Genomic DNA, 72089 nt, shown 5'->3' with positions numbered 1-72089 from the left:
GGTGTTTAATCGTTTAATCTTGCATATATATGTCTAATTTACACAAAAAATAATATGAAATAATTCATTTTGCTTTTGGTGCATGCGCAATGAGTACATCATTCCAGATAGGATATAGTTTTTAGAAATTTTTTAGAATTTTTTTGGGATGCAATTAATTATTTTTGAGATATTTTTAACTTGAAGTAAAATTAGAAGCTCAAACTTTTCAACGATGGTAATGGTGTTAAGTAAGTAACATTTGTAACTGAAGAAAAGTACGAAATTGTCTGCTCCTTTGAAAAAATACTATTTGTCAGCGGCGGAGCATCTTTAAAAGAAGTTAATAATATACACATACATGTACATGTGCAATCATATATAAATATATATGTAAATCCTTCGTTTTCAAAACGAATGCATGACTTGTTGTAGTTTAGCCCTAAAAGACCTCAGTTGTCGATGGGCTTTAAAACTCAAACAAACAAAAAAAACCTTTTTCAATTGAATAACACATATAGTACAAGATGATTTAAGATTTTGTGTGCCTAGTTTAAGAATTATATTGTTTAAGTGTTTATTCATTACTTGGTGCCAGGCTTGTCTGATTATGTAACCACTTCAAACTTTCCGTTTTGTCTTTTTTTCCCCTCAGATTTGAACAAATGACGATGAACAAGGGTCAAGACCTTTCACTGAACCCAAAGTTGTTAGGGATTGAGAAAGCTAAAAACTGTCTCATACCTATGGGGTGAGTTACTTCCCTTTATAGTCCATGCGGTTCAGACAAAGACTTGATAGTTAATCTGTATGCACTTAAAGTTGTTTCAGAGAGTTTGTTATGGCCATTTACTCTTTAATTTAAATTCATTTATTTATACATTTTTCTATATACTTACATATTTAATCATTTTGTATAGATTGATTTAGAACATACATACACGTGTTTACATCTGTTTCCAGATTGACTTCTGAGAATGTTGCTGAGAAGTACGAACTGACACGAGAAGATCAGGACCAGTTTGCTCTGTTATCACAAAACAGGTCAATTACTCTGATAAAATTGATAGTGCTACTAATTAAATGTTCAGCACATAACCTTATCAATATTTCCTTTCTCTTTTCCAGACCAAAGAAAGACAAAATGAGTTAATTAAGTAAAAACGCAAAATTGGAAGAATGTAGTTAAATAGAAACTGAAATGAAAAAAAAAGTTTTTTAGAAAAGGCAAATTTAGGGTTTCTTTCTTATTATCATTTCTTTATCAAATTCAAAACTTTCTATGAATTTGGCATGGACACTGCTTCAATAAAAACTTAAAAAAGATGTGATCATAATATGAACTGTAGAAAATAAAGAGACATTTCAGTAAAGCTGTTACATTTGTTTGACAACAGGGCTGCCAGGGCACAGAAAGAGGGACTTTTTGATAACGAAATTGTTCCTGTTACCACGACGATAAAGGATAAGGAGGGTAACGAGACAACAATTACAGTAAGTCACATAATAGGGGATACCGTATTCGACCCAATATGCACCCATGACCCTATAAGTGCCCCTCCCCCTATTTGAGGCCTTGATTTCAATTGCCCAGGCATAAATAAAGACCAAAACAACACAAAACTGTATGATTTGCAATGCACCTTTTCATTTTTTCAATGATTTTAAAGCCCTTGGCAATTATTGGGTCCAATATGGTATTATTGATTTTTATAGTCATGTTTCATCCGTCGTCATGCGCCGTCCACTGTGCGTTAACTTTTCACATTTTGAACTTCTTCTCAAGTTCTACTTGTGCGATTTAGCTGAAACTTACATGAATTGATCCTGACATGGTCCTGACAAAGTGTTGTTATTTATCGGGTCAATCCAAAATCCAAGATGGCCGCCACAGCCGCCATCTTGAAAACACATTTTGAACTTCTTCTCAAGTTCTACAATAGCAGTTTGGCTGAAACTTGCATGAGATGATCCCGACATGATCCCGACAAAGTGTTGTTATTTTTCAGGTCGATCTGAAATCCAAGATGGCCGCAACAGCTGCCATCTTGAAAACACATTTTGAACTTCTTCTCAAGTTTACCAGTACTAATTGGCTGAAACCTGCATCAAATGATCCTGACTGGTCCAGACAAAGTGTTGTTACATCTCTGGTTGATTCAAAATCGAAGATGGCTACCATGACACTATATCTTATTAATTTCCTATGTGAGGTTTGCCAAGGTAGTCAGATGACCGTTAATACCCTTGGGCCTCTTGTTGATTTCTTGAAATTTACCATATCTGCAATTAGTATTGTACAACACTATATAGAAAATCTATTAATAGAACATAACACTATAAAAGAAAATATAAATGAGTTATCATACAATTTTAATTTGAGCTCTCAGTATAAAATTTATTGCCTTATATATTGAAGTTGAAGGTCATTAAAATGCTGAGGTCAAAGTTCATGAGATATGATTGAAGGAGGTCAACATACTGAAGTCAAAGGTTAATATTCTGAGGTTTTTAAAAAGTTAAAATACTGAAACTGAAGTTCAAATATGCTAACAATAGCTTGATATATTTATATTTATAGTATCATGGATATGTAGTTATTTTTAGTGCATAATTTTGGTTTGTTTTTCATATTGTCTAACAGTTTATTTCTTTCTTTTCTTCCAGGTCACAAAAGATGATGGTATTCGCCCTACAACACTAGAGGGATTACTGAAGTTAAAGCCAGCATTTAAAAAAGGCGGGTCAACAACAGCAGGTACATACAACTGTATATCTCACATTAATCAATAAGTTAAGCACTTACATGTACAAGACATTTGTTTTTATGTTTAATTGTTTTGTATAGAATTCTAGGCTCCTTTGGCTCCTTACATGATAACTATTATCTGTTTTTGAACTCTGTGTCTGGGGATTAGTGTGTTTAAGCACAGGAAATTACTGGCCCATTACCTCCTGGAATGTTTATGTTTGTCTATCAACAAATGAGCATTTCTTCAATCTCATATGAAAAACTATCATATAAGGATTATGACCATAACTTATTAATCTAACTAAATATCTACTACCTTTATAGATAATTCTGGAGCTGTTCTCCTTCAGATATAATGTGTTGTAAGTAATCTTTTGATGATATGAGGAATGCAGAATATGTATTTTTTAAAAACTGAATAGGAATAGAATTAAAAAACATAGTCTGATGTCAACATTGTCCAATCCATTTGATATAAATGTATATGACAAATCGACAAAATCTTCTTGAAATGGATATTGAACTCTAAACTTGCATCAGCTCTCATAAACATTGTACAGTTGTAATTCTATAAATCCTATAACTGGTAGATTATCTCCCCTATTTCCCAACTGGACCCTTATAGTAGATTACAACCCGTTTCTTTGTTAGAGATCATATCACTATATATATATATAAATAATCTCCCCTTTTTTGCTAGTGGATTCTAAATACTTCACTATCTCATCTGAGTCAGGTTATCACTTAAGATTACATGTATCTCTGTTATATAGCTGAATTTTACTGGCAGTAGATTATCTCCCAAATTTTTCAGTTGAATTCTAATACTAGTCTATCTCCCATAATTCTCAGCTGATTGCTAGATTATCTCCTCTATTACCCAACTGAACCCAATACTTGATTATCTCCCCTTTTTCCCAACTGAACCCAATACTCAATTATCTCGCCTATTTCCCAGCTGAACCCAATACCTGATTATCTCCCCTATTTCCCATCTGAACCCAAAACTTGATTATCTCCCCTATTTCCCAGCTGAAACCCAATACTTGATTATCTCCCCTATTTCCCAGATGAACCCAATACTCAATTATCTCCCCTATTTCCTAGCTGAACCCAATACTCAATTATCTCCCCTATTTCCCAACTGAACCCAATACTAGACTATCACCTCTATTTCCCAGCTGAACCCAATACTCGATTATCTCCCTATTTCCTAGCTGAACCCAATACTCAATTATCTCCCCTATTTCCCAACTGAACCCGATATCCATTATCTCCCCTATTTCCTAGCTGAACCCAAAACTCGATTATCTCCCCTATTTCCCATCTGAACCCAATACTCGATTATCTCCTCTATTTCCCAGCTGAACCCAATACTAGACTATCACCTCTATTTCTCATCTGAACCTTATACTCGATTATCTCCCCTATTTCCAAGCTGAACTCAATACTCAATTATCTCCTCTATTTCTCAGCTGAACCCAATACTTGATTATCTTCCCTATTTCCAAGCTGAACCCAATACTAGACTATCACCTCTATTTCTCATCTTAACCTTATACTCGATTATCTCCCCTTTTTTTAATCTGAACCCAATACCTGATTATCTTCCTTATTTTCCAAATGAACCAGATTCTCGATTATCTCCCCTATTTTCCAGCTGAACCCATGCAATATTAGATTGTCTCCCCTTTTCTCAACTGAATCCAATTTTAGACTATCTCCCCTATTTCTCAGCTGATCCAAATACTAGATTATTTCGCCTGTTTCCCAGCTGGTCCCAATAATAGAATATCTCCCCTATCTAATTAACAGTATACATATGTACCCTAGTTTAAAACTCGGGAATCAAGCATATCTTAAAATCAATTTTTTTGGTAAATCATATTTTAGAGTATTCTGCTCTAAGGCAGCTCACCTCTAGTTTAGTAATATTCCATTCTGTCAGAATTAATTCCTTTTTTTATTCCATCAAAAGTAACTGGATGGTCTAAATCTACTAAATGCTGCTAGATTGGGTTTCACGTGTACTCGGGTAACGATAATCATGTATGTCATATTAAAACTCTTTCATATGTGGATATGAAGGATAGGGATATTCTACCCAAGCGTCACAAAATGTAGTAAAAGCCGAGGCTTGCCGAGGGTTTTACAACATTTTGTGATTCTGAGGGTAGAATATCCCCATCCTTCATATCCACATATGAAAGAGTATTTTTCTCTCATACCTTGGCATTTTATTGCAGTTTTACTACTATTATTTTCCACCATTTTGAAATAATTTCGAAAAAAATGTGACTGCAAGTCAAATCTCCATACATGAAAATTGTGTGATATTTTCAACGCAAATCTTGTTGTTGGTAGCTTTTTAAGTAAATCCAGCTTAGTTTCTAACAAAAATATTAAAATTGTACCAAAAAATTAGTACTTTTGTTAATGCTGTGACGTCACAAAGCTTTATTGCATTGGTAGCCATGCAATACAGCCTTAAACGACATGAGTGTATTGCCCTAGATCAGCCAGTAATACACCCATAGGTATGAGATAATTAATTATATTTTTACCTGTACACAGGAAACAGCATCCTTTGTACTCCAGGGGTTCCGATAACAGGGTGGTAGAGATCGTAAGTGATTGGAACCCCACTAATTGATTATTTTTAGCCCACCATCATCAGATGGTGGGCTATTCAAATCACTTTTCGTCCGTGGTCTGTCGTCCGTCCTTCCGTCCGTCCGTCCGTCCGTCCGTCCGTCCGTCCGTCCTTCCGTCCGTCCGTCCGTCCGTCCTTCCGTCCGTTAACATTTCTTGTTACCGCTATTTCTCCGAAAGGGCTGAAGGGATCTTTCTCAAATTTCATATGTAGGTTCCTCTAGGGCCCTAGTTGTGCATATTGCATTTTGGGACCGATCAGTGAACAAGATGGCCGCCAGGCCGCCATCTTGGATTTTGATAGTTAAAGTTTGTTGCCGCTATTTTTCAGAAAGTACTGAAGGGATCTCTTTCAAATTTCATTTGTAGGTTCCCCTAGGGCCCTAGTTATGCATATTGCATTTTGGGACGGATCAGTTAACAAGATGGCCGCCAGGCCGCCATCTTGGATTTTGACAATTGAAGTTTGTTACCGCTATTTCTCAGAAAGTACTGAAGGGATCTCTCTCAAATTTTATATGAAGGTCCCTCTAGGGCCCTAGTTGTGCATATTGCATTTTGGGACGGATCGGTCAACAAGATGGCCGCCAGGCAGCCATCTTGGATTTTGACAATTGAAGTTTGTTACCGCTATTTCTCAGAAAGTACTGAAGGGATCTCTTTCAAATTTCATATGTAGGTTCCCCTAGGGCCCAAGTTGTGCATATTGCATTTTGGGACCGATCGGTCAACAAGATGGCCGACAGGTAGCCATCTTGGATTTGATAGCCAAAGTTTGTTACCGCTATTTTTCAGAAAGTACTGAAGGGATCTCTTTCAAATTTCATTTGTAGGTTCCCCTAGGGCCCTTGTTGTGCATATTGCATTTTGGGACGGATTGGTCAACAAGATGGCCGCCAGGCAGCCATGTTGGATTTTGATAGTTAAAGTTTGTTACCGCTATTTCTCAGAAAGTACTGAAGGGATCTCTTTCAAATTTCATTTGTAGGTTCCCCTAGGGCCCTAGTTGTGCATAATGTATTTTGGGACAGATCGGTCAATAAGATGGCCGCCAGACCGCCATCTTGGATCTTGATAGTTAAAGTTTGTTACCGCTATTTCTCAGAAAGTACTGAAGCAATCTCTCTCAAATTTTGTTGTATGTTCCCCTAGGACCTTAGTTGTGCATATTGCATTTTAGGACCGATCGGTCAACAAGATGGCCAACAGGTTGGATTTTGATAGTTGAAGTTTGTTACTGCTATTTCTAAAAAAGTAATGAGATGATCTGTTTCATATTTCATATATGTTGTATGTTTGAAAAAGTTTGAAAAGCAGAGAAAAGATCCCTCTTTCCATTGTCAGACGTAGATCAAACTTTGGTGGGCGCCAAGATCCCTCTGGGATCTCTTGTTTACCTGTACACAGGAACAGTAGCCAGGTGAGTAATTGATTATTTTTTACCTGTACACAGGTAACAGTAGCCAGGTGAGTGATGGTGCTGCTGCTGTTTTACTAGCCAGAAGATCGGAGGCTGTTCGCCTCAATCTGCCAATCCTTGGAGTCCTGAGGGGGTACGCTGTAGGGGGCTGCCCTCCCGAGATCATGGGGATTGGACCAGCTATCGCTATTCCTATGCTATTGGCAAAAACAGGTAAAAGTTAGGGAGTATATCATCATAACTTTGATATTTCTAGATAAAAGACAGTAGTCTTAGTCTCATAGAAAAAAACCTTTTAATTAACATCAGGCTTTATCAAAGATATATGGTTTGTCTCTTAGTAATTTTGTATCTCAAACTGATATACCGTATTCGCCCCAATAAGCGCCCATGTCCTTTTAAGTGCCCCTATTTTTAAGAGCTTGATTTTAATTGCCCTGGCATAAATTTTGACAAAAAGCTGTATAGTATTGCAATAATTTCGTCTTATTAGCCCTTTTTCAAAATATTTAAACGCCCTGGGGCTTATTGGGTCGAATACGGTACTAGTCATACAAATTGGCAGTTTAGGACTGTCATATATTGGTCTGTGTCTTTGCCATTATATTTTTACTGGATTGTGATCAATCTTGTCACACACACATTGTTTCTTGGCATACACATTTTATTTAAAAAAAGATAGGATTGTGCTAATTTTAAGTTAAAACCTGCTGGTCATATCTGCCAAGATAGAATGGAGAAAGAACAAATTTAGACTGACCTTGTTATGCATTCTATTTTCCATTTTGAAATAAGTTTTGATAAAATTAAAAAAAAACCCAAATCATGTGAAATATATTTGAATAAAACTTTACACAAACATAAATGAAGGTGAACGTGTGTAGATGTAGGTTTTTGAGATAGAGTGTTTGGTCTTATTAGAAAATATGTAATTTAAGTTATAGTGTTTAATACACATGTGTCTTCAGTTTAAGTTATAGTGTTTAATACACATGTGTCTTCAGTTTAAGTTATAGTGTTTAATACACATGTGTCTTCAGTTGAAGTTATAGTGTTTAATACACATGTGTCTTCAGTTTAAGTTATAGTGTTTAATACACATGTGTCTTCAGTTGAAGTTATAGTGTTTAATACACATGTGTCTTCAGTTTAAGTTATAGTGTTTAATACACATGTGTCTTCAGTTTAAGTTATAGTGTTTAATACACATGTGTCTTCAGTTGAAGTTATAGTGTTTAATACACATGTGTCTTCAGTTTAAGTTATAGTGTTTAATACACATGTGTCTTCAGTTGAAGTTATAGTGTTTAATACACATGTGTCTTCAGTTTAAGTTATAGTGTTTAATACACATGTGTCTTCAGTTGAAGTTATAGTGTTTAATACACATGTGTCTTCAGTTTAAGTTATAGTGTTTAATACACATGTGTCTTCAGTTTAAGTTATAGTGTTTAATACACATGTGTCTTCAGTATAAGTTATAGTGTTTAATACACATGTGTCTTCAGTTGAAGTTATAGTGTTTAATACACATGTGTCTTCAGTTGAAGTTATAGTGTTTAATACACATGTGTCTTCAGTTGAAGTTATAGTGTTTAATACACATGTGTCTTCAGTATAAGTTATAGTGTTTAATACACATGTGTCTTCAGTTTAAGTTATAGTGTTTAATACACATGTGTCTTCAGTATAAGTTATAGTGTCTAGTACGCATGCGTCTTCAGTATAAGTTATAGTGTCTTAGTACGCATGTGTCTTCAGTTGAAGTTATAGTGTTTAATACACATGTGTCTTCAGTATAAGTTATAGTGTTTAATACACATGTGTCTTCAGTTTAAGTTATAGTGTTTAATACACATGTGTCTTCAGTTTAAGTTATAGTGTTTAATACACATGTGTCTTCAGTTTAAGTTATAGTGTTTAATACACATGTGTCTTCAGTTGAAGTTATAGTGTTTAATACACATGTGTCTTCAGTTTAAGTTATAGTGTTTAATACACATGTGTCTTCAAGTTTAAGTTATAGTGTTTAATACACATGTGTCTTCAGTTTAAGTTATAGTGTTTAATACACATGTGTCTTCAGTTTAAGTTATAGTGTTTAATACACATGTGTCTTCAGTTTAAGTTATAGTGTTTAATACACATGTGTCTTCAGTTTAAGTTATAGTGTTTAATACACATGTGTCTTCAGTTTAAGTTATAGTGTTTAATACACATGTGTCTTCAGTTAAGTTATAGTGTTTAATACACATGTGTCTTCAGTTGAATTTATAGTGTTTAATACACATGTGTCTTCAGTTTAAGTTATAGTGTTTAATACACATGTGTCTTCAGTTGAAGTTATAGTGTTTAATACATATGTGTCTTCAGTATAAGTTATAGTGTTTAATACACATGTGTCTTCAGTATAAGTTATAGTGTCTAGTACGCATGTGTCTTCGGTATAAGTTATAGTGTTTAATACACATGTGTCTTCAGTTTAAGTTATAGTGTTTAATACACATGTGTCTTCAGTTGAAGTTATAGTGTTTAATACACATGTGTCTTCAGTTTAAGTTATAGTGTTTAATACACATGTGTCTTCAGTATAAGTTATAGTGTTTAATACACATGTGTCTTCAGTTGAAGTTATAGTGTTTAATACACATGTGTCTTCAGTATAAGTTATAGTGTTTAATACACATGTGTCTTCAGTTGAAGTTATAGTGTTTAATACACATGTGTCTTCAGTTTTGGTTATAGTGTATAACGCACACGTGTTTTCAGTTTATTAATATAACTGGATTTATCTGTGATAGAGAGAATAGCTTGGTGTATAATGTATTGCTTTATTTGCCATCAGGAATGACCAAGGAAGAGATAGAGATTTTCGAGATCAATGAAGCCTTTGCTAGTCAAGCTAAATACTGTGTCGATAAACTTGGACTTCCTTCGGAGAAAGTCAACCCGAAGGGCGGCGCCATCGCTCTGGGTCATCCATTAGGCTGTACCGGTGCTAGACAGATTGCCACACTCCTTCACGAGCTCAAACGCAGAGGAAAAAAGTAAGATACTTGATATTTACATATCACATATAAAGTTAGTCTGTGTATGTATCTTAGATTAGAATGTTCAAAATGGATTTACATTAGTTTTATCAACTCGTGGTAAAGTTACACATTGAATAGGCCCTTGTAAAACAAAACAGGGGAATAATTTCAGTTCATAATTTTTCTTTACTAATAGTGACATAATATATAAAAGAAATGTTCAACATTTTACATGTTGTATTGAAACAAAAAATCAAATATCCATGTAGGTTAGTAGAGTTCTGATCAGTGCAGGTGAAACTATTTGTATGTATAGTGGCTAGTGGAAAATTTCATTTTTAGAATTGCATGTGCACGTGCCTGAATATTAGATAAAGAAACCTCATCAAGTTTAACTCAATTCCTTTACATAGCATCAGACATATGCTATATAACTGAAAAGTGGTGTTTATGTTCTGAAATAGATATGAGGCTTTTGTTGTATCAAGTGACAGGTGAAACGTGGTTTATATGCAGGATTTTGTAAAATGTTAATTTCCATTGTCTTTTTAATTTGGCAAAATTTTTTACAATGTGTATATGGTATCAACTTATATATTTTTAAGTGATTTATGAAATTGATCACTGTCTGTCAAAACTTCAAGAGTTAAGCCCCTTTCTACCTATTCGGTAGTAGTTATATCTCTGGTTTGTATGTATACCTAGGAATAAAAAAAAAATTGTCCTTGGATAATATTATACATGTAGCCCTGCAGGTAGGGTAGTAGAATTGCACCTATCATAAATGGTGTCTTAGCTTTTCTCTTCTTAACTTGCATGTACTTTCTTCTTCTTACTGTCTCCCTCGACACTGCCTCATTTTTGGCCTTGAGTTGAGCGTTTGCCCCTGTGAGGAAGGCTCTGGGTTCTGTCCCCTGGCCGAGACACACGGAAGTCTATAAAGGTAGTAGTTAATCTACTCCTGCTAAGCACTCAGCATACAGGGAGTAAGACGACTGGTTTGCCCGTTGTCAGTATAATGTGATCGGGTGGGGTGTGTTGCTTGGTGTCTTCAGCGGCATGCTTCAGTGATATAGCACTAAAAATGGGAAATTTCGCTATACAAGAAGACAACACAAATATACCGCAGTCTCCCAAAAAATGCACAGCACGCTACTTACACGCTACACACTGCATACATGGGAGGCTGTTCTTACATGACCCTAGTTGTTAATAGGACGTAAATTAAACAAACAAACAAGCAAGCAAACAGTATATTCCTCATAATTAAGGATGTCTTGGACACATTTTCCAACATCAGAGAGTTGTATATACATGCACATATGTATTGTTTATGTCTCATGATCACTTTCCTACTTTCCCACTTATAATGCTAGATTTAGTGAGTGGGATCAAGTAAGAAAATTGATCTAACAAAAAATCTATCATAATAATTCCATTTTTTTAGCTCCCTAGCTGAAGTAAATGTTGTACATTTTTTATGCAGATTTGGTAGGAACTAGAATAATAATATACCGTATTCGACCTAATAAGTACTCATGTCCCTATAAGCGCCCTTCCCCCTATTTGAGGCCTCGATTTCAATTGCCCAGGCATAAATCAATACCAAAAACTACACAAAATTGTATAAATTTGCAATACAATTTCATTCTATTAGCACCTTTTCATTCTTTTCAATTTGTATACGCCCTGGGCGCTTGTTGGAACGAATACGGTAGGTGAACATGCAAGGGTCTTAATTAAATCAAGTCACACAAAATCATGTGGTAATCAGGTTTATATCATATATATAAATAACAAGACATACGTTTTAAACTCTCCTAGAAACAAAGAATAAGCAAATTAAGAGGCGCTGTTTTTTCCAAGCTCTTGTGCAAACAAAAAGTAAAGAATTAATGTACCCTGCTGACCAATTAGGTGTTCTGTATAACAGGTTTGGTGTCTGTACTGACCAATCAGATGTTCTGTTTTATATATGTCATACAGTGTGGTGTCTGTACTGACCAATCAGATGTTCTGTTTTATATATGTCATACAGTGTGGTGTCTGTACTGACCAATCAGATGTTCTGTTTTGTATATGTCATACAGTGTGGTGTATGTACTGACCAATCAGATGTTCTGTTTTATATATGTCATACAGTGTGGTGTTTCTTCTGACCAATCAGATATTCTGTTTTACAGGTCCTACGGTGTGGTGTCTTTACTGACAAATCAGATGTTCTGTTTTACAGGTCCTACGGTGTGGTCTTTACTGACCAATCAGATGTTCTGTTTTACAGGTCCTACGGTGTGGTGTCTTTACTGACCAATCAGATGTTCTGTTTTACAGGTCATTCGTTGTGATGTCTCTACTGACCAATCACATGTTCTGTTTTACAGGTCCTACGGTGTGGTGTCTTTACTGACTAATCAGATGTTCTGTTTTACAGGTCCTACGGTGTGGTGTCTTTACTGACCAATCAGATGTTCTGTTTTACAGGTCCTACGGTGTGGTGTCTTTACTGACCAATCAGATGTTCTGTTTTACAGGTCATTCGTTGTGATGTCTCTACTGACCAATCACATGTTCTGTTTTACAGGTCCTACGGTGTGGTGTCTTTACTGACCAATCAGATGTTCTGTTTTACAGGTCCTACGGTGTGGTGTCTTTACTGACCAATCAGATGTTCTGTTTTACAGGTCCTTCGTTGTGATGTCTCTACTGACCAATCACATGTTCTGTTTTACAGGTCCTACGGTGTGGTGTCTATGTGTATGGGGACAGGGATGGGAGCAGCAGCTTTGTTTGAGTATCCTGGACCTGCCAACTGAACAAGCATTTCCTAACAATGGCTATGATGACTGAATTGACTATATCCAGAGGAAATATTTGAAACCTGAACAATCAAACATTGACTGAGAGGAAAGGTTTGAAGCATCTTTACATTCCATATTAATGTTCCTCAGGCCCAGGCACCAGACTAAGACATTCTCAAACATAATTGCCTTGTTACCTGCAGAAAGAACACTAGCTAAATGTATCCAAACCTGTGCCGTTTATAATTAATATGGATATCTTTAAGTTCAGTTTATATTTTTAACTGAGCAAAAATCTTGAAAGATGAAATATTGTACAATAACTTAATTACCGATGCATGATATGATGATGGAAAGTGATTGATTAAGAAAACCAAGATTATTTATAAACTGTTAAATACATTTGTATCTCATTGACACAGGAATCCTTTATTTATATGGTAATTCTACACACATTGAAATAATCGCAATAGTTAACTGTTAACGACGATGTTAGGCCTAGAAATAATGGTGCTAATGTATTTCTAATTAGTATGTATTGATCAAAGGATTAACGGTATTAAAAATTGTAATGTTAAGTTATTATTGTTAATATTTATATTTCAATGATTTTTCTTTTCTTGTTAAATAAATGATGATTTAAATGTATAGATACCGTGAGTTTTATGTTATCGCTGTATCAGAGACTTTCCTAGAACTAGTTTCCTAGCAAAATACTATATTAACACACGAGTCGCCCCACAGCCCACCACTCATTCAGTGACGTTTTGATGACACGTTATCTTTAAACAGCCTTTTTCTTTTGTTATGGGACATGACCACCGCTGCCCAACAAAATGGCCAGTGTGAGTGTGATTTGTCAACTTGACGTAAAAGTAAAAAAATATCGCTTTAGTACATTATTGATGACATTTGATTTTACATTGGTTTTATGCATAATTATGATAAGTTGTTGACGCAACATCAGATTTAGATTTTGATTTTTTGTGCCACATCAGTTGTTGATGCCAAATTAAGTTGAACGAACTAATATGAGATTTTATGAAATGATTTTAGATATTTTATGTATGCCAGCCTTGCATTGGAAGTATGGAAGATAGAAAAACGCTTGTCTATCAATACCGTTTTCTTTGTCATTAAATGGTGTTAATAGACATTTTTTTCATTTTCACATTCCTTGTAAAAGTATTAACTCTTTTATTCAGCTTACATATCATATTTATAACGAAGTCTTCAATCAGATAAACTAAAATGTTTTAAGGAAAAGAAAACTGAAATTTTCTAAGCCAATGAAAACTGAAATTTTTAAGCCAATGAAAACTGAAATTTTCTAAGCAAAAGAAAACTGAAATTTTCTAAGCCAATGAAAACTTAAATTTCTAAGCCAATGAAATCTGAAATGTTCTAAGCCAATGAATATGCTCGAAATGTATGATAATTATCACAAAACAGAAGCTAAACCGCAGCCAACACTTTACAACGAGAATTTCTAAATCAATCGAAAAAAATACTGTACGTAAAAACATGTTTAACATGTATAATCACGAAGCGCCATCCAATGGGATATATGGTATTTAATCATAATAAAAGAGTATCTATGTACCACAAGGAACGTGGAAATGAAAACCTGTCTATAAAAACCATTTAATGGACTAATGGACAAAGAAAAGTGGTATTCAGAGCCAACCGATCAAAACGAAACTGAAATTATCCGTTTGTGACGGCCAGAATATACCTAGGTGGTCACTAAGACAGGTTTTACGTCACATAAACCGAGAAATGAAGCGATGATACTATTTAAGGTTAAGCAGCACACGTCTTCGACAGAGTGTAAAGTATCATAGAACAACTGCATAGGAATGAAGCTCGGGCATGACAATGATGGTATGTTTAGGTTACCCGACATACCACCATCTGTCATAATACAATGTACCTCGGTAATACGTCTAACGATGCACCTGAGGACTCACGACGTGGAATTCAAGAGATCTAGTGACTCCCTAGAGAAAGAGACGTGCGATAGTAAAGGGATTGAAATAAGAGTATAATCAAGTAATCTAATTCAACCGACAACAGACCATACATGTAGTAAGACAAAATATACAGAATGCCGACATATATGTATCTGCTGGTTAGAAGAACATTTCAGACTCCGGAAGATACATAGATGTAGGATAAAGATAATTTACAATGGAATTTTCCACCGTCCATCATATTGTGCGTTTTTATTGTATCTTCAATATCTACTCCTTAATTAACCTCTACCAAATAAATCCTGGCACAGAGATTCAAATAAAACACTTTGATGTTTTAATGTCTCACTTATTAGTCTGACTAATTTCCAAAACCCCCTACGATTTCAATCGCATTTCTGTATCTCTCGAACCCCTGTATATTGTGAACCAGCATGAAATCTACAACGGAAACAAACCTTTAGACATCCATTTGCTTTGAAATACTTAAACAAATGATCAAGCTTACCGCGAGCCATCTGTAAGCATGAAGGAAATAACTCCCCAGGCTAGAGAGCACGCCTGGTTGACAACAAACATTCTGCCACTTTACGATAAAGCACTACAAACCTATCTTTACAAAGAAAGAAAGATATTGCAATATCCAACTGCTGTTTCGAAAAGTTCGCCTATAGGTTCATGCAAAGTACAATATTTCATCTATGATGGACATACTACGTAAGAAGACATTTTTTTTTAAATACGTAGGCAATATCAATCACATTAATCCGGCGACTTTCATTGCGAACAGGACCGAAACATTTATTTTTTTCTGCGAATACATCACCACAATTTCGTATATTGTTTTTAATTAACTGCTCTACGATCCCTATTTTTCCTGTGGAAATTTGATATCATATTTGCTTAGTCGAGAATGTCGTTCAAAAAACAAAAAACAAAAAATGTTCGAGACATATTGCTCTCACAGTTTGCACACGTTGAAAATGTCAATTTACTTGTTTATTAAACACATCCAACTCTTAACATAATCCTGCTTGCTTTGACGTTTGTTTTGACGTCATCAGATCGTCTTTCAGACATGGAGTGAGAATATAACGATCTATATTCATATTTCTGTGAAAAGGCACTTCACTTTAATTTTGTTCTCCATACTACCCGGCTCTTGTATTTGAGTAACTTTTCATCTTTTTGAAAACTCTCATGTAATTTATCTTAAATTGGCCTATTATCAAATAGTCCGACACACATCTAAAGGATTTTATAATTTATCAATTAATCAGAAAATTACATGTACCTTTGGACCTTTGCGAAGTCAATGACTTTCGCAAGTCATAGTGATATAAGTTCAGTTTCGAATTTCCCCTCATATTCTATTTGTCTTAAATAACCTTATTTTGACTGTTAAATATGACCATCCCAAATCTCAGCATTATGTTCTGGAATTAAATAAATCGTTGTCTCCTTTGTACACGATATACTTTGATTTGTCGGTTTAATGACCTTTCCATGCGTTACCGGCTTTTCTCCTTTTGATCGCGTAAGTGACATTTTTACTATAATGATTCCCGCAAATTTCCCCGCACTTTTGACCCCTTCATCTATTTGCCTTGAATGATTCAGACCTATGAATTCTGGACATCTAATAGTCTAAAGGTACTCTTTACTTTTATCACATCCTTTGTTGTTGTATCAGTGACTCGAATTCTACTGTTGTGGTCAACAACCTGTGGTCAACGGGACAATGCACGACAATTTATACATGACAATAGCGTCATGTCCACAGTTCTCACGGTAAAACAAACCAATAACATGTCCTCATATATATGTAAACAGTTACAGGTCCCGTGATGGCCGACATGTTGGGACGACTAATATTCCCTAGCCCTTTATCCCATGGTCGCCAGTACGGCAACAACGTTACACTGGCCTTAACTTTCCACAGGAAACAACGACTAACTCAGCGCAATCTATGTCCAGGCTATATGACTATAACTGTTGACATTAAGCAATATAGAGGCAGATCAAACGAAACAATAGCCAATCACATGCTTGCCTGTTGACAGGACGATTTGTACTACGGCACTGAGTAAAATCGGTTTTGATTCGCTTGAATGTAATTTTTATGTTAGGGAGATACAACACAAAAATTGTGTGCACTCGAAATAAATCGCGAATCAGTTGATGATGAAAGTGCACTCAGATGTTCTATATCGCCATGGCATGACGAGTCTTTTAAAATTGATACTAATAAGTTAACATATTGTAGATAATCTCTTCCGAATTCGAAATTTATTGATGGACTTTTTTTTTCTACGAAATTATCACAACGTTGTACCAGCCAATCAGAAGCGTCGTTACAAATGACAACGGATGAAATGAAAAGGTTTTCAGCAAACAAAAATGCACCTCCTCACATGGTTGCATTATGTTTTCTTGTCCTAACAATACATATATAATTTAAGGATGTACACCTCTGAGAAGTCAAAATTTTCTTGTATTAAACTTTTTTTCTCATATAGATTTTTGGAAAAAGGAGTTCATACCATAAAAGAAAATGGAAGAAAAAACATATATCCGTGTGCTTGTTTTTGAGCTTTTGTCACTCAAAGATACCTAGTTGACAAAATATTGGATTTTATGGGAATTTTGCCGTTTTGACCATATAAGATAGAGATTGAAGCCATAATTTCCTAATGAGGTGTTTATTATGTATGAATGTTTGTAGAATTCATTTTCTAGTAGTCTTCTTTAAAAATATACCAGTTTGATCAATTAGACTAATATTTTTTCTCAGAATAATAACATATGCTTCCCTACCCCTTATTTTGAGCCAAAATGCACATTTTCAGCCATTTTGCCAAATTTAACACTTTATAGAAAAGTTTATTAAACTTTTGTTATTATTTTGCATATCAATAGGGAAACGGTTGTTCTTTCTAAATCAGGAAGAAAAATTGGGGGTCCGTGTGCTTACTTTTTTGCCCCATTTGAATTTTTGTTATTTTTCAGTATTTTAGAGTAAAAAATAAAAGTGCCCAAATTACCATTAAATGTAAACATAAAGTCACAAAAGTGTTTCGTTTCACATATTAATGCTCAATATTTTAATTACTAGGAACCAAGTAACGATTTGCAGCAAAAATTCGCTAAATACAGCTAAAAATGCTGGCGCAGTGATGATTTAAGTAAAAGCAATTTCAGTAAAAAATGGTAAAACTGTGGCTCTACTTGAAGCGAAAAAAGACACAATTTCAAAATGGCCGCCAAATGGGCCATTTCTTAAAATCCCTGTATAAAAAAATCTACTAAAAATAGAAATGTAATTTTTTGACAAAACTTGCGTCTGGCAACTTGCTACAGATAATAAATCATATTTGAAAATCTCATAACTTCTTTGATCTATGTTGAAACGAGACTTCAACGGGACTGAAACCTCAGAAGAATACATCCTTAAAGATAGTATCATATTATTATCCTGTCTGAAATGTTCACCTGAACATCACTGAATTCTCTTACATGTTCTCCCATGCCCAAGGAAATATAGAAAGACCTATTTCTTGACTTACAAACCAACTTCCCCTCTTACATGCTAACGTGTAAACTAAAGTTTGTAACAGACGAGGTAAATATTTGAACCCGGCCCTCTTTTTGCAGACACAGATGAGTCATTTTCAGTGAGTGGAGTATTTTACGTGAAGGATGTACTCCTCTGAGATTCAAAATTATAAACTTTTTTTCTCATTGAGATTTTTGGAAATAGGAGTTCATACCATAAAAGAAAATGGAAGAAAAACATATGCCAGTCTGCTCGTTTTTGAGCTATTGTCACTAAAAGATACCTTGGTGACAAAATATTGGATTTTATGGGAATTTTGCCATTTTGACCACATACACAAGATATTAAAGCCATAATTTCCTCATGAGGTGTTTGATATGTATGGATGTTTGTAGAATTTATATTCTATTAGTATTAGTTAAAATAATACAGTTTTGATTAATAATAGTAATATTTTTCTCAGAATAGCAACATATGCTACTCCTACCCCTTAATTTTGAGGTACCCTTTAATAATTTGCATATCAATTGGGAAAAGGTTGTTCTTTCTGAAATACATCAGGCAAAAATAGGAGTTCCGTGTGCTTAATTTTTTTGGCCCCATTTGAATATTTGTTAGTTTTCAGTATTTTAGCCTGAAAAGTAAAAGTGCTCAAACTACTATCAAATGTAAAAATAAAGTGCCAAAAGTGTATCGTTTCACTCATGAATGCTCAATATTCTAATTCCACGAACCTAGTAACGATTTACAGCAAAAAATAGTGCGATACAGCTGAAAATGCTTGCGCAGTGATGATTTACGTAAAAAACAATTTGAGTAAAAAATGTTACTCTGCTTAAAGCGAAAAAAACACATTTTCAAAATGTTTTGACCAATTTTGAACCTGACAACTTGCTTCAGATAATGGATAGATTTTATTTGAAAATTTCATAACTTATTTTTGATCAATAGAGACTTCAACGAGACAGAAACATCAGGGGAATACATCCTTACATGTAATATACGTACATCTATAAAAAGCGATGGCGAGTATACTTTGTTGGAAAACATCGGTAACAGAAAACATCTCTGACAGAAGGTTGCTTCAGAATATCAGTTCTATATATGTACAGGTGATTGACAGCAGTATGATGACCTCCTCTTCTTTTAGTGCCTTAGACACTAACCTCCTAGGTCGATTCCACAGATCTGATCAACCATTTGTTTTTTATCGTCCAACATCAAAGTGTGATCAGACGCAGCATGGGGTAATGTGTATTGGCAACAAATCAAGGCTCATACGGTCACCTGTTCCCTGTGGCGCGCAAACATGGATTTACTTTTGATGTTGGAGTGCTTTAATTACCATGAATACAACTTGGTTTAAACAGATATTGTTTTCAAGTTTTAGTTTAAAGGTAAGTGCTCGTGACGAATTTATTCAGTAAGAGCTGTGGTTTGGCGAGGAAGAAGAAAAACAGAAACCTTTGACGAATTTACTTTTTCCGCCACCTTCCAAACAAATTTAAACTAACAGCTTTCAGCATAGGACAACACCAAGGTTTTCTTTATATACTGTAACACCACTCTATAGGTCAAAATGGACTTATTAAATTAAAATCTTCATATTGACGAGCAATAAGAAATAATAATAATAAAAAAATTCCCAAAACAAACAAAAAACAACAACACACACACACACACACACAAACAAAATATATGTGTCACATCACAATAGGAATATCACATTTTCAAAGATTGTACAATTAAAAGACTGTTGGTAATCGTTATAGTTTTTGAAATTGGAATATTCTAGTGGTTCCATCCTTGGTCGTCATGGCCGACTGATTATTTACATTTAGTATGCTGTTGGTACATTGCACAAACCTTAACCTTCAACTTGCTTCTATTTATTTTATCTTATTAATAAGTTTATATTTACATTTTGAGTGTTTCGTCACTATATGAATCAACCAACTGACGAAAACAAACATTTGCAACGATTCTCGTGCAACGATCAGCTGATTTCAAACAATGCGCCAGTTTCATATCAATAACAAATATTCCCCCAGCGCCCGTGCATGCTTGCATGCTCAAGCATGCAAGAAATATTCTGACTTACATTTTTATACAGTCAGAAAAAACACAACATTTGAATACACGTAACGCTTCAGAATATAAATTACGTATAAATACATATGATATGTCCAACTATATACCTAACATAACTTTGTGCACATGAGAAAGACTTGAAGATTGGCCATTCTGGAAATTGATTATAATAGTCTATATATTTCCGGTTACCACGTGCATTTACATGTAGTTGTTAAATTTGATTGTTTGAATCTTGTCGAAGACATTATTAGACTTCTTCACAAAAATCCCTCAAGCAAATGTGGCTTTTGAATCGGGAAACACTTGCGAATACCAAAATAAACAATATCGCATGAAAAAATATTCTAAAAGCATATAACTATGTTAAAATGATATCAAATCAACTAAAATAGCAATTGCAACATGTTCTTGGCCAAAGTGAATTTTTCAATTTTAGTTCACTTCCCGCCCCGTTAAAACGCGTGTTAATCCATGATTTTCGGTGTCTACTCACGAAATAGTTGACTTTTATTTTTGTCGAATATGAACAGATTGTTGATTTAGAAAATATTTGTTGTTGTTGTAATTGTTAAAATTAGAACAGAATAGGTAGAAAAAAATAGGTTATAAATACTATGTTTAATTTTTTTATTGAGGTGGTCGTCGACTGGTCCCTTCTTACGCAATTTACGCCATTTTGACAGTGGTCTTTGACTGGCTGTCATAAACAAACCAACACGTAAACTTAATTTCAATTTTGTTTAAAATATTCGCCTTAAGTTTTTCAGAAATAACACAAAATTCTCCCATTGCTTACTATTTTGATTTTTACAGAAAAAAATCCGTGTTTTTTGTTCGAGCACTTGTCAGGGGAGTCTAGTATAGTACGATTATATGTATCACAGGCGTCTGCATCTGGTTTTGGAAAAAATACAATGTCCTACCCCTACTATATATTAGTTCATATAGTAGGGGTAGGTTATTATATTTTTTATCAAACCAGAAGCAGACGCCTGTGTATGTATATAAAAAAATCACCACTGTTCTAATTTTGTGTATAGTTTTGCATAGTTATCAACTAAATATCGTGACCCCCATTTAACCATTGGAGTAAAATGGTTACTACATTGTAACAAGTTCCCGTCAGCTTCTGGGGGGCGAACCCCCTTCCGGGGCTTCGCCCCTGGACCCTGAGCAGGGGGGCTATCGCCCCCTGTACCCCCAGGCATGCAGGCCTATCCAAACCTAGCTGCGCCAGTTTCATATCAATAACAAATATTCCCCCACCATATTTAAATGTACATGTATAATATCTAATGTGTTGTTTCTTGATATAGAATCAACTAAGGTTTACTTTTAAGACAATCAAGTCTCATTTTAACTATACTTCTTGTTTATCCTTTGTCTTTTGCCCAAAACTGTCGACCGGAAGGCGGAAGCTTGAAAACACGACGTTGTGAAACGACTTCGTCATCCAGCTGTTCCATTAATCTCGTTTCTTGTCGTATATGGGTGTCATAATTTTAAATATAATATAAAAAGCTTTAAATAGTTTTTATTTTCATAAATTATTCGAATGTAAATATATGGACTGAAAGTATTTTTCTAATTTTCATAGCTGCTTTGAATAGCAGAAGCTATCTACATATCTTCCGAGGAGCGCTAACGCGCCTATTTCATGGTACCGTGTAACCAGCTGTTTTCGCGAGGATGGTATTTATGCGAATTTGTGGACTACTGTTTTGCTCTCGAAAATTTAATTTCGCAATGACCAGTAATGAATACCTAAATATTCACATTTTATAATGTGTTCAATGGTTAAGTTAATTAAGTTCAATAGTACATATTTTATTTCACAATAAAATGTTTAAAGACTATTCTTACATGTTGTAGTGTACAATGTATTAAATATTCGACGGTACGTTTTGGTTCAATGTTAGATATTATATTCTGCTGTAGTGTTATTAATATCATCACTATCTTATTGGATCTGTAGCTGTGTAGTAATAATGTTACTAAGTATCTTTCTTAGCTCATTTTATTATATTCAAATTTTTCAAATAGATTTTCATGGTATTACAAGTGCCTTTTCATTATCAATATTAGACAGAAACTTTTTTTCTTTTATAACGATTGTTAATGTAATCATATTTCAGTTCTACAGCAGATGTAAGGTTATAATTATCATATTTATTTTCAAGGATCTACAGATTCCTGATTTCCCTTCCATAATGTTTCTGTGATCAATGTTCTACTGCCTTTCGGTTTATCAGATCATAGTATTTAGTAATAGAATTTAAACCTATTATAACTATATGATGGTAATGTAATGCATGTCACCGGTCGATCCATGCTCGTCTTTAAGTTTATCTGATGAAATATACATATGTGTGGTTAAACGCCATGAAAGCCGAAGCTGTGATATCACAGACAGTATTTCGGAAAATAACAAAAGTGGTCATGACCTTGATTTTGTACCCCTGAAACTTTCCCAATCTAAAGGTCCGGCATATTTTGATTCTGTGAGAGCGCGGACAATACTATTTAATTGGTAATAGTGACTTTGACCTTGATACAATGATATTGGAAAACTCAAACTTGTCCCACAAATAATTATTTCTAAATCATATGTCAATTACAGAAATGATTTACAGATTTAATATATTTATACTTTTTCAGTATAACACCAGTTGCATTGTACCCGACCTTTATACGATGACACAGAAGCCGAAAGAGGATCGACACCTCTCTTCTCTAAACTAGTAACAGGCACTTTTTCAGAATTTGACCCAATCATCCGATGTAATTAAGAATCAGACTTGCCGAAGATATTTTAATTTTCTATAATATAGTTTGATGACATATCCGTGAAGATTGAAGATGTGAGAGCGCCGACATATAGTGTCTTGCCCAATAACTATGAAACGTAATTTTTTTTTTCAAATATACTATGATTATAAATAAATATGTAAAGTATGGGGGATACATCCACTTCATAAAGAAAGTCGTGAAAGTGCTGACAATATTTTTTTCTAAAAAAATAGCAACGCTGATCTTAATCATGACCCGATTATTCCGAACCTCGATGTTGTTTTGATATCTAAACATAAATGAAGTTTTGTGATAATCAACGAATAAAGGAAGCCGTGAGAGCGTTGAAAATGCATGTTAAATCTTTTGGGAATTATTTACTTCATGATCTATGAATATTAAGCTCTAGACATACTTTGTACTAGATATACATCGCAGTTTATCTCTTCTGTTTGGTTATTTTTTATCTGGTATAAGACACGGTTGTATGTCAATCTGTACTTACGTCCATCTCTACCGGTTATTTGTTTTATCATTGTATTATTAGACATATCCTCTGCCAGCCGCACCGCCGATGGTAGACAGCCTCTAGTACTAGACTAATGTCTTTGCTGATGAAGTCGTTTTTTCCTCTATAATATCTGTCGTACCAATGCAGTATTTTGATTTATATATACCACGTCCGAACACTAATTGACACTGACGTAGGCCGTTTGTCAACCTCTATGACACTGTCCATGCCCTCGTCACGATCCCGTCCCTATCCGGAGAGATGACCATTCTGTAAGAATACTTACCAGCGCCTGGAGTGATGACAAAATAGTAAAACATAACTTACAGAGTGAACCCGGTGATCAGTGACTTCTAGGGAAATCCACAAATGCAAATAGGGATTTTAAAAGTTTTGGAAAAAAATACGCGAACAGAAAGTCGTCAGAAAGTAGGATTATCTACGGTACTAGGAGAAACGACATACTAACAAAGTGAATAATAGAAGGAGAATCGAGGTAAGGTGTAATTATTGTGATTCATAATGTTTCATTGTAAAGTTGTCATCTGATTATCCTGCTTAAACATATGTCATTTCAAAGACATTTATTTGTTTATTATAAAAGAGAGGACCTTGATGGTGTAGGTAACTGGTACTACACCAGGTGACAATACAAACCATTTGTGGTGTAGGTAACTGGTACTACTCCACGTGACAATACAACCATTGGTGGGTAGGTAACTGGTACCGCACAAGGTGACAATAAAACCATTGTTGGTGTAGGTAACTGGTACCGCACAAGGTGACAATACAACCATTGGTGGTGTAGGTAACTGGTGCTACACCACGTGACAATAAAACCATTGGTGGTGTAGGTAACTGGTACCGCACAAGGTTATAATACACACCATTGGTGGTGTAGGTAACTGGTACTACACCACGTGACAATAAAACCATTGATGGTGTAGGTAACTAGTAATACACAAGATGACAATACAAACCATAGGTGGTGTAGGTAACTGGTACTACACTAGGTGACAATAAAACCCCTTGGTGGTGTAGGTAACTGGTACTACAATTGGCGAAAATACAAACCATAGGTGATGTAGGTAACTGGTATTACACCAGGTGACAATTGGCGAAAATACAAACCATTGGTGGTGTAGGTAACTGGTACTACACCAGGTGACAATAAAATCTCTTGGCGGTGTAGGTAACTGGTACTACACCAGGTGACAATAAAACCATTGGTGGTGTAGGTAACTGGTACTACACCACGTGACAATAAAACCATTGGTGGTGTAGGTAACTGGTATTACACCAGGTTACAATAAAACCATTGGTGGTGTAGGTAACTGGTACTACACCAGGTGACAATTCCCACCACACATAATATTCGATGAATTAAAATCGATCCCCACTATCTATATTACAGTATATTATGTATTATTAAATGTTATATGTTACGGTAATGGTTTTATTAGTAATGTTATTGAATGTTAAGGATGTACTCCTCTGAGAAGTCAAAATTTTCTTATACAATTTTCCATATACACAAGAGATTAAAGCCATAAATTCCTAATGGGGTGTTTGATATGTATTAATGTTTGTAGACTTTATTTTCCAGTAGTCTTCTTTTAAAACATACCAGTTTTGATTAATAAGACTAATATTTTTTCTCAGAATACTAACATATGCTACTCCTACCCCTTAATTTTGAGCTACAAAATGCATCATTTTCAGCCATTTTTGCCAAATCTAACCCTATGTAGAAAAAGTTCTGGTATTAAACTTTTGTTTATATTTTGCATATCAATAGGAAAAGGATTGTTCTTTTAAAATCAGGCAGAAAAATGGGGGGTCCGTGTGCATACTTCTTTGCCCCACTTGAATATTTGTTATTTTTCAGTATTTTAGATTAAAAAATAAAAGTGCTCAAATTACCATTAAATGTAAAAATAAAGTAAAAAAAAGTGAATCATTTCACACATTAATGCTCAATATTTTGATGATTACGAACCAAGTAAAGATTTACAGCAAAAATTAGCTCGATACAGCTAAAAATGCTGGTGCAGTGATGATTTAAGTAAAAACAATTTCAGTAAAAAACGGTAAAACTTTAGCTCTACTCAAAGCGAAAAAAGACACAATGTCAAAATGGCCGCCAAATGGGCCATTTCTTAAAATCCCCGTATAAAAAAAATCTGCTAAAGTTAGAACTGTAATTTTTTGACAAGATTTTTAAGTTTTATATTAATGGTTATATAAGTAATGTTATTGAATGTTAAGTGTTATAGTAATGGTTATATAAGTAATGTTATTGAATGTTAAGTGTTATTTTAATGGTTATATAAGTAATGTTATTGAATGTTAAGTGTTATATTAATGGTTATATAAGTAATGTTATTGAATGTTAAGTGTTATAGTAATGGTTATATAAGTAATGTTATTGAATGTTAAGTGTTATTTTAATGGTTATATAAGTAATGTTATTGAATGTTTAGTGTTATATTTATGGTTATATTATGTTATATAAGTAATGTTATTGAAAGTTAAGTGTTATATTATACAAATATAGCATTTTGATGAGGTCGATACATGGTTATATCGACCAAAGAAAAAATATTGACCGAGGACGTAGTCCGAGATCGATATTTTTTTCTGTGGTCGATATAACCATGTATGGACCGAAATCAAAATGCTATAATTGTTTTATTATTTTTCCGGATTTTTTACATTTTGAAATATGTGTGAAACTAAATAGGCATCACATTGTAAATTCTGCTTCGTGATGACAGTTACAATCTTATGATTTTGTAACAAAAACAACATATGAAAACAGTATCAATTGATGCACTTCACGCTTTTGTTACATACACCCGGTGCATGCGTGTTTGTAATTTGCATACATGTAGGGCCTACATGTACTCCATTATACCTGTAGCTCCATATCACACTGTCAATTAAATGTTAGCCTAGGTGGAATTTTAAAAATAAACATCAAACGTATCCACTATTCAATGGCTCCAGATGCTTAATGAATGTTATTCTATTATTTCCTACTCTCCTACCGTGTTTATGTTGAAAATTTAAAAGTTTAAACTGTAGTCATCAGCTGGAAGTCATCATCATCTTTGATAGAAACCGAAACAATCAACGTCGTCTGTCACATTTTGTATTTACGCTTCAAACTCAGGTCATCAAAGCGTTTATTTCAAAGCGCCAGGAATACGAGGAATTTTGGTAACGTAGACGATAACGTTATCTAAAAATAACCGTGCAATATACTTTTTCTATAAACTACTTCCGGAAAAATATTGCAATATAGTTTTTATCGGTGATCACGTGACGTGTTTTTGACCAATGAGAAGTGCCAAAAAATCCAGAAAAATAATAATTGTGGTTATAGTGTTATAGTAATGGTTATATAAGTAATGTTATTGAATGTTAAGTGTTATAGTAATGGTTATATAAGTAATGCTATTGAATGTTATGTGTTATAGTAATGGTTATATAAGTAATGTTATTGAATGTAAAGTGTTATTTTAATGGTTATATAAGTAATGTTATTGAATGTTAAGTGTTATTTTAATGGTTATATAAGTAATGTTATTGAATGTTAAGTGTTATATTAATGGTTATATAAGTAATGTTATTGAATGTTAAGTGTTATATTAATGTAGGGCAAAGAAGTACAGCGTGGACAAAAGATTGTCGAATTTTCGAGGCGATCTGCCCCTACTTTTTTGCCCTATATTTACTACTTTAAGTAATTCGTATTCTACAGATATGTCTATAATAATCCAGTGTTATATGGAAAATAACTGTTGATATTACTTCATTGACCCATGCTATATTAATGGTTATATACATGGAAGTATATATTATATATATGTAATGGCTATTTCCATTTAAAGAATGTTGTATCATTATCTCTGATATATGAAACTCATTAGATATTAATTGATTTTATGATTGATAGACCCTAGTTATAGCATGACTTCTATGAAGCTTCACTTACAACAATAAACAAAAAAAAATAATAATGCGGTATAAAGGTATCTCGTAGCACTTTAATCAGCAATGGGGACTTGTCATAAGCTTTCAGCATCATTGGGTCGCTCGTTAATAAACATGACACCAACATGATAAAGACAATATAGTGTGTATCAGGCGCTCACGTATATCTGTAGAGTATGGATTCATATTCACTTATTATTCATTGTATCTAATCTTTGTAATGCACGGTTATTTTGGATGGGACATTTGCATGCACATGATTATTTTCGAAAGTTGTCAGACACGAATGCATATACATATAATTAATTCATATTTGAAAAAAAAATAAAAAAAATACTAGACTCGTACTAAATTTGAAACATTACTATAACAACAAAAAAGAACAAATTTCCATTGTTATACAGACATAACACCGTATAATCTACAATTAACTGTACGTGGAGCGTTTGTTATAATACAAATTATGAAACGAAAATAAAACAAAACGATACACATGTTCTACCATGTATTTTGTATGTAACATCATTCTGTTTACATATATACGAAACGTAAATGTATATAATACATGAGATAATATTAGATAGACATTAGATAAGTGTATCTCTATGTATAAATGTAATCGCACAAAACAGCTACTGGCATGATGATAATGTATCAATTGCAATAATGTACAATGTAGTACATGTACTGTGATGTTCCCCATTAACATAAATGTACAGCGACGATTTCCCGTAATGTCAGGGTGTATTATATCCTGTTAATCACTGTGTTACATAACGTTTGTAGGTAGACGGCACGCTTGGCTTACCTGGTGACGGAATGAGACCATGTGATATCATTGCCGTCAGATTAACAGTGGAATGACCATATCCGAGTGAAGGTAAGACACTTTATTTTGTCTATTTACTTCTATTTTATATATTTGCAATGTACTTTTATAAATTTCCAGTAATGATACGAAATTAAAATTGTGACTGTGTATATTTGAAGTAATTTAATCATTGAGAAATCACAGTCATACAGACTGTCTACGGGATATCCTTGATAAGAATGAACCTGCGTCTTATTTTTCACTGTTGTAAAAAAAAAACAGTGAAAATTTGTATCTGTGACTTAAATTGATAAGGCAGCATTAAAACTTCGGCCATTTAGGATTTTAATATGCGAGTAAAATATTTTATTTGTGAAATAGCGGTAAAACTGTCTCGTTAGAGAAAAACGGTGTCTGTTTTATGTGTGGGGGGATAACAGTGATATATTATACTGTCCCGATTGTGGTGCTTTAAAGCAGACAGAAGTCCAAATGAAAATTAATTTGATATATGTCCATATGATGACATCTACATATTTAGATATAATGAAGAAAAAGCCAGATGCGTTTTACTGCTTAAAACTTTCATTTTGGTGTGTAGTTTTGTCGGCTTTATATACAGAGCAATAAGATCGATAAAATTAAGTTTATAGTGTTAAAAAGTTTACACAAACTGAAATTACCCCGAGATTTATACTAAAATTACCCAAAAAATTACACAGAAATTACCCTAAGATTTATTCCTCTTTTCTCATTCCTTCTTTCCAAGTTGGTAATCAGAACAGAAAAACTCAATTGATGTTGGCGACTTTAAGTTTCAATTGTAATATAAAGATATATATCATTAGAAAATATCTGTATGATATAAATAGAATATCTTGTACATGCTCTGATATTCATCATTTGCGCATGTCATATGATATCATCTAATACTTCATAAATCATTATCCCATGACATTGTCGATTCGACGTAATTAATGACATTGTTCTCCCTCGTTACCTCACTGACCAACAATTCGCTTTTGACTCGGGCGAGATAGATGGATTTTGTGTTACGGTTGAATGATTAAGCATCCATTGTAACACCGCCGGATGCATTTATTATTTTTATCTCTAGTTTTGAACACCTTCTAACAGATCATACATGTTGTAATTTGTTTTTGCACTAGTGTTAAAAAAGAGAATGTGATAATAAATTGAAGGTTTTTATTGTTAAATATGATTTGTTTTAAAGAAGCAAAAGTGATATATAAAGTTAGGAAAACTCGTTTATTTAAATGTTTGAATATTTATATTAAACATAAATAGTACATATAAAACATATCAATAATGCTTGTCATTAATATTGCAGTTAACCGTTTCCATTTCCTTTTGACATTGTGTACTTATGTAAGAGACATCACAGAAATTCCCTTTTTTTCTGACGAGGTATACGTGTAACCTACAAAAGTTATTACTATAACTGATGATGAATATACACGACTACGGGGTAATACTGTGATTATCTATACAACAATGGTATTATGAATGCACATAACACTAATGGGTAAATGACATGGTTTGACCTTGTTAGGTATAAAGGGAGGCCACCTCTGACAGGTGTATGTAATGGCAGGCCGTGATAGCTGTACATGCGGTATGCTGTGTATATCGATAATGTGTCAGTATTGACAGATTACTATGTAATAAACACATCACAGATCTTAAGGATAAAACAGAGCGGCACATATACACACAAAATATTGGTAACTTTAGAATAGTTGTATTGCACCATAACTTTTTCTGTCCTTCTAAAACTTGTCTAGGATGATGGGGAGTTGGTAATGATATTTCGTCCTTCTAAGACTTGTCAGGGATGATGGAGAGTTTGTAGTGATATTTCGTCGTTCTAAGACTTGTCAGGGATGATGGAGAGTTTGTAGTGATATTTCGTCGTTCTAAGACTTGTCAGGGATGATGGAGAGTTTGTAGTGATATTTCGTCGTTCTAAGACTTGTCAGGGATGATGGGGAGTTTGTAGTGATATTTCGTCGTTCTAAGACTTGTCAGGGATGACGGAGAGTTTGTAGTGATATTTCGTCCTTCTAAGACTTGTCAGGGATGATGGGGAGTTGGTAATGATATTTCGTCCTTCTAAGACTTGTCAGGGATGATGGGGAGTTGGTAATGATATTTCGTCGTTCTAAGACTTGTCAGGGATGATGGAGAGTTTGTAGTGATATTTCGTCGTTCTAAGACTTGTCAGGGATGATGGGGAGTTTGTAGTGATATTTCGTCGTTCTAAGACTTGTCAGGGATGATGGAGAGTTTGTAGTGATATTTCGTCCTTCTAAGACTTGTCAGGGATGATGGGGAGTTGGTAATGATATTTCGTCCTTCTAAGACTTGTCAGGGATGATGGGGAGTTTGTAGTGATATTTCGTCGTTCTAAGACTTGTCAGGGATGATGGAGAGTTTGTAGTGATATTTCGTTATTCTAAGACTTGTCAGGGATGATGGGGAGTTGGTAATGATATTTCGTCCTTCTAAGACTTGCCAGGGATGATGAAGAGTTTGTAGTGATATTTCGTCGTTCTAAGACTTGTCAGGGATGATGGGGAGTTGGTAATGATATTTCGTCCTTCTAAGACTTGTCAGGGATGATGGAGAGAGTTTGTAGTGATATTTCGTCGTTCTAAGACTTGTCAGGGATGATGGGGAGTTTGTAATGATATTTCGTCCTTCTAAGACTTGTCAGGGATGATGGAGAGTTTGTAGTGATATTTCGTCGTTCTAAGACTTGTCAGGGATGATGGGGAGTTTGTAGTGATATTTCGTCGTTCTAAGACTTGTCAGGGATGATGGAGAGTTTGTAGTGATATTTCGTCGTTCTAAGACTTGTCAGGGATGATGGAGAGTTTGTAGTGATATTTCGTCCTTCTAAGACTTGTCAGGGATGATGGGGAGTTGGTAATGATATTTCGTCCTTCTAAGACTTGTCAGGGATGATGGGGAGTTTGTAGTGATATTTCGTCGTTCTAAGACTTGTCAGGGATGATGGAGAGTTTGTAGTGATATTTCGTCTTCTAAGACTTGTCAGGGATGATGGGGAGTTGGTAGTGATATTTCGTCCTTCTAAGACTTGTAGGGATGAGGAGTGATTTGTAGTGATATTTCGTCGTTCTAAGACTTGTCAGGGATGATGGAGAGTTTGTAGTGATATTTCGTCGTTCTAAGACTTGTCAGGGATGATGGAGAGTTTGTAGTGATATTTCATCGTTCTAAGACTTGTCAGGGATGATGGAGAGTTTGTAGTGATATTTCGTCCTTCTAAGACTTGTCAGGGATGATGGGGAGTTGGTAATGATATTTCGTCCTTCTAAGACTTGTCAGGGATGATGGGGAGTTTGTAGTGATATTTCGTCGTTCTAAGACTTGTCAGGGATGATGGAGAGTTTGTAGTGATATTTCGTCCTTCTAAGACTTGTCAGGGATGATGGGGAGTTGGTAATGATATTTCGTCCTTCTAAGACTTGCCAGGGATGATGGAGAGTTTGTAGTGATATTTCGTCGTTCTAAGACTTGTCAGGGATGATGGAGAGTTTGTAGTGATATTTCGTCGTTCTAAGACTTGTCAGGGATGATGGGGAGTTTGTAGTGATATTTCGTCGTTCTAAGACTTGTCAGGGATGATGGAGAGTTTGTAGTGATATTTCGTCCTTCTAAGACTTGTCAGTTATGTTAGGGCCTTGGTATTCTTGTTTCGTCATTTAAGGACTTGTACGTGGTGATAGAACCATAATCCTGCGATTTTGTACTTTTACCAGTTATATTACAGACACTATACCATTTTATTTATCTCGCCCAGGTAGGACTAATTACATTTGACAATTGTTTAAGGCTTTCCTCAGCTACATTACCTTCATAAAACACAATAGTTGACTTATAATATATAATGTAACAATTTTTGTAACAACGTACGAAGTGAATGATGTTATATGTGTCATAACAGTGCAAATATTTTGATCGGTTGTTTTTTTCTAGTGATCTACTTAAATTTATTAAGAAAATAATTAAAATTATTCAAATGGACAGACAAAACATTAATTATAATACATAAATTATGCACTATAAAAGTCTTGTTTTTATGCCTTTTAGTTATTTTGATGGAAACACACCTGTAGAAATCGCTTTACAATTACTAAAAACACTGTTGAAATTTGAAATAAAACTGTAGATCACAACCTATAGGCTTCCTGGTTTTACCGTAGACACATGTACCTAGTTATTTCACTGTGGAGGTACATAGCATAAATAGTGATTTTTTGCAGTACAGCCAAAATCATTTTAAGCTCGTATTTGTAGAATTTAAGCCAATGCAGTATTTTCAAAATATTGGTAAATTTTGGTGTTGAATAAGATATATCTACAAAAGTAATGTGTTGATATGATATTCATATATTCCAAAACCTATTATTAGTTTATAAAGCAAAGATAATAAGTTTTGCCTTAATGAGAAGGTATACGTGAGAGAGTGTAACCCCGGTGACAGAAAACCATTATATCTGACGTGTTGGTAGAACCGCTTTATTATTTAAGTGACATCATAATTAATCCCTGCCTTGTTAATCTGTCTCGAGAACGAAATAACACCTTAGTAACAGGTATAGGATTCATGGCTTTAGAACATCCCACCAACAACACAACGTAATACGGTAAATGTACTTATTTTCCACACTCAAAGTTTTAGCGCAAATGCGAAAAACTGTAAATTATGATTAATAAGCGCGGATATGCACCAATAATACACGTTTACAATGTCTAGCACTGTGCATAATAAGCGCTTCAAATACAGCGTAAAAAGCACATATATAAAACTATTAGATTAAGTACTTTGACGGAATTGTAAAGAACCTAATGATTTCCCATAGACGACATTGCTAACGTTTGCAACTGTCAAGGTCAAATGAAGTTTTCAGCAGGGTCAGAGCCATTAACCTTCATACGAAATCTTCTACTCTAAAGCGTATTTCGAGAAATCTATTTTTGGTTTAGTTTCACGGTTCGTTCCTATAGTATAAACTATTTCATTTTGTGTTCAGACTAATTACTGTAATGACAATTAACCAAACGATAATGACAATAACCGAACAATTTAGTGACAACTAACCGATCGATTTAGTGAAAATTAACCGAACAATTTAGTGACAACTAACCGAACAAGTTAGTGACAATTAATCGAACTAGTTAGTGACAATTAATCGAACTAGTTAGTGACAATTAATCGAACTAGTTAGTGACAATTAACCGAACTAGTTAGTGACAATTAACCGAACAAGTTAGTGACAATTAACCGAACAAGTTAGTGACAATTAATCGAACTAGTTAGTGACAACTAACCGAACTAGTTAGTGACAATGAACTAACCGAACTAGTTAGTGACAATTAATCGAACTAGTTAGTGACAATTAATCGAACTAGTTAGTGACAACTAACCGAACTAGTTAGTGACAATTAACCGAACAAGTTAGTGACAATTAACCGAACAATGTAAATCTGCTTTCACAATTTACGGTAATGGATAAGTAGCTAATCACTACCCCTTCGTTTGAATTGTTACTTGCACATATTTGATCTGTATGTGACATCGTGTTAAATTCTGATTTCCTTGTTGCAGAACTACAGTTATGAACCTCCTTGCTGTTGGCTTCATCTTAGGATGGCTAGGATGTGTGTATTCCTACCATCTGGCCCCTCCTGTTAACCCCGGGCGTCCTACCACTACCACACTCAAACCTACCACTACCACAAACCCGGTCGAATACGAGGCACCAGAAATAGAAGGTCCTGTGTCAACAACTACGACGGTTGCCACGACAACCACTACAACTAAAAAGCCGACAACACATGGGTATGGCCATGGGCAACATGGCGGCTATTACGACCAATATGGGCAGTACCACTATGATCCATATCACAATGCCCATCATAACGACCCGTATGGAGCATACCACAGAAGGCATGACCCCTACGGTCGACACATAAGTCGGGCGCCGTATCCGCCACATGCGCCTCATCCGAACCAGGCGCCGTACGGTTCTAGGGGACAGGGTTCTTACACGGACCCGTACGCCCCACAATACGACCAACGTAGAGGCGGTTACTCAGATCCCTACCATAATCAAAACTTAAAACCGAGAGGTCAGTCGGCGTTGATGGACCAGTTGTCAATAGTGAAACCAAGTCCGTCACCTCCACCCACGCCATATCGACGGTCCGGGAAATGGATAGAGATGCGACCAGCGACTGAACTTCGAATGAAATCGCGCCGTCGTAATGGTAAGGATAGTCAACGAAGAAGGGGTTATATACCTCGAGGGGAACAACAACCACTTAGGCGGCGCCAGAGTGGCTCTAATTACTACCAGGGCAATGCTGGAGCAAGGCAACAGACCGGAGGTAGTCAGAGCAACTGGCAAAATAATCAACAGCAGCCTCGTAGACCTCAGCACAAACGCCGTGGTGGTCAACAGAACGCAAATGGAAAACAAGGGAGGTGGAATAACAATAACTCCTGGAACTACCAACAGTCTCGAGACTCGACAAATAATGCTGGAGGTGTAAGACAGTCGTCAACAGGAAATTCTGGATCTGCATATCAAAATACCAATTATAATACCAACTCAGCATACAGTAACCAGAATTCGGTAGTTCAGCCTAGTCCTTACCCTAGTGTTGCGTCAGGTCAAAATGGTAATACTAATTATTATCCTCAGGGGTATAGTCAAGGACAGGGAACTGGAACATCGAATGGCTACAACCAACAAGAATACAATAACTACAACAGTGCCGGTGCCTCAGGGAATTACAACACCCAAGCTCCTGGTAACTACGCCTCTAATTATAACAATCAAGCAACTTATAATTATGGTTCTACTGCAGCACCAAGTCAACAACAAACCTATAACAACAACCCGACGTATAACTATGATACTTCGTACAGCAACCAAGTTATGGAAAACTATGATGCTAACGGAAATCAATTGCAGTCGGCTGCCTATAACACGGCAGGTTCGTGGGATGGACAGAACAACAATATGAATTATCAGACAAATTGGAATGCAGGAAACTCTTTCGGTCAGGGACAACCCAGTAACACTGTCACGGATAAAATATCAGGCTATATGAACATGAACAGTGGTAATACTGCATTAGCCTCAAACACCGGGTCATCGAATTCGGGAACAGCAAGTCTCACTTCAGACAATTCCAATAAAGCTACAGAACGAAATGTTGCTGAAACAATGATGAAAGTGTTGGAGAAAATAAAAACAGCCGCAGCTGCAAATGCATCTTCTTCTAATAATGTGCAACCCCAAACGCCTTCAAACAGCACTAAACAGGACTCTATTATTTCAAAAAGTATGGAAGCCGCCATTAAAAATGCTATTATAAATGCTGCAAAGGACCTTAGCAAAACAATAAAAGCAAAAGAAACGCCAACCTACGTTGCCACACAAGAAACATATCAAATGCCACCAGCAGTGCAAGCGCTTGATACATCGTTCAAAGCTGACGTCACAAGTTCGTACGGATGGACACAGCCACCGTCTACCACTGTACAGACGTGGACACAGGCGCCACCTACTACCACTGCAGCACCGGCTGCAGCAAGTGGACAGTGGGGCTCTACAGGGGGACTTTGGGGATCGTCTGCACTCGACAACTTTTATCAGGTGACAATTCCTCCCAGAGGTAGTCCGGGGGGACCCTGGGCGACAGCTGCCCCGACTACTCCCAAAATGGCATTTCTAGGTGAAATGAGCCGCCGACGACAACAGGCAGCCCTGGCTAGCACAGTCAAACCAAGAACAACTCCCAACCCAATGAGAGGATTCCAACAAGTTTTGTTAGCCTCATTACTTTTTAACAAGAAATAATGTTTGATAGTGTTGATAAATGCCCCAGTAACTTTACTAGGATATTGTATTTATAGTAAGATGTTAATTTAGCTAGACCTGATAAATTATTGTGTCCTTAAAGTTAACTACAGAATATTTTGTCGTTGCATTAGATTTTAAAAGGTTGCGAGGAAAACCAAAAACGAGGAAACATATGTTTGTTTTCTTGATGTTCTACATGAAATGAGTGGATGCTATTTTTACCTTGTTGACAACTCTGCCATGGAAACCTTCATATGTTAATAATTTAATATGTCTGCTAAATGTTTAAAATCCCGTTTTGTGGGAAATCTTCACGACTGTATTTGGTAACAATACTGCTGTTGTTTGAAGGATACTTATGTGCACAGAATTTTAACTACATGTATGTGTAAATATACAGGTAATGTTATTGTTTTCTTTATACACATTTGTGTTATTTTATTTTCTGTTAAACAATTATTTTAATTTACCAATGCTACCATTTCTGATGGTATATTTTGTATCAAAGCTCAAGATATCAAGTGAGAAACACAAACGTTACACGCGGTATTAGTAGTCGAGGTATCCGGGACGAAGGGCCCGGCTGTCATTTTATCAACAATTGACCCTGGAATATCTATATAGTGTCCGTATGTCGGACAGACACCAATTATTTAAGAGGTTTGAAAGGTTTTAATTTTGTAATAAAGTTCACTTAAATTGTATGTTTAAGGTCTGGTTTCTTTCGCCATTTTCGTTGAGATGCAAAAATACCTAGCTGGTGCGAAAGAAATTGTCTTTAAACTAAATGACTAATTATTGAGTATTTCGAGAAAATTGCTATAACATATCTATGAACCAATTAAGATATATAGATTAATTAAGATTAACAAGACATGTTATTATGGCAAGACTAAAGAATACGAGTAAAATCTATTCGCAGTTCGAGCCATTATTGGCTACAGAGATTTAGAGGTTTATCGGGACCTCCCTCCATTTTTGTAACTGGTGTGGCAAGAACTTTACCGTAAATGTATTCTCGAAGCTGGAAACATTCTTTCGTTATTTTAATAAATAAAACGTCATGAAAATATCCACAATTCGAGTTTTTTTTCTATTTGTTTAATTCAGTTAATTCATCATCTAAGACTTAATCAGAAAAAGCCAAGGGAATTACGATTCTTTGTAGTACATATATCATCCGTTAGCAATGTTACAAAAACAAGATTAACTACTTCAAAGCTAACAATGAAGAATGCCTACATGCAGCCTGTGGCACAACCGTGATAGGTACATAGATAGAAAAGACAATACTCTGATGAGTAAACCGGGCCATTATCTTACCAATTTCATTTTGACACGGAACATAAACTTTCATAAAAGAATTATTTCGTTAAAAATCTGGAATTTGTGCAAGTAAGTTATTTCTGGCTCTTTAACATCTACCGCGAACATATATTAGCGGTATTCATATTTGAAAATGTGCACTAAAAATAAAACTGCGCCATCTGTATTTATTGCACGTCTTTGATAAAGTGATTATTGAATATATATGGAATTCGTTGGATAAGCTAACGAATAAAAATATAATAAATAAAGAGAAATAAATAATTAAAAAAAAAACACTTTTCAAACATGAAAATTCCATGTTGGCCGTTATTGTATGGAATAAAAGCATGATTGCAGCTTTTATTAAAAATGGACTCTTTTGCTTGTGTTAAAAATAAAAAAACGGTCCTCACATTTTATTGAGAATCAGCAAGTAAAATTGCAATTCATAAATTTTATTGATGTGGTAGTCATTTTTTTTATGACTTTCTTATAAAAAAACCCATCTTTGATGTCGTTGGTTTGATAATAAATGAGAACAGTTTCCTTCATTTTCAACAAAAGAATGTACTTTCATGTGACGTGACATATGGAAAAGAACCGAACAAGTCAGACCTACAAAATAATCGTGACATTAGAGATTTAGACAAGTCAGTCCTACAAAATAATCATGACATCAGAGATTTAGGCAAGTCATGACCAGTCCTACAAAATAAGCGTGACATCAGAGATTTAGACAAGTCAGTCCTACAAAATAATCGTGATATCAGAGATGTAGACAAGTCAGTCCTACAAAATAATCGTGATATCAGAGATGTAGACAAGTCAGTCCTACAAAATAATCGTGATATCAGAGATGTAGACAAGTCAGTCCTACAAAACAATCGTGACATCAGAGATTTAGGTAAGATTTCCTCTACCCAACAAAGTATGCCAGACACAGTAACGCTATATTCAGAAATAAGAGTGAACTAATAATATCGGACTACATAGAAGCTGTATCATCATTTCAAGTATGTACATAAATACTATTTTGTATATAAATAAATAATATAATATAAACTTGTAGGTTGAAATGACCCACATTCGGTGGACATGTAACCAAAGATTAATATTATGAGAAGACAACCGGCTTTTGTTATTATAAACAACACGAACCTACACACAGGACAGGAACAATAGCTCACATAGATATATCTCTATTTCATGTGTACTATTACAATGGCATTGGCTGCAGTCGTGTCGGTGGTAAGTCACGTGACATCGCAAACTTCCGAAAACCTTTAAAATACTACGACACAGCATATCTACCTGACGACCACGATAAATACATCCTTGTATTAATCCCATGGTCGACTTAGAACAACCATTTCCACGTACAATTTACTTTCGCGAAATTCCCCATGAAATTGCTCCATGAATTAAAAGATATATCATTTACTAGTATATTAAAAAGTACTTAAATCTAAGCTTAAAGTCAAATCAATATTTTCGATTTTGTTCACAAATCTTCTTTCCTGATCATTCTGATTCATTGAACATTCTGAAACCACCACAGCTAAAAACAAATACAACATTAGGACGAACAGTAGGCCACAGTGATCAAATTACCAATTTCTTGCGTCAAAAATATGTTTTGTTTAAATGTCTGAAACGTATATTATTCTTATTGATCACTACTCGAAATAATGTTAATCTTAAACACAATGAGCAATTTGAATAAGGTCGAGGTTACCTATTTTTCAACAATTGGCTGCTGGTTTAAGTCCAGTTATCATATGCAGATCATATCATTAACATTAATGAAATAAGAAATATCTCTTAAAAGCTCTTCTTTACATCACTAAATGGTCTTTAACTATACTATAATAAATAAGTATATCTACACCCAATGTAACAGAGTGCTTTACGACTCGACAGTAACACTTAGCGCCACAAGTATTGAAGGCGGCAAACATACAACTACATACAAATATGAAAAGGGGATAAAAACAATGCAACGCTTGTAATAAGTTATTTTATAAAATTGACGAACATTCACCATATGAATTAAATCAATAGAAAACCTGTCATTTGTGCCGGAAGTGTAATTATCCTCGACTTCATCCCCAGAACAAATTGATGTAGACCTTGGCTTTTCATTTCAGATTTTTACTGATATGAAAAAGTGTCTCTTGACCGTGAGAACAAGCAGATATCATACACGTATGTTTTGTTTAATTGTCCTGTTCTATTGATTTTCTCGTGCGCTGTCCTTTATAGTTCTCTTAAACAACACTATAAGTCCATGTTATATTTAGGTGACTTTTATTTGTTTCTACTTTTAGCATTGGTGTTGAAGCCATATATAGTAAGGCGTGATATATAGTCTAAGACATCTGCCATGCAAATATAGACATTTCTATTGTAATATTGTATTGCATATTAACTCACATTTATATATACGACATCATAGTAATGTCTTTAAATTTTAACTTAATTTGAAAAAAGAACTTTTGACATTTTTAAAAGTATTAAATGATAATCGGAAATGTCGTCGTTGATGTAATTTAATTTGTACACCATGAGTTCTCTAATTTAGTCATGGTATGCTTAACTAAAATCTCCACCGGTGCCAAATTAACAACCATCCTGACTACAGTGATGCAATGAATTAAATAAACATTTAAGATGAGTAATATAAGCAGAAAATACCGTTTTTATAGACTTTGGTGTGTCTTGGCTAGGGGACAGTAAACAATAGATAAATAAATAACAATAAAGTCGTTCGGCTCCTGTATTCTAACAAGACTTGAGGATTCCGAAATAAGAGAGGAAACTCACATTTCAACCACAACAGTGTATTCTATCATGTAAAATGTCAGCGAAAATGTCCGATTCTGGCAAGTCATTTGTTTTGTTTGTGTGTCAGATGAGTAGTATGTTTTGAAGCAGTTGCTGAGTATTTATTTTTTTCAAAAACATCTTCCTTAACATTTGAAATTGCGAATCTCGATGTACGCAGATTTATAATGAAGAAATATGAAGGTAAAGAAAACGACTTATATTAATTCGTGTTCAAATCCAGAAAATGATTCGTTTGTAAAATCTTTGTTAAAAAAGTTTTTAAAACACTTATTTTCTACAGCAGTTTCAAAAGATTCGGGAAGTCAATGAAAAAACATCACAACTCATATTCCTTTAATATCCCCTGTATGTTTTTTTTTTTACAAAAAATGTTTTATTCAAAATTACATTTTATACAATATATATTCCTTTCGTAGACGAACTTTCACACAATTTTCATATTTCATATTTTTACTTAAAACCAGACTTACATCTCTCTCTCTCTACAGCTGTAGTTTTAAACCCCGGTTGGGATATAGTAATAAAAAGGTAGTATTGTCTTGTTTTCATGATTTGTTTGCATATGAGAACTTAACTTATATTTTATGGTTCTTAACTTACGTTAGCCATGTTCAATGCTGACTGTAAGGGGGGGAATATTTGTCCCCAAATATAATTATTTTATTACGAGGCCCGTTCCTTCGAAGAATATTATACAAATAAGTGTTAGGTTGCATTACAGTACACACAGACGTCTGCATCTGGTTTTGGAAAATAAAATTTCCGACCCCTACTGTATGAACAAGGTGAGACACTCTATGAACCGGAAGTTGAGGGTACGCTCCAATTCACTTTGAAATTAGACCAAATTGGACGAAAATATTGCGCGTTCGCTCGTTTTAACAACGTACTTTAATTAAGTATTTTATTTTGCAATGTATGCCAGGTTTTTGTCGCGAAGTTACGGTTTTAATATGAAACAGGACACAAAGTATCCAAGTTGCGGACGATGCATCAACTATGGAACGGAAGTTGATCTTTCAAGCAAACAGTTTTGCAAGGAGCTATCTGAGTGGTTAATCAAATTTATTGACCAATCAGATTGCTTCTTGCAACTGCTCGCTTGGAAAGTTTCACTTCCGTTCTACAGTTGAAGCATCGGAGTGTCTCATCTTGTTCATATAGTAGGGATAGGTTATTATATTTTTATCAAACCAGAAGATGACGCCTATGCAGTACACAACATGTAGAGTAAATTAAATTACAAATCATGTACATAAATATATATCTACTATATCCATGCAACATATAACTATATTCCACTATACAACACTTGTTTTTACTATCTCTTTCAGTCTAATTATTTCCATCTCTTTTTCTTTGTCTTTGTTGTAGCTAGTTTTGACATAGAGATAGATATATGTAAGTAATAAATTCTTTAATTGTATTAAAGCAGAGTTGAGTCCAGTTGCTTTATAATAGCATGCTTTTCTGGTTCATTATCAACCATATTATGTACTCTATAGGCAAGAGTACTGTATTTTCCATGCAGTTTGTTGCTTGTTTATGGTAATTAAGAGATCCTAAGAGTATATCTTTTTCTATAGCAGGTTCCGGATTTGGTATTTTTTCTAAAATCTGAGTACTTACTTTCTCAACGAATTGAGTTGTATATGGACAGTTATAAAATAGGTGAGATAATGTTTCCCTATTACCATTATCCCCTGTATGTTAGTTATCAGTATTAACACCATCACAGCATGAATTCAGGCGTCAGTTTCCATTGGTCGGAAAATCAGAGAACACATCATATCGAATAGAACGATTCTAGAAAATCAAAGTGAAGAAGGTACATTTCCTAGTAAAAATCTGCACGAGCTAAAAGTAAATATGAATTTATAACAGAAGAAACTATTGAAAATTAAATAGCAGATAACTTAATTTTTAATCTAATTTTGATTGACACCTGGACTGAATAAGAAATAGACAAACATATCGTTTACTTGCAGTTTGTGACCTTCATGTTTCTCTTTTATGGAACTTGTCCATGTTAACTCGAGTTCTTGGTATATGTTCGTAGCGTTTGATCAAGCATATGTTATATGTTTCAAATATTACAATAATGTAGAAGAGAATCATTATTCATTGGTAACACATTATCGAATAAAAAATGAAACCACATAAAATTAGATTGGATTTTCGAATTGTTCTTAGTCTTCCGGCTATCATCATACCACGATGCAAAACTCAACCCGTGGCGTTCACACCCTTTCTTGCAGTATTAATATGTTAGGTTATATCCTAATGACCTCTGACACATAGGTCACTTAGGGTCTAAAGAATGAAAGGTCAGCGCTGTTATAAAATATGCCGTAATGAAGGATGACTGTACTGTATATATATATATATTATGGCGACGGATAAATTATTTGTGGATTTCCCAGTCCACGTAATATGTTTCCATTTAAGTATTTCGTGGATGTGTAAGATTCATAATAACATAATGTTTTCGTGAAATGTAGTAGTAAAAAAGGTAATAAAAATATTAACCATAGCTGAAATTTTCTTCTTGCATTTTTAAAGGAATGAGGTGCTCTTGTCCTCACGTTCTATGTAACAAAGTATGATGTCCTAAGAAACTATGTTACACCGCTAAATGACCCCTAAATCATGACCTTTGCCGCACAATAATTAATGTATTTTACATTTTACACACATTTCTTTCGAGTTTGAGTTTCCTTTATCAGTTATCGATTTTTGGAGTTTCGAAAAAAAAAAAGAAAAAAAACCCGATACTGTTGCTTTCAGAAAAATATTAAAAGCTCAAAATTAAATAAATTTTAACCGATGACTTATACAAGTAACTATAAATGGTCTTAAAGCAGTAAATCATACAGAAATTAATGGTTTGATCAAACTTTATATTTATTTGATATATTTCGTTCCTATTACGTCTGTTTAATTACCTTAATATGTTTACAGGTTTTCCTATACAGACTATCTATTGTTAGGCTTCAGAGACATGTAACTGGTGGTTATAGTGTGGCCCTGTAGGCAATAGTAGTGACAGACATGATGGCAGATTGTCACTTAATGATTAGATGCGTTAGTAGGATGGTAAACTGCTTAATGTAGATATATATACTCCATAGTCGCTAATATTCGCGGGAGTTTTTAATTTTGCTAAATTCGAGGATCGATCCAAAATCGTGAAGCTAGTTTAATACCCCGCGAAATTTATTTAAATCATGGTTTCACGTATTATAGCCTGTCATAAGAATGGGACTAGAAGAATTCGCAAAAAAATCCCCGCGAATAACAGTCAATCACGAAAATTCACATCCATGAAATTAAATTACTATATAGTAACATTACCTCTAAGACCTATTCAGAACAAACGTTTGATGGTTTTTGTCATAATTGGTACCCGTTAACTTGAAATTAATATAGACAGGTCATGGTCGCTGATAATTGAAAAGAACAATATAAATATATTCAAAATAACTAATTACTATATTTTATTTCAAAGGAATTTGTACTAAGAATTATTGTATTATTTTCGTGCGCGATTTATTAACGTATTATGTATTACGTATTATGCTATGTATTACGTATTATGTATTATGTATTACGTATTATGTTTTAGGTATTACGTACTGCAAAAAAAAATCGGTTCTTATTTGTACTTGTAAAATAAAAACCTTTACATTGAAAGTATTGTAATTCTCAAAATGTTGGTAACTTTTGGTAATAAATAACATATTAAAAGCTTGTGAGTACGACAAATACGGCATATATAACTTTAAGTCTGAAGGTATTAAGACATGAAGACACGACATAAGTCTGTTTATAGTAATGCCTAGTTATATATCCTCAAACTCGTGGTTCCTACTCGTTGTCATACATCAGCCGACTGTGGCAGAGTATGTACTCACCATAACACAACGTTTTTACCTGTTTGATACCTGTGTGCTGCAGTTTTATGTTTTTCATGTCGTTTCAGGGTTTTGATCAGCGATGAGTGATAGGCGCTCTATGATAGACCAGGACCTAATATAATGTGTTTTGTGTCGCCTGTCAGATAGGAATCGGTGACAAGCCCCTCCGGGGTAATGCTGACGTCACATATGACAGAGTTAGGAATGTTTTGAAAAGATGTCGTTCCTGCTGTTTGGCGATAAAAGTGACAATGTATTCCACGAAGTGAAATCTTTTATGAGCTATATTTAGAAGAAGTCGTGGGTTACCATGTTTTATTGACTGTCGTCTTTGTTATAAAAATAATTTGGTTCGTTGATATATTAACAAAATGTACAGAAAGAAAAAATAAATGAAAAATCAGTATTACGTAAAAAACTGGCTAGTTTGGTCACTGAGATAAAGTCGGTGGGTTATTCAAGATGATTAAAACATTAATGTATTTTAAAATATGCAATGGAAACTAACAACTTTAAATATGCTACACCGCCGACGAATTTTATTTATCTATAATTCAGTTTTGCTTGTTACGAGCATTTTATTGGCTTAAAAAATACTATATAAGCCCATAAAGGAAAAAAAGGCGTCGCCGTTTGTGACGTTGCTTCTAATTGGCTGAGATGACGGCATAATGATTTCATAGACAAAAGAATCCCAAAAATTAATTTTGAGTATTGAAGAGATTATCTTTAGTAAATTGAATTATAAGGATTAATTTGAATAGATTTTTTATGTTATGGAGATATAACACAAAAATCTGAGTGTACTCTCATCATAAACCGCTTCGCGGTTTATTTAGAGTACACTCAGATTTTTGTGTTATATCTCCATAACATAAAAATTCTATTCAAGTTAATCCTTAAATCAAAAACAAGAGCAGATGAATAAATTTCCTTTGGTAACGATATTGAACTATAGTCTTCATTCAAAAGTTTGAGCTCCTTATTTGACTTCAATATAAAAGTATTTAAAGTCATTAATTGCATCCCGTAAAAAATCATGAAACTACGCCCGATATGAAATGAGGTACTGATTTTTGGGGGGGAAATTATTTTACAACTGATAAATATTATCTACACTCTGTCTTCAATGGAACATCTTTAAATAGGGGTTTCACCAATACACTATGTAGATTTGAAAGGCTGTATGTAGACATCAAAATCTGTATGAGCATAATGCTCCGTTCGTTTTCCTAATAATGGTACAATGTAGCACGTGAGCAACAATGACCCCAGATAAAGCAATACCAAAACGGACATATATCGACACCTTGGTTCAGTTGTTAAAAAAATGATTAGTTTAATTACTTGATCAACGCAATGTTCATTTCGCTTTGCTACAAAATCTGTGAGTATGCTTTCTTTTGTTAGTAGGTACAGATCGGAGGAGGACTTAGGAATCTTGTTAAATATAAATTAGTATTACCAGAAATTATTTAATCTGGATATGAAAACTATCGTTAAACTATGATTAGCCTACTTACCCATTAAACAACAGGGCCCTGAATTGTTTACGCGTAGTTCTAAGTGCGGGTGTGTTTGCTTTGTACTGTGAAACGATAAACAAAAACATTAACAGAAAAAAACCACATAGTTATTGTTAAACTTAACGTCAAAGTACGGTGAAATGACAAATTCACACCAGCATGTCTAGCAGTAGCGAGTGGTTTACGATCTCCGACTCGACCACTTTATGACTTAGGCTTCCCCTATTTGACTGGGTCTCAATCTTGTATGTATAAACATAAAAGATTGTTTATTAGCCTTTAAATGACGAATATGATAGTGAAGCAGTTATTAAAAAGAACTTTTAAAAAAAAATATATTTATAATATTTCAAAAAGGTTTAGGCCAAATGAAAAATGAAGAAACTTTAACCATTCTTCTCTTTAAATCGTCAAATCTATTATATGGCTCTACTAACATAAATCACGGTATTTTCTCAAAGTATATAGAATGTATGATAGCTACTCAAGACTAATACCTCTTTATTGCTGCTAAAAATTAAATATATGCAATAAGCTCTATGTACATGTATTTGCTGATATTAATTAGAAAGAAAAATTTCACAGAAAATATTAATTAAATATATAAACGGCAAATTAAGGAAAAATAGGCAAAATTCACATGAAACTGCATTTATTATTGATCTTGATATATTACAACAATTTATGACACCTTGGTTTATAGGTTATTTAGGAGGAAACATTATAGATTTTTAGATTGGACCATACACCTGTTCAGTTATAGAAGGGATCGTACTGTGTTTATCCAGAAGTTATCTCCCATTGTCTAGCGTGCCAGCGTTTTGTAGTTGACATGTGTATTAAGAACTGAGGTCGGCATGACCAAACTGAAGTAAATAGATGAGTTGTAAACCGTATATAGATTTAGGTGTCACAGACTATACTCGTTCATGTATATCATCTGAATTTTCTGAATTCAGGACACAAAGTTCACGTCCCATTACACTTAAAACATCTGTGTGACACGGCCACTATCATATCGTGTTCTTCTCGTCATTCCTATAATGTAACCTATATCTACATGGACAAAAGTAGCATTTTCGGCACTAGCCGTTAAAAACTACATTTGGTATCAATTGCTTTCTGTGATAAGGGCGTAAAACAAAATAAAACAGACCAACATTAATATTATCTTTAATCATTCAGATTGTGGATGCATTTTTAATGGCTTAAACATTGTTATCGTCTTAAAAAATTGTAATGTCGCCATTGTTTGGTTGTGAATCAACGGCCAAACGATTTGTCATGGGGGGGAAGAGTTTAAAAAAGGGAATGTTTTAATGATAAGATTGAATTATGAAAATAAACTTGAATAAAATTTTAACTATACAACTAGATACATTTATAATACAAAAAAGTATATTCTAAATAACTGCTTTGAAGTTTATTTCAAATAAACTTTGAATTTTGTAATGTTATAGCACCAAACCACGTACACACAAAAGTATCAAAACCAACCCTAGAGTATATAGGCCATAGTTATACCATCACATCACAACCCTGATCTATAGATAATGAATCTCAAATGATGTAAGCTTTATATTGGAATAAACATACACTTTCATTCATCCCCATTATGTCATCGAATGTCACAATAGAACCCGAAACAAATGTCATGCGGCGCAGGTTTTATGAACTGTTTGTGATATTTAAGCGGTGTTTTCTATCAGTGATAGTTTTTGTGATCAGGCAAAACACAATTTTATTGATGGTAAACTAAACGATCGACGAATGATTCATGCATATGTTGACCTTTTCACATTTCCTGTAACATTTTGTAATAAGAATCATGATGTACCTACGTATGTACTCATTTTACGCACGTGTTTTCACTCAAATGATGTGTGTTTGTCACAATAGCTAACTTTGGTGTAGCCTTAAGTGCTTACTGTATCAAACACAAAGTTTACCTAGATCATAGGGGTACGGTAATTGTTGTTAACTGGCAATGTACCATTAAATTATACTTTTATTTCTGATCTTACGTGAAACACCAATATGGAACTATTGCTGTGAAGACGCCTACCATTACAATAAAAGAGTAAAGATAAATAAAGCCATTACACGTTATTCCAATTACTGTCACCCGTTCATTTACCGAAATTTGATGGCAATAGTATTTCGCTGAGCAGTTAATGGATAATTATTTTTTGGCCGATAAATTTAGAAAGAAATAAGTCAAGGATTTTTTTATATATGTTTTTGAGACCTGTGGTATGGTGTTTAGGTTTCATTGTTCTGGCCTTTGGTCTATTATAATGGGTCTATCAGTTTGAGGTTTGACATCACTGACTAAGTCTTGGTCAGATAAGTGAGAATTTTGAAATGTTTTCATGTATAGCTGATAGCCCAGTAATTTCTGTTTTATCTCTGTAAATGTTAGATTACTGAGTGGTATCAGAAGATACTTTTGTCTCTCAGGTTTGGGTATCGACTTGACGATTGGCTTGCCCTGTATCTTGTTAATAAGTCCCTTGATCACTTTGACAGCGCGTTTGATATAGTTGATATCACTATCGATGTGGACAGTCTGGTTGTTACTATAGTAACTAGTACCCGGATTACGACTTATACTCCCTCTATGGTGGTGTTTTAGTCTTGACAGCCATTCTATCTTGTCCATTTGTGTCCCCTTGTTGCTCTTTGGTTTTGTATGGTGCTTGCGTGCCACAGATTTTGGTTTCTGTTGCATTAAAGATAGGTGTTTATCCTGATATTTAGACGATTTTAAAAGACCTACCTCGCTTTTCAACTTTGTCAATAATGGTCGATCTGTGCTTTTAAGCAAATGGATAGAATGTTTGACGCTTTTATTTACACCTGTTATATTCGTGGACAGAACTGGTTTGTCTCTGTTGTCATACTGGGAGTTTGGCATTTCCATCTTTGACGTTGCGATAATATGTACGTTTGTAAAATTCGATCTGGGAATTGACGATTCCTTTGTTATACGTTCAGATATGTTTACGCCTAAATGTACAGGGTCAGTTAAGTCATAAACTTTTATCGGACTCGTTTTCGTAAAAGACCGTTTTTTATTCACGTCCCCATACTGAACTTTATGTCTATTTGTTTTAGGTAATACTGTCTTAGCTGTACCCAACACCTTAGCATCGATAGCAGCTATGGTTGTGATTGGCGGATCTAATGTTGACTCGATTCTAATTGGCTGTATGACATGGTCTGTTGTAGTACCTACACCATCACCCGTAGTCGTGCTGTATGTCATAACTGTCTGAGGAATATCCTTCTGTTCCTTCGGCGATGTATCGTTACAACATCCATTTTGTTGTGTAGGTTTGGCCACAGGTGTTGTTAGAGTTGGATTTGTTTGTTCAATCATGTCTGGTGATTGTTGGTACGTGTTGGTTGAAGTATGCTGAATGTTACTGTTTTCTGGACTATAAGTCGTATAACTTGCTTTATACATATTACCTAGTTGAGTGATAATATCTTCAGCAAGCGAGTTTGTACTTGATGTAGAAGAGCTGATTGCCTGAGACGTATCAGGTACCGAGATAACGCTGTCTGTCTGGACTGTTCTGATTGGCGGGTTTACAGTTGTCGAGATAATAGGGCTTACATGATTAGTTAGATCTTCACGGTATCCATTGGTTCCAATCTTGGTTGTATGAGTTGACGCCTCAGTCTTGAGTGTGTTATAAGTATTGGTCCAGTATGGAACCTCTGTCGTGTAGCCTTTGTTTTCAGTTAGCTCATTCTTGAGAGTCTGACCAGAATGTTTCGAATCAGACACAGGTATGGAAGTGTTCGGTTTGCCATAATCGACTATTTTCCAGCTTTCTGGTATTAACGTCCTGGTATGAACCTGTGAAGGTTTCGGGTACACACTTTCTTGTAACATGTGCGGCTTGATGATATATCCACCATCCACGTGTCGTGTTGTGATCATCGGCGTCACTATCGGGGATACACGTGGTGCCACAGCAGATTTAGTCCCCGGGTATATATACGGCTCTGAAGTACTGGTGCGATGTAAATAAGGTTTTGTAGTATGACCTCTATTTAAAATAGATTTTGACTTATCAGAACTATATGACAGGTGTTTGGTATGATACCCACCGTTCGAAAGGTCGAAATGTTTCCCTGAATTAAGGGTTGGGTTTGTTTGCTTTGTTGTTCCGTATACAACGGGTTCCTCGTTATGACCTTTATGGGAATGATCAGAAAATTGTGAAGACTTTGTTGTGCCATACATCCTTGGTTTGGTACCATGCTTTCCGGTAAAATGATACAGGGGTTTCGTCGCAACTGTTGTAAACATTTTCTCGTCATAACCCATAATTGTGTGTATGGTGGTCGGCACTCGCGTCCTCACGGGTCCATGTTGAACACTCTCCCGTAAAACTGGAGTGGTTTTGGAATTCCAGTCTGGGGAGCCTGACATGTACCCAACATCCGCCTGTGTTGTAGTATCACCAACAATATAACTCCAGGACTCCATCAGTCTATCAGACACATCCTTCCATTCTTGGATCCTGATGTTTCTGTCAGTACTTGTGTCATTTTGTCCATATCTTGCCGGACCAGAAGTCTCACGAAGAGCATTTGGAATACCATTCACCGGACGCTGTTTAGACTTGTAGAGGTTTCTGGTCCATTTGCCATTAGGTTTTTCAACGATTTTCTCTGTATGACGGAATGCTGATGACGGCGTCGATGCTTTGCTATGAACACCATTTGTATGCCGTAAACTCCCTCTTTGACGGGTCATACGAGTTTGTGAAAGTGGATTAGAAGCTGGAAAATGGTTTAAAAATGCCCCACTAGAATCGTGATGAGCGAACCTTTTAAAGACACTCCGAACTGTGACCTCGCTATCCTCCTTATCGAAGTCAGGACTGAATGATGGCTCATGGGAACGTATTAGAAATTCGTTGGGGACCGGACTTGCAGTAGTAGTAAAAACGATAAATAGGACCAGTGTGAACATAACATTGGCCACTCCACACCTGATGTCCATCTGAAAAGTCCAAATATATTCATTAAGTGAATCAAGCAAAACTATAGCAAATGAAAAATACATATAACGAATAGAGATACAAATACAAGGAGGTAGTAATCGTTTAAATGACAGTTATGAGATGAAACGTTTATCACAGAAAGAATAAAGCCTGGCCACATTATTGCATGGTATGGAAGAGTATGTATTCTCTGCTCTATTACTGATAATAGCCATCACCCCTCCTCTCCGTCCACGGTACTAACTAGTGTTTGTTTAGCTGTATTCTAAATTTAACGCCTTTCACATTCATGGCTTTGAGTTAATTCTAGCCGTGCGTTCCATTTGCAGATTCGTACCAGTAGAATCGATACTAATCTGTTGTATCTCAAATGGAACGAGCCGTGACTGTACTGGTACAAGTGGTTCGTATTCAGAAGCGTACCATTTGGATGCAAGATGACGGGACCCGAGATTTTTCATTTGTAATCGGAATGTCTTTCTTGTTGAAAACAAGACGGAAATCATCATTTATATCCGAAGAAATTACGCGGATTATTGATTTTGATATATTTCGAAATTAATTATGTTTTACTTTTATATCAATTTTATCAACACTGAAAATACTTGGCTTTTATATTCGAAGCGTATCTTTCATATGGGTGCCGCAATCATGGAAAAATCCAAACGCGTTCCATTTGGCGGTGCCGTATCATTTTAGTACAACTGGTACGAATCCATGCTTCATTTTGTTCTAACTTGTATTCTATATACAAGATACATAACGATGTATCTATATAATAATAAAGAAGCTAAAGTGACGAACTATTCGGGCCTCGACCTCACGATTTACGACACCAATTTTAATCGTCTAGTCCTGATCAGGGTGGAAGCTGTCAGGTTTTTTTATTTGAATCCCTGGATACAAATTCTACATAATCATAAATGCTGTACGATTTTGTGAGGAAATTCGAATCTAAACCTTCAGATTAACAACACATAATGCATGTTTTGTGTTTTAGTAATAATATAGACAGGGAAAAGTGCATACACGTTTTACGTACGTTATAAAACGCATGTAAAACGTATGTTGAGGACCACGCATGTAAAACGTACGTACGAAACGTATGTAATACGTGTGTTAAACATGCGTAATACGCATGGTAAACAGACGTAAAACATAAACGCATGTAATACGGACGTATCATAACATGTGTTTTACATACGTTTGATCCAGTTACAAAATCAACTTTTTTTTTGTTTTTTAAATATGTACATTTACATGGCCTTTGAAGTTGCACCATATATTTGTCATTTTCAAAAAAAAAAAAAAAAAAAAAAATTAATTCCATTTTATTTTTATTATCGGTTCCTGTCCAGTGACTGATATTTTTTCATACTTAGTTTGTTGTATTTACTAATGAGTGACTACATATTAATAAATTTCATAATCTTAGGATGATTTTATTTTTCCTACATCAATTTGTCCTTAACGCCACTTCATCACTTACATTTTTAATAAAGGCTAAAATCTTTACTAAAGTCGTTCCCAATCTTCAATTGTTTTCAAATTCTTGCTCAGTGAGTCCATAAATTAATTTATGTTATGTTTGCACATTGTACGTATAAATACATTTTTTTCCTTTACATATGCATAATGAAGCTACACGTATAATCCTTAGCTACATGTATAATGTCAATTCTAAGACATAAACTCATGATCTCGTAGATCAAAAAGCATCCTCGATACTCCAGGGGTTGCGATCACTTACGATCTCTACATATATCGTAAGTGATCGGAACCCCTGGAGTATCGAGGATGATCAAACAACAGATGTAGACCTACTATATTGTACATCATGAAGCGCTGGTCAGCAGATATTGATCATATGTATTCAGAGCATTAGTTTTTAAAACTGTTAAAATTAAAATTTTAAAAGACGGAATCCACATTAGCGGTTTTGCTTCTGTTCACAATCAGTAGATGTACATATAATTGTAGACCTACGAGTATCATCATACGATATTGAAGCTGTTTTATTCCATCATGAGGCTAGTATGAGGTTCGCTATATGTTGGTAGAAGACATATATAGATAACATGAAACCAAAACTTAGAGGATATTTAGCATGTATTTGCATATGAGCCATTTTTGAGAAAAAAACTATTGCAGGTCTTAACAATAAAACTAATGCTTTATATGTAATAAGTAGGGTTGATTTAACAGACGTCCGTTTTACATGTGGTGGAAAACAAACGTACGTAAAATATGTTAAACATACGTTTAACGCATGTTTTGTTCAAACGTACGTTTTACGCATGGTGGCCAAAACGTACGTAAAACGCCTGTTTTAAACATACGTTTAACGCATGTTTTTTCAAACGTATGTTAAGCATGCGTTGCACTTTTTTGTGTGTAATATCTCAGAAACGCAAGTGACAAAGGGTGACGATTTATAAAATAGATGTATTTGATAACGTGTAATACTTAACATTGCCTATTTTATTGAAATTGGAAACTCACTAAAAGATTGAATATACCGGTCTTTGTCGCAAATCTTTTCGTTAGAAATCTTCAATAGAAAATGATTCTGTCTGATAATTATTTTTTTTAAATCAAAATCCTTATTTACATCAAACTTTCACTTACGTAAAACCTAGGGTAACGCATTTACTTAATACAAATAATGTCATTGTAACTTTCATAATAAACACTTTTTATGAGATGTTAGGAAGAAAACAAATGTTATTCAAAACTCGATTAACGATATAATTGGAAATTATCTAAATGAAAAAAAAAATAGTACATGACTCTCGAATCTTTACATGAATCACCTAATGATAGGTTAAAGTGTACATTTTGATTTTATTATAGTTTTTAGTTTGATAAGATATTGTGACATGTGCTATTTCACTATGTATAGATTCTAACAGAATGATATAGAACTGTCTTGGGTTCTATTGCTTACATTATAATAAACCTTGAATGCACTTTAAACGTATTACCAATATGAAAGTATTTCAAATGAGAAAAAAATATGTATTAAAATATACATTGTTACATTGTACATAGACAATGTTATGACTATAAAAATGTTTTAGAATATAAAAACAATTAAAAAAGAGGTAGAGCATCATGACAAGATGATAAACATCATTATGATAGTATGAAACACTTACCTTGTGTGTTTACGTCATGATGTGCGTCCCGAGATAAAGATACTAATCAAATGGATCCGAAATGTATGGAGTGGATATAAGAAAAATCCATGTCGTCAATTACGTGGTATAAATCATTAAAGACATCACGTCATGTAATAAGGAGTTGTATCACTGGGCCACATTGAGTGTGATCTTATACATGACTTATATATAGCTATTGGGATATGTTCGACATTTCTTCTGATGGAGTTTACGTGTTCCCTACACGATCAGACATGGAACACCTTTGTTTTCTGGGTACACGTGACCTTATCAGCTGTTAGTGAGATACCATTGTTATTTTCAGCCCATACCAAACATACCTTTACCGATAGCTACATCGTTAATACCGTGTTGTATATATCGTGTAATATATAAATATCATAATCACTAGCATGCTTCATTCAGCTTCTATTTATCTTAAAATGCAATATACCTTTAATGTTTTTACTTCCTACATGTACAAGTCTATCGTATGTGACTGAGATGGTCGTTTTTAATTATAATTAATTAGAAATATGTCACCACTTTTCATTCGGAGGCACCTATCGCGACTTCCTATTCCGTAATGTCAGGATCAGCTTTGATGGGATGAATGAGTAGTTGTTCAGTTTGTTTTATCACAGCTTGTTTGGGTGAAACTATTGACAATTCGGACAGTTTACCAAAGCAATTCATTACAAAAGAATAAAGATTCAGCATATCCTTAACAATGACATGGGAAATTAAACGAAATAATTATTAACTTTGATTTCTTCTTGATGGCATTTCTATTTTTTGACTTCATACACTTTGTATGCATTTATTCTGTCAACACTCTTCGATATAGCTGGTATACATTTATTCTGTCAATTCTCTTCGATATAGCTGGTATGCATTTATTCTGTCAACACTCTTCGATATAGCTGGTATGCATTTATTCTGTCAACACTCTTCGATATAGCTGGTATGCATTTATTCTGTCAACACTCTTCGATATAGCTGGTATGCATTTATTCTGTCAACACTCTTCGATATAGCTGGTATGCATTTATTCTGTCAACACTCTTCGATTATACTGTATACATTTCATTAGTGGTATCAACACTCTTCGATATAGCTGGTATGCATTTATTCTGTCAACACTCTTCGATATAGCTGGTATGCATTTATTCTGTCAACACTCTTCGATATAGCTGGTATGCATTTATTCTGTCAACACTCTTCGATATAGCTGGTATTCATTTATTCTGTCAACACTCTTCGATATAGCTGGTATGCATTTATTCTGTCAACACTCTTCGATATAGCTGGTATGCATTTATTCTGTCAACACTCTTCGATATAGTTGGTATGCATTTATTCTGTCAACACTCTTCGATATAGCTGGTATGCATTTATTCTGTCAACACTCTTCGATATAGCTGGTATGCATTTATTATGTCAACACTCTTCGATATAGCTGGTATGCATTTATTATGTCAACACTCTTCGATATAGCTGGTATACATTTTATTTTGTCAACACTCTTCGATATAGCTGGTATACATATATTCTGTTAGCGCTCTTCGATATAGCGACAAAAATTGATAAAATAAAATCGCATATACTCGGCTAACATTTCGTCCCCTGAGTGAGACTCCTAGTCTATATAATTAGTACATTTATTGTAGTTTCTACTCACCTCAGCATACAGGGAGTGTGGGACGAAAGGTTTGCACATTGCCCTTTGTATATTGTATTATACACAAGTATTAGCTTCCCAAAAAGCTAGGTGGGCTACGCGGAAGCTTAACCCTTTGATTGGACAGAATATGGAAATTAAACAATGATATGATGATATTGTTTAGCAATTTTAATTGTTCTGTTGAAAGCCATTTTAAAATTTGTGAGCTTGTGTTAGTGCAAGGTAGCCAGGTCTAGTGCAGACGAACAGTTTTAATAATACTTTTGCTTCCAACAAATAAAAGGGGTTTTATGCAGAGATTGCTAAGCTCAGAGAAAAGGCAAAGAAAATATTGAACATTATCTAATATGTTTCTATGTTTTTCTATGGTCCGTTTTCATTCCGCTTCTAGTATGTACTGTCACCCCGCATTTTAGTATGTTCCGTGTCTCGTTAATAATATGTCTGATTATTAATGTTGCACGATTTTGATCTAAATTAAATAAGAAATATAAAAATAATGTCTTGAACATGATATACTACTACAGATATATTTGTTCCATCTGTAAATGGAACCAGATTTATACAGAATACTTTTACCACGAATGCTTGTTCTACACCGAAATCTAATTAACGGATGCAAGCACACATGTGACCATGCTTTAACAGGAAGATGGCGTCCGAATCCGGTCAGATTAAACTCTGTTTCCGTAAATCGTTTTAATATTACTTCAACAGGCAGTGCTTGTAACACACCGATCATCCATCTGATTCAAGCGTTCTTGCTACATGGCTATCCTGCAAGATGGCGTGATTTACATCCGATTCTAACTAATACGCCTCAAGCGGCGTAGCAAAAATACAGGAGTTTCACTATTACAAAGACACATAACCTACTACTGTCTCCGAACCCACTCCACACACACAACACACCAATTACACCGTCCTTGGTGACTCAAGGAAGCCGAGCATACAATCGTAAACAAAATGTTTTTATTTTTACTTTTTTAAAGTAAAGAATAGGTCGTGATTTTATTACCTCATAATGCATGATGACAAAATGCATATATGACATATATAAAAGTGCCTGATATTACAATTGAACAACGATGCTTCTATAATAGTTTTGGACATTGTTATATATAAGTGTTAAATTTTGATTGCTTTTGTGTGGTATTGAAAGTAAACATGTTACCACGAACCGGTAAATACATACTGTCTTTAGTCTCGGTCAATATATTTGTTCATCGACCCACGGAAAAATAGTATTGACTTTGGGTCAATTTGTTTTCTTGGGTCGGTTAATAAATTTGTGTTAAGTTTGGTGAATCCAGAATTTCTTCTTTGCTTGACAATTGTCTCATACCTCAATGTAATTTGTCGATTGTATGCTATATCTTTTTAACGTATGATGACATAGACATGTGATTTATTGGACACATTTGTTCCTTTGGTGTTCAAGCTTTGCAATTTATGTACGTTACGGTCTTTGATGCATATTAAAACTTAAGTTAACTGGTATTCCATTATAAGTTTTCGGCAAATATGCTTTAAATAAGAAAAAAGTCACACGAAAAAACACCTTTGTGTCTAAAGGTAGCACAGAATGTGTTTTATTATAGCAATAAAAAGTACTAAAGGATGACATTTTTATGATACATGTCTTACGTCAATGAAACCAAACAATGCATTCAGGATCATTTTTTTCCCTATCAATAAGGTTATAAGAGAAATGAGAAGGAATGAGATAGTGATGTCTCTTTCATATGTACATATGTAGGATAGAACTATTCCACCCGAGGGTACAGAATTTTGGGTCAGAACCGAGGCTTGCCGAGGTTTCTGACCCAAAATTCTGTACCCGAGGGTGGAATAGTTCTATCCTACATAATTTACATATGAAAGAGTTATTTTCTCACATTGCTTGTCGAGTTACTTGCACGAAAGGTGAGGCAGCCATTTTGTTACAAAATCTTAACTTCTTAAATAATTGATCGATTTTAAAAATAAGAACGCCATTCGAAAGAGCTCATCAAAGTTTGGTTTATATTTATAAACATAAACAAGAAATCTTAGGTAAAACGGTTTGAAATGCAAATTAAACAAATGAAATGGTAAATAAATCCGGCAAATCAATCGAAATAGAAGAAAAATGACGTCAACTTTGGCTGATATGACGTCATCTGATTGTTCGGCAATTGTGACGTCACAGCTATGTAAGATAGATTTATCTTACATAGCTGTCTTTCATGGGACAACTCTATCTTACATGGCTAGCTATGTGAGAAAAGATATTCAATGTTAAAGATCCGCTCTGGTAAAAAGTCATTTTTTGCTAATATATATTTTTGAAAATAAGAATTCATACCAAAATTTAAAATGGTATAAAATTGATATGATGGTGTGCTTTGATTTGAGCTATTATGGATCCAAGATGACTATTTGACATAAATTGTAATTTTACCGGAATTTCACAGTTTTGAGCAGAAGCACTACCAGTTGAGACAATAATTTGCAAACACGTAGTCTGATAAGTATAAATGTTCGCAAAAATGACAAAAACAATAATTTCTTTAAGAAAATATTAATGCTCTTTAAGAAAATATTTTTGCTCAAAACAGCTGTACATGTTACTGCTATCCCTAAATTTTGAAAATGAAAATACCTTTTTCTTTTTACAATTTGTTGGCAGGTTCAACTAACTTTTTCTACAATTTTCCTGTTCAAAAGTAAAGAAGTTGTCATTTCTAAAACAATCATAAAAATAGGGGGTCAGTGTGCTTGATTTTTTGTAAAAATACAGAATTTCTTATATTTCAACATTTTTGCTAAAACTTCAAATATTTAATAAAATGTAAAATTAAAACCAATAGGTTATGATTCCAACCTTAAATGCTTATCATTTTCATCTCAATGAACCTAAAAAATATTTACAGAAAAAATTAACTTGATACAGCAAGTTGTAGGACCGACGAGTTAAGTAAAGATATTGAAGTAAATAAATATGACATTTCACCTCTTTACAAAGTGTAAGAAATGCTGCTTTTCAAAATTGCCACCACATTAGCCATTTCTTAAAATAAGAGTGATCAGACGTCAATTGTTGAGCACGTCTGCTAAGTCGAATTATTTCTTCTGTTGGATTCCGACATGCTTACTCTGATTTTGTTTCGATTGCTAATACCACTAGGTATCCAAGCGTATATTTAGTCTTTAATGATATCCGTTGTCCATGTATTTTATTTAGTTTTGTGGAGATATTTCTGCGATTTTGCAGATATTGCTATGTTCGCGAAAATTTGAACCGCTAAATATTAAAAAAATGGGTGAATGATATACACTATTACCGCTATAACGGGAATATTAAACAAAACTCTCTAAAGTGAGGGTTATGTTACCGGATGTGGTGTTTGGTGAGGTTTTTGTTGTTTCAGCGAGATGCCATGTAGCACTACATAGTACAAATATCTTTATTATCCCTGAAATTAGATCTACTGTACTTTCAGGGAATCCGAAAATGATGTTATTCCATATCTATTTAAGTTGTATATTTAGGCAATAATTTGTTATCGGGTCCAACAAATCATTTGTTGCCCTCAATCCCAGTCAACAGCAACTTTATAATGTATGAGTATACAGATTGCATGTTGTCATGTTTTGGTATGACAATCGTATACCGCGACGATATCATTTTATAGGTAATATAATCGGTGGAGTACAAACTATAACATAGTTTTGTTTCTATATAACTGACAAGAGGATGACTTGGAATGATACAAAGCTTCCCGCTGTAAAACAGAAAATATAACCACAGACTACATGCTTTTTATATGGGGGTCAGAGAGTGCCCGTAGCCTTGATTAACGATACTGTCAACAGGTAAAAAGACAGGCAAAACTAAATAACACCACTATAGGAATCGTTCATGGAGTATTAGCAACTGTTATCATCATGTTGGTATGACCGCTTCTCTTGCTATCAAAACACCATTTATAAGAAAATAACGTTTTTACGTATGAAAAATGGAAAAAAAATGAAAACATGAATATCTCTCGGATAAGTTATTTTGTAGCTTGATCCTTTGATAATAACAATTAAATAATTGTGTGGCTAAACAATACATTTAATTTAAACACTGACTTAAAGGATACAAACAGCAATTTTGATACGCTGAAAGAAATCTAAAAACAAAACATGAAAGTTTATATACCGCACACAGTTGGATAAAAGTTGCTCCATCGCTGACGAATGATATTTTTCTCTATCAAAAACAGAAGCATAGATATTAGTATGCTTCTTCAGTTATAAAAGTTACTTACTTTAAGCCATTACCATCATTAAAAAATGAGCTTCTCATTTTACTTCATGATAATAATATTATAAATAATTAATTGCCTCCCGTAAAATATCGACGGCACAATGCGCTATATGGAATGAAGTACTGATTGTGCATGTACCGAAAGCACAATAAATTACATTATTATATATGTGTTTTGGTGTTAAATAGACACATATATACACGATCAGACATTGTACAAATGATGGGTATCGTTGTGCTCTATCGGCGGAGGAGCATTTTTAACAAAATAGTAATGAAACTTCATCTTAATTTCCATGTTGATATCAACATGTTTTGTGTGCACAGAGAAACTGATATGTTTATCTGACGAGCATCACATCTTGTTTCATTCGGGAAAAAAACACATCTAGGTATGAAACGATCTACAGTTAAGTGATTTAATAACGCTAACATGATAATATCGGATTAAATAAAACGACAAAAAGTATGAATTATTAGCTTCATTTATTGCATAACTCTAATTCATTTTTTAAAATATAATAAATAAAACAAATTAAAATTATTATAATGTACACTCAAAAACATATAAACATGTTTATCTGTTTCTGGTACACTGAATACAAATTACATCCATAATGGTTAGAGATAAAAGAAAATAGTGTCTTGCTGTAATAACACACAACAAATGTTTAATAAGAGAATGGCCCGTTATTGGTGATAACATCCCATTCTCATAAAATCATTTTGACAATTGAAATAGCAAAGAGTATATTAAACAGTGTATGTAGCACGTGATTTCTGACCATGACCCATTTGCCGTTCTTTAATTATTTGCACGTTATATCTATATAGACTGAGCTTTTCCTCTTACTCTGTGAAATCCTATATCAACAGCTGATTTACATGAGTGGCCTAACGTACCGTACCGAGTTAATATCATGTAAACGTCACATACACTAATCTCTTAACGCGACTACTCTATTATTATTTGTTTTCTTTCAGACTGGAATGTTCATGCTTTTAAACAAAACTGTTATTATTATTTTTTATTTTATGAAGCGCTGCTATAAAATGTGATATGGTATTTGATTCGAACTGTTCACGGCAAATAACAATAGGACATGTATAAATACAACGGAAATCTTAAAATATTCTGTTAATATTAATTATCTGAGATAAATATCAATACATGTTTGTATATAAGGCTTGTATTTATATTACAATGATATGTCACATTAGAAGTTGAATACTGCTACTGCTAGTCACGATCACATAGAAAAAACGCTAGCTAAGTTTCACTTCTTTAGCTTTCATCACGTATTTTGCCTCCTGTATTTTCTTTCTTACTTTCACTTTTATTGCTACGTATATTTTGTAGTGTGTTGGGAGTAACACGTACTTAAAAACTGAATTTCAAGACACAACGAAGGTAACGTGATATCAACTTCGTTCAGTAAATGGGGAAAATCGTGATAGCGCATAGTGTGCTGTCCACAGGACTAGAGTCCCGATCTTAATATCTTCCTAGCAATGGTAAGCACAGAGTTTGAAATAAAGCACAAGTGAGATCAATGATTGTCAGAGTCTTCCTCCTTTTTCTGTGTAGGTTCCTGAGAAGCACCAACAAAAAGAGGTTCGTACCAAGGAGAAGGTGTCGTATAGTATAAACTAGGCGTTCTTGGTGTTTCGACTGGTGCTGGGAAATAATTATAGAACAAACTATTAATGTTTTGTCCACTGAACGAGTCTGCTGGCGGTTCATAGTACTGATAATTGCCATTAGCATCAATGTAATAGTAGCCGCCTGTTTTTCGTGGTTGCGTTACTACAGAAGCTGTACTTACAGACGCGGCTTCCACTACTGACTGTGCCGTTTCGTTAGCTGTTGTTTCGGCTGGTGGCTGCGGAATGGCGACGTCTAAGGCTATCTTCTGTTGTAGTGCTGTAGAAGAACCGGATGTTCCTACTTTCTGGCTATATGCCGATGATGCAGAAGAAGCGCCATATACGCTCGTGTGGACAACTTGATTAGCCTTTCTCGGCGTTCCTACTTGCTCCGTATTAGCTAATGGTATACTATTTGACTTTGTAGGTTGCAATCCTGAGTTTGTTGACTTGATAAGAGTTAGATTATTTTGATCTTTCGGAGTGCCAGGCACCAATGGCTGTCCTGAAATAACTGGTGTTGATTTACTTGCTGCCTGTGACTGAGTGTTGACTGGTGCTTTTTTAGCGTTTGCTGTACTATTTGGTTTTGGTGGAGGTTTCTGAGGTCCAACTTTATGTGATGAAGGAGCGATTAATCCAGATTTCTGTCCAGCGGTACCAGATGGTTTTTTACCTCCAAGACGTAAAGAATTTGAGTTAGTAACTTGATTCTCTGCTGACATCTGCGTTGCTCCGTCTGCGGGATCCATAGTCTTTGACACTTTTGACCGATGCGATATCCCTCCCATGTTTCCTTTTTGATTTTGTGCATCTTTATTATATTTTTCAGGAGCAGACATTGCAAATGATCCAATATTTGAACCAGGTGCCTGATCACCATTATCAGCATTCGTAACAAGTTCAAAAGATTGACCTTGCAATGGTGATGCCGGTGAAATAGCAATATTTGAGGGAAGAGGAACAGTATGACTGTTAGATGATGATTGTGCTGCTGGAGGTGGTTGCCTTCCGTTTTGTCGTTGTTCATCTCCTTTAAGCGACTGTTTGTGTCCATTTTGAGACGACGTCGGTTGGCGACCACTTTTTCGAAGAATCATTTGTTTTTGAACCGTTTTTTGTCCATTTTTTGGAAGAGCCGGGGAACGGCCGCTTTGTGGAATGGTCGGGGAACGACCATTTTGTGGAGAGACAGGAGAATTTTTTCCTGGAGATACCCGAGGGCGACCACTTTGTCGATTGATAGGTTGACGGCCACTTTGTGGATTAACCAGTTGACGGCCTCTTTGTGGATTGACTTGTTGACGGTCACTTTGTGGATTGACCTGTTGACGGCCACTTTGTGGATTAACCGGTTGACGGCCACTTTGTGGAGAGATCCGTCGACGGCCATTTTTCGGATTAACCAGCTGACGGTCACTTTGTGAATTAACCTGTTGACGGCCACTTTGTGGATTGACCTGTTGACGGTCACTTTGTGGATTGACCTGTTGACGGTCACTTTGTGGATTGACCTGTTGACGGCCACTTTGTGGATTAACCGGTTGACGGCCACTTTGTGGATTAACCGGTTGACGGTCACTTTGTGGATTAACCAGTTGACGGTCACTTTGTGGATTAACCTGTTGACGGCCACTTTGTGGATTAACCGGTTGACGGCCACTTTGTGGATTAACCGGTTGACGGTCACTTTTCGGATTAACCAGTTGACGGTCACTTTGTGAATTAACCGGTTGACGGTCACTTTGTGGAGTAACTGGTTGACGGTCACTTTTCGGATTAACCGGCTGACGGCCACTTTGTGGAGAGATCGGTTGACGGTCACTTTGTGGAGAGACCTGAAGACGGTCACTTTGTGGATTTACCGGTTGACGGCCTCTTTGTGGATTGACCGGTTGACGGCCACTTTGTGGATTGATCGGTTGACTTTCACTTAGTGGATTGACCGGAGGAAGTCCATTTTGTCGAGATCCTGGAGTAACCCTAAGGCGACCTTTTTGTAGAAGGATCTTGGAACGGCCACTTTGTTGAGACCCTGGTTGAAGGCTAACTTTTTGAGGAACTGATAGATTGTCACGACTTGAAGGTTTTTGTTGACGGACGTTTTGTAAACGGATTGATGAAAGACCAGCTTGTGAAGGGATTGTTGGATGGTCATTATTTTGTCCTGAAGAAGATATTCGTCGATTATCTTGCTCCGATCCCTGCGCATTGCCAGTATGCGGCAAGGACGATAGACGACTACTTTGTACAGATGCCTGTTGTAAAAGTATTTGCTTTAGACCACCATTCTTTGTTGACGATTGTTGAAGTCCTTTTTCAACAGCTATCCCTCCATTTTTGTCAGACTGTCGTCCAGGTTTTCGAGATGGCTGTTGTTGGGGAATTTGTAGAGCTGATAGCTTGGGTTCAGTCGGTGAAGACAATGCCTGATATTCAGCTTGAATCGGTATTCCTCCGATTTTTCGCTTATTTCCATCAGGAGATATTCCGTTTCTTATTGTTGGCTGTAGGTCATTTATCAAAGATGCTTTGAGGTTGATTTTTTGAAGTGTTTGTTGGTGACCGTTTTGTGGTGGTAATAAGTTGTGGCTATTTGGTGGAGGTTGGGGTTGAAAACCATTTTGTTGAGTCGGTGACTGACTGCCTTTCGGTGGAGATGGTTGTTTTTGGATGTTTTGTTGTGGTTGATGTTTGCGGTCATACAGTGAATGGGGTGGTTGAAGACCATTTAGCTGTGGTTTGCGGCCATTCGTTTGAGGTAGTGGTTGACGGCCATTTTGTTGAAGTTTAGGTTTAAGGCCATTCGGTAAAGGTGGTGGTTGACGACCGTTTTGTTGTGGTTGAGGTTGGCGGCCATTCGGTGGAGGTGGTGGTTGACGGCCGTTTTGTTGTGGTTGAGGTTTGCGGCCATTTGGTGGTGGTGGTTGCTGACGGCCGTTTTGTTGTGGTTGAGGTTTGCGGCCATTTGGTGGTGGTGGTGGTGGTGGCTGACGGCCGTTTTGTTGTGGTTGAGGTTTGGGGCCATTCGATGGAGGTTGTTGTTGACGGCCGTTTGGTTGCGGTTGAGGTTGGCGGCCATTTGGTGGAGGTGGTGGTTGACGGCCGTTTGGTTGTGGTTGAGGTTGGCGGCCATTCGGTGGAGGTTGTTGTTGACGGCCGTTTGGTTGTGGTTGAGGTTTGCGGCCATTTGGTGGTGGTGGTGGTGGTGGCTGACGGCCGTTTTGTTGTGGTTGAGGTTTGGGGCCATTCGATGGAGGTTGTTGTTGACGGCCGTTTGGTTGCGGTTGAGGTTGGCGGCCATTTGGTGGAGGTGGTGGTTGACGGCCGTTTGGTTGTGGTTGAGGTTGGCGGCCATTCGGTGGAGGTGGTGGTTGACGGCCGTTTTGTTGTGGTTGAGGTTGGCGGCCATTCGGTGGAGGTAGTGCTTGACGGCCGTTTTGTTGTGGTTGAGGTTTGCGGCTATTTTGGAGGGATTGTTGCGTTAGATGGCCCCCTTGTCGGTTTGTTGGATTTAGGCTATTTTGTGAAATTGTTTGGACTCGTCCATTTTGTGGAATCGGTGATTGACGACCATTTTGTTGGGTTGATAAAAATCGTCCATTTTGAGGAGAGGGAGATTGTTGGCCATTTCGTAGATTACGTCCGTGCTGAACGGGTATTCCTCCAACATTTGCAACTAGGCGTCTGTTTTGTTGAGGTCGCTGCTGAAGTTTATTTACTATAGTTGGCGGTTGGACACCGTTCCGCAGGTTTGGTAATTCGCGTCCACTTGGTTGAACTAAAACGTTGATACCATTTTGTGGTGGAGGTAGTGACTGAGGTTGTTGGCGACCATTTTGTAATGTTGGTGATTGACCACTTGTCTGTTGATTTTGCCCACGATTATTTGTAAACGAAAGTGATAGACGCTTGCTCTGAACTGCTGGACGATTATTTGTGGAGAAAGAAATCATGCGTCCATTTGGTTTTGGCATTTCCGGTCGACCTTCTGGTGGAATCTGTTGTTTGCTTCCAGTTCCTGGAGTGGTCGTCAGGTTGCGTCCATTTCCTGGTGGTTTATTAATCGGTTTTGGTAATTCAGGACGTCTGAATTGCAGAGTACGACTGAACTGCTCCAGTCCACCGCTCGGCGAAACAACTTGCACTAGAAGAAAACAAGGAATTATTCGGAATGCTGTTGGAGCGAATACATTTTTTGATAGAACTAATCTGGCAATTTGCACTGCCGTTTTTAATTTTAATCATATATCACAAATATTTTCTTTAATGCTATAGTGATGGAGAAAGTCTGTGATTACGATATAAGCTCGTGCATTAATTTGATAGATGTACTTCTTAGTGCTAAAAGTTCACATCATCAGAACATAGTTTTTATTTTCTGGAATAACGTATATTATCTTCACGCCTTCGTCAATATTATTAAGAAATATATTAGTACTACATGCCATGCCTTGGGTTCATTTGCACTTGAATGAGTGCACACTCCCAGTTTATAAACATACAACCTATTGTATCGTACCTTTACGACTTATTGGCGAACTCGCAGCAAATCGTGGTCTGATGTTGTTCCCTGATGACGAGAACGGAACCGGTCTGGGCTTCGGAGGAAGTGGAGGCTTCACAGGTGATGCACCTCTGAACGAAAATGCTTTAGAACCATTAGGTCTCGGGGCCCGTCCACGTGGTGGCGGAGGTCGTTTGGTTTTATGTGCAGCCAAACTGACTACAGTGAGGTCAGCTAGGATAACTACACCGAGCACTATGGACACGACAGTTAATGGGGACATCTTGTCGTTTTCCTGAAAATACAAACTATAATATAAAAAGCCACCATAGCAGTTGTAGATTATCTACAATAAATGATATAAATGAACTAATTTGAGATATAATTTTGCTATTATTTCTTATTTCTGTATTATTTTTATTTAACATGATTATCGTTTTCTATCAAATAAAATCCATAGTAACATATGCTATCTTGATCAATCTTTGATGAAAATTACGCATAAAAAAAGTTTGAAACAAATTTATGAATGATTTATTGATTGAATTAAACGATCAGCAGTCATTGTAATTTGATCGGCCAAATTCGGACGGCCTTCCGTGTATGCAATTGGTTGTTTGTTCGAAGTGTTTCGCCTTGTATACCGTGTTCAAATTATCATCTTAAGTATACTTAAATACCGAACAGCCTATTTCACCAGATCACATTATACTTACAACTGGCAAACCAGTCGTCTCACTACCTTTATGCTATTGATAAACACAAGCAGAATCTACTGTATTATTATAGACTATGAATAGTCTCGGTCTGGGTGCATAACCCAAAACCTACCTCACATGGGCGAGCGATCAACATAAGGTCAAATGTCAAGGCAGACGTAAGGGAAAAAGACAGTTTGCCAGGAAGACGAGAAAGGATACGGTTCCAGTTATAGTCTTCTGTCAACGTTTCGAAGAAATTGAACCTGCTATTTTTTGCGGGATTAATATTAAAATTTGTCATTTTTTTTATCATTTTCTGAAATTCTGAAACATTTCAAAATACCAACATTTGTTGGAGATATACCCGTCCTATGAACGAAAATCTTAAACACAATGTTCTGTGATATGTCTGTTGTTTAACAGATGTGATACATAGCAATGCCTTTATCAGGAAAAACATGTTTTTTTCTCTTCAATATGCAATATTTTGGTGATGATTTTTGGTGGTAATGCGACAATAAAATGCTCGTAAATTACCTCACAAAATGAAAATAAATTAAAATTGCGAAGTTCAATAGCTACAGAAAAACAAAGTTTGCTTTTATACAGTCATAGATCCCTTTTGTTTGTCATTAATAATAATGTTATCGGTGAATAAGTATCGCCATTTATCTTATAAATTCCCTGTAGGTCCTGTTATAAAAAACTAGTTAATATCTTTTTAAAATATACGATCAATAACAAATATCTAATCAACAAATATTTATAACAAATATTTAATTAATAAATATTTATAACAAACATTTAATCAATAAATATTTATAACAAATATTTAATTAATAAATATTTATAACAAACATTTAATCAATAAATATTTATAACAACATAACATTGATAGGATAATAATCAATAGCATAATCTATGTGTAACTTCAAACGGCTAAATGATAAGAAAACTTTTATTATATCAAGTCACCGCAAATCAAAGGGTTTGACGCATCCGTGATAACTCAAGGGTCTGTATAATTCATAAAATAAGGGCTAGTTGTTAACAATATATATCTTTTACATAGTTTATTGTAATTAATGTAATGGCTTACGCTGTTACTACTAGCTGCCTATAATGTAATACTACTGCGATTTTATCAATCGTTATGATAAAAAAAGCTCTCTAGGTGTGTCGCCATATGTACGGCCTGACATAACGACGTTACAACTAGCATACATTGTCAAATGATTTGACGTAACTGACATATAATTGATGCAAGTATACTCGAATACGAGATATTCCAAAAACTGAAGTAGTGTTAAATACGCCCCTGCTGACCTTGGTGTTGATTTTCAGATTTGGATAAGACTGACACATAGGGTGATGTGTTACATCCTCTATCAGACTGACAATCCGACAATAAAGATATGTCCGGTTGTCAATGATGGTCATTACCTGGTCAGGGAAAAACAATATCACTCATCATGTACAGGTAATTATCGGTATTTACGATGATTGAGACCTGCTACAGGAATTAACCCGTATCGGCTACTTCGACAAGGCTAAGTGTAAATTATATAATTCCGTTTTATTAAACCTATCGGTAATTCTACAATTAACAAGGCTTAAAATCGATAATCTGATTTTAGCATGTTGCATACTTTTTAAAAATTAATCTATTGCAAATAATACCCTTAAACCACACACAACACGCATTCTAAAGCGTTTTAAAATATTGTTGAATTAACATTCCACAGTTAATTAATGTAACTGATGCTAATTGCGGAAAAGTGTGTGAGAATTCAGAACGATTTCAAAGGTCAATCTATTGCTACAATTGTCATTTTTGACATGGCAAATATAGCCAATCGCAATGTAAGTGAAAGCTGCAGTTGTATTGACAATTTAATACAATGTAGAAAATCGCATAGTAAATGAGAGTTACAGTTAACGTTGTATCGACAATATAACACTATAAAGCTCCATGATACAACCTGTAAATGTTTTATGATCTCAATAGGATTTTACATAATAATATTATATCAAGCCGAAATTGCACGCCGCTGAGAACTAGATATGGCAAATATATCAAACATTTAATTATGATGTCAATGCTATGTTCAATCGGTTTGTCTGCAAAACATCTATTCACATCCATCCTTATATTCCGCTGTTGCTGTTTTGTGTTTTTATAATTACAAGGACATAATTGAAAAGCTAGAAGGATTGAAAATATCGACGGACGTATACACACATTGTCTGAACGGCACATTTAAAGCTATATGTGCCGTATTTTTCATAGTCACGAATCAAGAAGAGCTCTTAATATGTTATTCAACTCCAAAAGTTACCAACATTTTGAGAATTACAATACTTTCAATGCATTGGTTTTAATTTTACAAATACACAAAAGAGCTGAAAATGATTTTTGGCAGTACTGCCTAAAATCATTATATTAACATCTTCAGTGTAACGAAATGAGTACATAGGGTCAGACAATGAAGCCATATTGTTGTCCTCAATTTCATTGCACATTTTCACAGTATTATTAGTAATTGTTAAGTTATTTCTGAAGGTATGTTTCCATCTAAATATGTATAAGGCATAAAAACAAAAATTTCACAGTGCATAACCTATTTGTTGTAACTAACGTTTATAAGGCATTATATATGTTTGTCTGTCCATTTGAATGGTTTTCACAGTTTTATTCAATAAAATGTATGGTTTTAAATAGATAACTGAAGAAAAAATAACATGTCCAAATTTTCGGCCAGTAACGGCACATATACATAAGTAAATCAGAAGTTGACGATGAACTTATTTTCATTTTTAGTTATTCTATACAGACAAGCATAGGGTCCGTCCACTATACACCTAGACTATGTTTGATATGAAAGGTTTTAAAACACATTCAAATATCTCAAGAAAATATATTAACGAGAAAAACATAATATATATGACCTGTTTACCGGATAACACTGTGGTGGAGGAGATTAATGAGGATGATTACTAAGAGTGATATTTTTTGGCACATCATAATTTTCCATAGAAATAACACTGTCTCCATCATCTTTATGAGAAATGAGTGTTCCTCTATATGAGCTTTCGGGTGACAAATTGATGAAAATATGATGTTTATACAAATATGGATTTATATACCATTTATATACATGTGTATGAATGTCTTGTACAATTTCTTTTGAAATAAATTTAAAAATATATATATGAGCTTTCGTTATAATGTAAAGTTTTATACTGTGACGATTTCCCTGAGCTCAATATATTATAGATTTTTGTTTGTTTTACATTGTAAACATTTCCATGCGCTGAAGATATAACAGATTTTTATGTATATGTCGGTCGTATTAAGATAATTAGATACATCACTTAACGATCCTAATATTGTATTTCAAGTCACCATTTCTTGATCATCATCAAATATCTATTCAATTAACAAAGCAGTTATCTTGATGGTAAACACATCTTTACTGTACCTACTTATCAGTCTTAAATTGAGTAATATTCTACACTAAACATCCTAAAAAACATCAAAATAGTTTATTAATAATATCGATATTTCTTAGTCTTCAGCAATTTGTATTCGTCCGACGCCTTTAACTTTGTGGTGAAAACAGAGAAAAGAACTAAACCATATCAGCCAGCACATGTGTTAACCATCATCATTGATAACACTATAAATGTACTACACGGCCAAAGAATGACAATTTGTTTCTATCAAAAACAGGAGTCGACCAATTAGTGTTTGTCTTCAGAAACAAATGCTACGTACTTTACACTATCACCTTAGAAAAGTTTGAGCTTCCCATTTTACTTCAGAATAAACGTACATGTATCTAAAATAATTAATTGTATCCAAACAAAACATGATGACATTATGCCCTAAATGGGATGAGATACTGATTGAAAACAAAAACAAAACAAATTATCTATTATTTATACTTGTATACACGAATAAACATCAATTATTGTCTAATGGTAAATATTGATCATCTTTATGTGTCTTTATTTCCATAGATTATTCGGCTCATGAGTAAAATCTTAAAGCAGTGGTACCAATTAACACTTGTGATAAGATATCAAAAGATCAGTATGAATATGTAGATACATATTATTTTTACATATTTACATATTTTGAAACAGTACATTTATATACATGTAGATTCAGATACGTTTGGATATCTCCTACTCAAATAAAATAATTATTTCACTCTACGTAAGCTTCAATATCATCTTTCTTTATTAATTAGTAATGTTACATTTTCTTTAAATAATCCCTTTTTAATAAGTATTTATTCCATAAATACCGGAATAATGTATTATTACTGATTATAAACTAATTCCTGAGTGGGAAATAAATATCGTCTTGATGCCATTTTAGAAGTATAGACTGTGTAAATATCATGTAAAATAAAGGAGCTGAAAGATACTACCAAACGTTTCGGTTGTAATATAATGTTGAATATGTTGGTTATTACATAATGCATGCAGAAAGCCATCGACCTGCAGCACAGTCGCTAGTTAAAAATAAATAATATTCTATTGATACATATTGTTATCATATGTCTTATAATTTTTGAATTACGTGAGAGCGGGTTTGATCTTAAGATACCGACCTGCAGGATCTCCCAGTGTCATTTATCCGCGAGTCGTTTCACTATCACAAGTCTATTGTGTACTTATACATGGAGGTTACCACAAACATAAAGCACTCACAGGTCCCTGTCATTCTTCAGCTTTACACAGAAATACTTTTACCATGATCCTACAAGAGCCAAAATATGAGAAAGCGGAAGTGGTGATATACGTACCGTGCGGCCCGTGAGGTGTGAGTAACCAGTGTGAGACACCTCTTGGTCTACCTCTCGGCACCTCGCCGTAAATGTGCCATGCAGTCCTGTTTTTGCTTTGCTCCCCTTACGTTCTTTTGGCCGGGCTTTTGACAATACACTATGTCTTTCTTCCCATCTTAATATATGTATGATGTTGACATGTTTAGTGTGTATTGTCTTTATCAACTCATAAACCGCAGGATATTTATATTTGACCAATGCTATTTTTGTACACCTTGAATAGCCAAACGTCTCACCGAATATTACAATCTTTTTTCACTACCAAGGTCAGCTATCGTCTGTGGAATAAAGTTAAACCTGTATTGTACATGGTGTTAGCATT

The 72089-nt window shown here is 35.0% G+C and overlaps 4 protein-coding genes across 5 annotated transcripts in view; 2 read left to right on the top strand and 2 right to left on the bottom strand.

Annotated features, from left to right (window-relative positions):
* LOC138314156 (3-ketoacyl-CoA thiolase B, peroxisomal-like) overlaps window positions 1-13281 on the top strand; it is a 21667-nt gene extending 8386 nt beyond the window's left edge. Inside the window, exons 6-12 of the mRNA XM_069254332.1 lie at window positions 635-730; window positions 943-1023; window positions 1377-1473; window positions 2647-2737; window positions 6837-7016; window positions 9649-9850; window positions 12567-13281. Of these exons, the coding sequence (XP_069110433.1) occupies window positions 635-730; window positions 943-1023; window positions 1377-1473; window positions 2647-2737; window positions 6837-7016; window positions 9649-9850; window positions 12567-12648 (829 nt within the window). The 3' untranslated portion in view covers window positions 12649-13281. The remainder of the gene's footprint in view (window positions 1-634; window positions 731-942; window positions 1024-1376; window positions 1474-2646; window positions 2738-6836; window positions 7017-9648; window positions 9851-12566) is intronic.
* A 6162-nt stretch (window positions 13282-19443) lies between these two features.
* On the top strand, window positions 19444-37368 carry LOC138314155 (homeobox protein 5-like). Of its 2 annotated transcripts, none has more exons than XM_069254331.1 (3): window positions 19444-19559; window positions 28343-28436; window positions 34024-37368. In XM_069254331.1, the coding sequence occupies exon 3, from the start codon at window positions 34034-34036 to the stop codon at window positions 36284-36286; it is 2253 nt and encodes a 750-aa protein (XP_069110432.1). In that variant the 5' UTR covers window positions 19444-19559; window positions 28343-28436; window positions 34024-34033; the 3' UTR covers window positions 36287-37368. The 2 variants fall into 2 exon arrangements, with proteins under 2 accessions (XP_069110432.1, XP_069110431.1); XM_069254330.1 differs by lacking the exon at window positions 19444-19559 and adding an exon at window positions 23815-24053.
* A 10715-nt stretch (window positions 37369-48083) lies between these two features.
* LOC138314154 (probable serine/threonine-protein kinase nek3) lies at window positions 48084-50903 on the bottom strand. Its single transcript, XM_069254329.1, has one exon. It carries the CDS (start codon window positions 50878-50880, stop codon window positions 48157-48159), a length of 2724 nt encoding a protein of 907 aa, XP_069110430.1. The 5' UTR covers window positions 50881-50903; the 3' UTR covers window positions 48084-48156.
* A 9621-nt stretch (window positions 50904-60524) lies between these two features.
* LOC138314153 (nuclear receptor coactivator 6-like) lies at window positions 60525-66499 on the bottom strand. The gene is made up of 2 exons (XM_069254328.1): window positions 66223-66499; window positions 60525-65847 (listed from the first exon to the last, which is right to left on the bottom strand). Exons 1-2 carry the CDS (start codon window positions 66488-66490, stop codon window positions 61604-61606), a joined length of 4512 nt encoding a protein of 1503 aa, XP_069110429.1. The 5' UTR covers window positions 66491-66499; the 3' UTR covers window positions 60525-61603.
* Between the last annotated feature and the right edge of the window lie 5590 nt (window positions 66500-72089).

This window comes from Argopecten irradians, chromosome 2, assembly GCF_041381155.1.
Source record: "Argopecten irradians isolate NY chromosome 2, Ai_NY, whole genome shotgun sequence".
Taxonomy (NCBI): domain Eukaryota; kingdom Metazoa; phylum Mollusca; class Bivalvia; order Pectinida; family Pectinidae; genus Argopecten; species Argopecten irradians.
The sequence above is the reverse complement of the archived record's forward strand: the minus strand, read 5'-3'. Positions and strand labels throughout refer to the sequence as shown.

What these genes read in the sequence shown, in the direction of transcription:
- LOC138314155 (XM_069254331.1), top strand. Translation starts at nt 34,034, where the DNA reads ATGAACCTCCTTGCTGTTGGCTTCATCTTAGGATGGCTAGGATGTGTG.
- LOC138314154 (XM_069254329.1), bottom strand. Translation starts at nt 50,880, where the DNA reads ATGTTCACACTGGTCCTATTTATCGTTTTTACTACTACTGCAAGTCCG.
- LOC138314153 (XM_069254328.1), bottom strand. Translation starts at nt 66,490, where the DNA reads ATGTCCCCATTAACTGTCGTGTCCATAGTGCTCGGTGTAGTTATCCTA. An exon ending in TTCGCCAATAAGTCGTAAAG is followed by an intron (nt 65,848 to 66,222) that starts GTACGATACAAT and finishes GTTTTCTTCTAG; the next exon opens with TGCAAGTTGTTTCGCCGAGC.